Source organism: Papaver somniferum, chromosome 5 (genome assembly GCF_003573695.1).
Source record: "Papaver somniferum cultivar HN1 chromosome 5, ASM357369v1, whole genome shotgun sequence".
In the NCBI taxonomy this organism is placed as follows: Eukaryota; Viridiplantae; Streptophyta; class Magnoliopsida; order Ranunculales; family Papaveraceae; genus Papaver; species Papaver somniferum.
Genome location: NC_039362.1, coordinates 117,949,436 through 118,021,524, shown reverse-complemented (window position 1 = coordinate 118,021,524; position 72,089 = coordinate 117,949,436). Strand labels below are relative to the sequence as shown.

Genomic DNA, 72,089 nt, shown 5'->3' with positions numbered 1-72,089 from the left:
AACTATTGGTCAATTCTACAAAGCCAGGGATAATACCCCCAAATGAGGTTGATATCACGTAGTCGAGCAGGTATCGGGCCACGCAAGAAAGATCGATATCATGTTAATAGGCTGGTACTGGGTCATGTCAAATCCGTATTAGTCAGAGTCGATCAAGGTCACCTGTATGGTATTAGGCCACGTCAGCAAATGACGAAGTCACAAGGTTGGTATTGCTCAAGTTTCAAGTCTGGTATTGATTAAGTCACAAGTCCGGTATTGATCAATTTACAAGTCCGACATTCATCAAGTCACAAGTCCGGTATTGATCAATTTACAAGTCCGGCATTCATCAAGTCACAAGGCTGGTATTGGATCCAAACGAGGCTGGCATTAAGCCATGACAACGTATAAGACTGGTATTACTAAAATCACAAAACCGGTGTTGGTCGAGGAAGCAAGGCTGGTATAAGGTCGACTTTCGATCAGGCATATGCGATGGGACCCGCGTTCAATCAAACACACATGATGGGCCGCATTCATGTGCATGTATTATAGCACGATTTTCTTATATTCATGGGAATCGTTTTTACGAAATTAAAGCCAAACTTGTTTCCAAGCTACAACCTAAAAAGCTAGGTTTTCATGCAACGATGAAAAGGAAGCAAAAAAAAACGTATTCATGGATTCACGACCAAGCAATCCTAGCAAATATATGACTAAACCAGATTAAGAGCATATTATCCATATTTCTTGGTAGGATATTAGTATATGATAGCTATAATATCTGCGTGTGTACGCCGTAGTAAGTTTACTTTGTAATCATATATAAAATAACTGTAATATTTCTGCTTTGTGTCGTAATGTGTATGCATATAATATAACCGATATTTATGCTTTTTGTTCTTCATGAATTATATTTACCTCTGCTTTATATCATCACTTGCAATATACAATACCCTGTTAGTAGTTATACCACCCTCCCGTAATCCTTGAACTCATATTTACCTTGAACTTCTGATTTGCTTTGCCCTTTTCTCTCGTTCCTGAGCTATTCCATGGTCTTATTAGATAGTAGCTAAAATATGTAATCTTGCTCTTTACTTTAAATAAATTTCCTTTATTCCTTTTGAATTTTATAGCAAAATTTGGTCCTTCAACTCCCTTGCCTCTGCAATCTGAGTTTACCCGTGGCCGTTCTAAACTCTTTCGTGGAAGTTGTTGTTAAGCAGTTTTCTATTAGGTTCCCTCCAGTTAACTCCGGATTTTGGAGCTACAGTCCTTTTTCGTTTTTAATTAACAGCACAGTGGTATCTTATGTATCTGAATTCTTATTGATTGTTCTCTACCTAAGTTTCCATTTGTGCTTGCTGGGTTCCCTTTTTCCTGAGTGTTTTTTTGGTTGTCATGTGACTCGCAATCTGTCTTGCTGCTACTCTCTAACTCGTTCAAGTAAAGATAAAACTGCGCTTTGTCAACTGCGTTTATTTCTTTTGCTATTGCAGACCTGCTCTAACTTTTTTCTTCTTAAGCTCCTTCCATCAATCTTTTTGTTAGAGCATAGCTCGGTCGACCTCGCATGCGTTGTTATGTCAAGCATGTTTGTCAATGTTAGTGATCAAAACTATGAGTCTTAATTTCTAGTCTATTATAGCTAAGTCTCAGACTAGGATAAAAAAAGTGTAGTTGAGCTCAAGGATTTCATGGCGATTCATCATACAACGACGAAGATCTATACAAGGAACCATGGAACTTCATCAACAAAAAAGGTATGTGGAGACTTGAACTTATCTATCACTCAAAAGTCTATTTATTCTATCTCCTACTTCTTATGAGACAAAAAGTCGTATGCTATATAGACTGGATCATACACATTTGACATTTCGAGCTGAGTATTCACTACTTATCTTTTTCTCGAAATCGTGTATTGGTAAAGCGTTTCGCTTTGATCAAGTTTATCTTCACCTAGTGACGAAAGTCATGAAAAGTTTCAATTACTTTGAGAATTGCTCTGACGTGAAACGGTCTGTGAATAACGGCTATATAACGTCCTCTAAGAATGTCTCAATGATTGGAATGAGAGTTTAGATTACATAACCATGTATTCATTAATCCGAAGTTTTCGAACTTTGTTGATTGAGAGAAACCGGAGGAATTGGCTTTGCCAAGTCCGCGAACCCAGTCCGCGAACTGACGGAAGTTCTTGTTCCGAGAATTTCTGTTGGGATTTTCCAAAAACTCGTTTGCGTGTTTAGTCCGGAACTGGCGGAAGTATCTTTGCCGAGATTTTCTACTGAGTTTGGAAAACTCTATCGGTTGCCTTAAGTCCGCGAACTTGTTTGTGAGTTTAAGTGGTTATGATCTAAATATGTGCTCTGAACATGAAACTTCAATTACTAAGGAATGCTTTATGCAAACCGTGGCTATAAATTTCATGAGCCGGTTCATCGAATCGAATCATCTTTGTTTCAATTGTGTCTTGTGTAGTTACATAAGATAAAATAGCAATTGAAAAACTCTCTAACTAGTTCATTTGAGTCAATTGAACTAGTTATGGTGAAGAAGAACAAGGTTAATATGAAATGCTCATATGGTTGACCTTTTGGGTTACTATGTTGAACCAACATACACGTACACGTTTGGGCATGGTTTTCACAAACCCACTAAACGTCTACCCAAGTGTGTGTGACAAGTTAAGTTTTCGATCTAACGGTTGAGAAATATTAGCTTGAATCTAAATCAGGTTTTCATCTAACGGTGAATATGGATTGCTTTGTAACTAAGGCAAAACCCTAATTTGGAGACTATATATAGGAAACATCTAGCATTGGGAAAAAATAATCCCCACACGTCTGTGTGACACTAGTGCGCTCGCTAGAGTCGATTCTCCTTTAACCTTTGGTTTTCTTCTCTAAAACCAGGTTAACGACTTAAATACTTCATTGGGATTGTGAAGCCAGACCGATATTACTTTTATCGTAGTTGTGTGATCTGGTCTTGCATCTTCTATCGTACGAGTACAATCTTCTATTAGCTTGAGATCGTGAGAGTTCTCCGATAGGCAAGATAAAGAAGTCACAAACATCTTCGTCTCACTGTTTGTGATTCCTTGACAAACCGCTTGTGTGGTCAAGAAGGATTGTTGAGAGGTGATTGATTAATCTAGGTTGTTTTTCTGAATATACGACCGGATTATCAATTGGTTCCTGTTCACCTTGATTTTATATCTTAAGACGGAACAAAACCTAAGGTTTTTCTGTGGGAAACATATTTATCCTTTGATATACTTTTATGTGCGAGACAGATTTGTTTATTATCAAGTCTGCGATTTTGGATTGCAACAACTCTTGGTTGTGGGTGAGATCAGCTAAGGGAATCAAGTGCGTAGTGTCCTGCTGGGATCAGAGGCGTAGGAGTACAACTGTACCTTGGATCGGTGGGAGACTGATTGGGGTTCAACTATAGTCCAGTCCGAAGTTAGCTTGGAGTAGGCTAGTGTCTGTAGCAGCTTAATACAGTGTGTATTCAATCTGGACTAGGTCCCGGGGGTTTTCTGCATTTGCGGTTTCCTCGTTAACAAAACTTCTGGTGTCTGTGTTATTTTTTTCCGCATTATATTTTATATAATTGAAATAATACAGGTTGTGCGTAAATATCATCAATTGGAAATCCAACCTTTGGTTGTTGATTGATATTGATTGATCCTTGGATATTGGTCTTTGGTACCGTCCAAATTATTCCTTGTGTTTGATTAAAGACTCGCTATTGTTTTAGCTTGAGTAAATCAAAACAAGTGAGAGCTATTAACTCCTTGAGATATTTTAATCTAGATTGAGTCTGACTGTCTAGTTGATTCTCTAGCAAAGTATTTCGGAGTTAGTCCATACAGATTGCTAAGCGAAATATTGGGTGGTGTTGTTAGACCCCCGCTTTTTCAATTGGTATCAGAGCAGGCAAACACGTTTAAGACCTTACAAGTCTGTGTTTGTAGCGATCTGACTCTATGGACAAAAGTACTATCTCTGATAAACGCGTCACCAGTAATAAATATTCTCTCTCGTCTAAATCTATTAAAAAGAAAAGTTCAATCTCGAATATAGAGAAACCTTGTGGTTCGACGAGACAGACAAACAATGGCATGAGTGTTCATGATTACCCTTCGAAAGAGACCTTCTCTTCTAATGAATGGGATATAGCTGAAGAGAGTAAATTGATTCTAAATCTTGTTAGAATTCAAGCTGTTAGAATGAATCAGTTAAAACCATGTCAATGTTCCTCTTGGTATTGTAAGAGATTGCGAAGTCCATGGCAACGCTGAAGATCAGACTTCATGCTTGACTCTTGAGGCCAGCCTCGAAAAGAATGCCTTGGATATTGAACGCTGCTTGAATAAACTCTCTATTCAAGGATGTTCAAAGCAATCTAATGTACCAAGAACTTCTGATGCTTTACATTTAGAAGTAATTACAGATGTTCCTAATGTGTCCTCCAATCATGAACTTGGGACATTCTGTAAAAGAGACAACTCTTCTGACGGTAATATTAAGACTACATCCTCCAATCATTCCTATGATCAAAAGGTATGTCTTGTTTGTGAGACTAAGTGTTCTGTTAGACAGAAGAGAAACTCCAAGTTGAATAAAGACTCCTTAGTTCAACTTCAACACACCCTAGATTTGATTCTCAAAGGTGTGACTGACATCCGTATGATTGAGCCAATTGGTTTTCGTATCTATCCTGTGTATGCAACCAGGAAAGTCAGTACAGTGAGTTCCTCCAATGTTCAAGGGCAGAATCGATGTCTTAATAAACATCGTCCTAAGGAAGTTCAACGCTTTGTCTCTAGATGCAACATTGTTCCTGTTGAGAAGATCATTCCAGAAGAAAGGAAAATTGATAAGATAAGAAAGGATATTAAAGAGATAATTGTAAGATACAAAGAGCTTGTCAACATATTATCTTCTTCCTCATGTCAAGGCACTTCTGGTAAGAACTCTAACTATGTCTCTTACTTTCACGACAGTAAATTTTATGATAATTTCTCATGTCAAACAGGATCCCTCTCTAAGACTAAGAGGAAAAACAAACTTAACCAAAGACATAAACCTCGTAATGAGCCTGTGGCTCGTACTTGTGCTAATTAATCACAAGGTTCGAGAACTTACTCATATAAAATCTTGTTGAGTAAGTTGTGTTAAAAACAGGATACTTGTTCTTGCATCTTTTAAGTTAAGCTATTTTCTTATCGTCCATAGCTAAACTTGTGTTGACAGATCCGCTAAGATCAAGTATTGGTTAAGTCAAAAGAAAATGTTGCATACTGTCTTAAAATTTGTTTTTTAGGACCTGTTTTTCAAATATTTGAAGGACTTTATTTCTTGGGTATTTTTTGTACTCGAACGGATTCCGTTCTGGCCCGAGTCAACAGTTTATTTGAAACCATAAATTGTTGTCCCCAAGGATAAAATATCCAACCTCTTAGGGTTACAAGTCATGTACGTGTTCTTCTGGTGGTTTTTGGATTTTCAAAGAATGTCTTCCTCCTCTTCTTGTTATGGTGGTTTCGGAAAAGGATTTCTTGACAAAAGTGTTGAGGTTGATTCCAGGAGGAATAGAACACTTTTAGATGAAGATCATCCCAATTCTTCATGCTTCTTTTCTTATTCTCATGAAGATGTTGAGAAGGATGATATGATCTCTGCTGAAGTTGTTCATGACTTTCTTAAGTACTTTGGGGAAGCAAAACAACAGCTTGTTGATACTTTAAAAGGTCTTGATAAGGTGAAAACTGAGTTGGAAAAGGTTGTGTATGACCTTGGTCTCATAAAATCTCAAATCAATGATCTTCGTAAAGAGAATCATCTCTCTGATGAAGTAGAGAAGGCTGGCGTTCACAAGCCCGAAGACTCCATGTCTTGTGAGGATCCTGTGTTGCCCATATCCCTATTTGTTGTCAGGGAAACGATGGATTCTGATTCTCTCTAGCTTGTCTTTTTAGTTACCTAGTATGTCTTCTTTTTGGATTAGTTGGAAGAATAACTAGAGCTTTGAATAACGAAGATTGTGACTACACATAGCTATTTGTTTTCATCTTCTTATGTTATTTTTTAGGTTTATTGGTTTTTAAATTCTAAAAATATTTGGAGGATGATATTATTGCAGTATTAATCTGTTTTGAAGTATTGCAATATTTTTATGGGATATGTATTGTTTGCGTCCATGAACTTGAAGTCCCCGTATTGTGTCAAAAGCAAAGTCGTTCATAAATTGATATTTGTATTGATGAAAGGACGAATGGACTTTTGACAATTACAAAAGTTATGCCTATGCAGTCATTTATTTGATGGAAAATAGGATGAAATCTTTTGTTTGACAAGGATAAAGTCTATTATGTCGTTATGCAAATAGTGATGGAAAATAGAATAGATCCTTGTATGTTATCCACGGTATTGATCTTTATTGATCCATTTTGTTATGTTTTACCGTGAAGGCTCCATTGTGCATCTTATGTTGAGCACCTTACAACTATGTCGATTAATATTGGCCTTGTTGGTTGTTCCATGAGATGCTATATGTTGAGCATTCTTGAACTAAATTAATCATCTTGATTGGTTATTTAGTTATTTGCTCCGAAAGTCTTCTTTTGTCGAGCAAAATCTTTTGACAATTAAATTGATTGCTTCGGTGATTAGTTTGGTTGTGTATTCCAATTAGATTAATTATAGGTTCTCTTGTAATTAATCTAGTTGAGTTTTTCATATATTTCATAAGTTCTTGTGTTGAGTATATGAGCGGCTATACTAATTAGCTTCTATTGGTTGATGCAATCGTATATTTCGTAAGGTTTTCCTTATGTTAAGTATTTGAACGATTAAGGTAGTCATCTCCGTGTGGTTATCTTAGTCGTAGCTCCGTGAGTTTTCTTATGTTGAGCACAATCAATTAAATTGATCACTTTTGTGGTTTGATTTAGTTGCGTATTCCGGTTAAATTAATCATGGGTGTACTTGTGATTAATTTGATTGAGTTTTGGATATAAATAATTATTTCCATGGTTTTTGGTGTCCAATTAAAAAATCCTTCTTTTCTTTCGAAATTAAGGTCGCTCTTGTTGTTCTTTAGGGAATGATATCAAATGGGGGAGAGTTCTTTTGAACTTGTGCTTAATGGTAATATCTTGCAGGGTGTGCGGATGTGGAATTTTATAGGGGTTATCCTGTATCTTAAAACTCCTTGATGAATGCATTTAGCTTCAGCTATACGATTGCATCTAAATTAAGTTGGTATGCATTTTTTCTTTTAGTCTATGAAATGTCTCTTGTGGAAATTTCATTATGATCCCGTTCTTTTACCTTTGCCAATTTTATTGACAAAAAGAGGGAGAAATACTGTAGTTCACACTACAAGTACATATGGTTTTCGGATCATTGTGTAAGGGGGAGTAGTTTCCATGATCGAGACGGAGTATTGACTAAGGGGGAGTGATACATATCACCATAGTATTGTTGTTAAAGTCGTGATGCAATTGGACTTTGATGTTACATAATGATATTATGACACTGTATAATAACGATCGAGAATCTCGATTTCTCTCATTGTTATAGCTATGGATCTTCAACAACGGTGGTGCTAAACTTACAACCTTTGGGATCATTGGAGTACTTGGAAGGACGAAAATTTCAAGGAACGTTGAAGATTAGACTATAGAATAGGAGCCACTAAAGTTTATCTTTTTTTGTATTCCATATGTATTAATAGTTTTGTCACTAAAATCGACAAAGAGGGAGATTGTTAGAGCATAGCTCGGTCGACCTCGCATGCGTTGTTATATCAAGCATGTTTGTCAATGTTAGTGATCAAAACTATGAGTCTTGATTTCTAGTCTATTATAGATAAGTCTCGGACTAGGATAGAAAAGTGTAATTGAGCTCAAGGACTTCATGGCGATTCATCATACAACGACGAAGATCTATACAAGGAACCGTGGAACTTCATCAACAAAAAGGTATGTGGAGACTTGAACTTATATATCACTCAAAAGTCTATCTATTCTATCTCCTACTTCTTATGAGACAAAAAGTCGTATGCTATATAGACTGGATCATACACATTTAACATTTCGAGCTGAGTATTCACTACTTATCTTTTTCTCGAAATCGTATGTTGGTAAAGCGTTTCGCTTTGATCAAGTTTATCTTCACCTAGTGATGAAAGTCATGAAAAGTTTCAATTACTTTGAGAATTGCTCTGACGTGAAACGGTCTGTGAATAACGGCTATATAACGTCCTCTGAGAATGTCTCAATGATTGGAATAAGAGTTTAGATTACATAACCATGTATTCCTTAGTCCGAAGTTTTCGAACTTTGTTGATTGAGAGAAACCGGAGGAATTGGCTTTTCCAAGTCCGCGAACTGACGGAAGTTATTGTTCCGAGAATTTCTGCTGGGATTTTCCAAAAACTCGTTTGCGTGTTTAGTCCGCGAACTCAGTCCGCGAACTGGCGAAAGTCTCTTTGCCGATATTTTCTGCTGAGTTTGGAAAACTCTGCCGGTTGCCTTAAGTCCGTGAACTTGTTTGTGAGCTTAAGTGGTTATGATCTAAAGATGTGCTCTGAACATGAAACTTAAATTACTAAGGAATTCTTTATGCAAACCATGGCTATAAAGTTTATGATTCGATTCGATTGTCTTGTGTAGTTATATAAGATCTCATAGCAATTGAACAACTCTCTAACTAGTTCATTTGAGTCAATTGAACTAGTTATGGTGAAGAAGAACAAGGTTAATATGAAATGCTCATATGGTTGACCTTTTGGGTTACTATGTTGAATCAACATACACGTACACATTTGGGCATGGTTTTCACAAACCCAGTAAACGTCTACCCAAGTGTGTGTGACAAGCTAAGTTTTCGATCTAACGGTTGAGAAATATTAGCTTGAATCTAAATCAGGTTTACATCTAACGGTGAATATGGATTGCTTTGTAAGTAAGGTAAAACCCTGATTTGAAGACTATATATATGAGACATCTAACATTGGGAAAAACTAATCCCCACACGTCTGTGTGATACTAGTGCGCTCTCCAGAGTCGATTCTCCTTTAACCTTTGGTTTTCTTCTCTAAAACCAGGTTAACGACTTAAAGACTTCATTGGGATTGTGAATCCAGACTGATACTACTTTTATCGTAGTTGTGTGATCTGATCTTTCATCTCCTATTGTACGAGTACAATCTTTGATTGGCTTGAGATGTGAGAGTTCTCTGATAGGCATGATAAAGAAGTCACAAACATCTTTGTCTCACTGTTTGTGATTCCTCGACAAACCGCTTGTGTAGTCAAGAAGGATTGTTGAGAGGTGATTGATTAATCTAGGCTGTTCTTCGGGAATATAAGACCGGATTATTAATTGGTTCTTGTTCACCTTGATTTTATATCTTAAGACGGAACAAAACCTAGGGTTTTTCTATGGGAGACAGATTTATCCTTTGATAGACTTTCTGTGTGAGACAGATTTGTTTATTATCAAGTCTGCGATTTTGGGTTGCAGCAACTCTTGGTTGTGGGTGAGATCAGCTAAGGGAATCAAGTGTGCAGTATCCTGCTGGGATCAGAGGCATAGGAGTACAACTATACCTTGGATCGGTGGGAGAATGATTGGGGTTCAACTATAGTCCAGTCCGAAGTTAGCTTGGAGTAGGCTAGTGTCTGTAGCGGCTTAATACAGTGTGTATTCAATCTGGACTAGGTCCCGGGGTTTTTCTACATTTGCGGTTTCCTCGTTAACAAAAGTTCTGGTGTATGTGTTATTTCTTTCCGCATTATATTTTATATAATTGAAATAATACAGGTTGTGTGTTAAGATCATCAATTGGAAATCCAACCTTTGGTTGTTGATCGATATTGATTGATCCTTGGATATTGGTCTTGGGTACCGTCCAAGTTATTCCTTGTGTTTGATTAAAGACTCGCTATTGTTTTAGCTTGAGCAAATCAAAACAAGTGAGAGATATTGACTTCTTGAGATACTTTAATCTAGATTAAGTATGACTGGCTAGTTGATTCTCTAGCAAAGTATTTCGGAGCTAGTCCATACATATTTCTAAGCGAAATATTGGGTGGTGTTGTTAGACCCCCGCTTTTCACTTTTCTACATCATCGGATTGTCCCCCCCATTTCCTTCTCTGCTTCTACAACCATCACTAATCTCACGCTAATAACAAGTTACCATCATAGAAACAAAACTTTTGTACTTTAATCCTATCCAAAAGCCTAAAGAAAATATCCCACCTACCCAAAACCCATTACCAAACCAACTACTCTAAACACACCCATCTTCACCTGCTAGCTTTCCACCCTCCTTACCTTGTCTATCATGGCATGAAACTGCCAGCGAATTAATCAACCGACAGCAACACAACACTTGCGAGGATTAATCTCAATGTATAAACCCACAATTCTATTTATATCCTAAACATTAGCCAACGACAACCAAATCATGTGCATCGCTCAAACTCTACAATTCCAGAATTATTGCTCCTTCCATAAAATTGGAAGAAAAGGCGGACTCTGCCTAATGTGGAAGTAATGTCAATCTACGAATCCTCAAGAAATCCCAAAGTTATATTCACGCCATCGTCACCCCTCCTGCCCCAGTCCAACCTTAGATATGCTCCGATATATGTGGTTCACCACAACCAATCTTCAGGAAAGATTTTTGGAAAGATTTCCCAACTTTATTCCCAAGCACCATCACTTCATGGATTCTGGTCGGAGATTTCAATGAATTCATAGATCAATCAGAAAATAAGGGCGACAGACAAATCACTTATGCTCAGACTCAACTTTTCATAAATTTAATTGACAAGATGGGATTTTTAGAACATAGGATTCCGAGGAGATCCTTTCACTTGGACAAACAACCAGCAGGGCCAGGATAATATCCAGGAGCGCCTCGATAGAGATATATCAAATCAACATTGGAGAACTTCCAACCCACATGCATCAATCACGCATCTACCACGAATAACTTCAAATCATGCACCGATTCTTCTTCAAAAAAAAAGCATTGGGATGGCAAGGAAATAAGAATTACAAGTTTGAACATTTGTGGCTATCTCATCCTCAATTACAACAAGTGGTAAACTTAACATGGAGCAGATTACATGACTCATACCCTCACTTAAACCTCAACTGAAGCTTATTTCAACCAGTGAAATCCTGATTGAGTGGAGTAAAATTAACTTCGGCCATCTACCTACTCTAATCAAGAAGTCAATGGCCAAAATCAAGCAGGCGCAACATTAATGTGCTTTATAAACAGGACCAGTACTAGACCATTGGCTTCTTGAAGAAAAACAGCTTTATATAAATATATTACCTAGCTAGAGTGCTACGCAACCTGCTGGTAACAAAGATCCAGAATACAATGGCTACAAACGGGAGATCACAACATAATTTTCTTTCACACCAAATAAATAATTCATAGAAGTTGTAACAACATACAAAAACTCTAGGACCAACAAAATACTTGGATCCACGATAAAAACGTTCAATTTTCTGCTTCATCACTTCACATATCAATATACGACACCCAGTACGTCGATCGATGAAAATTTGTTTCAAGACATCACCCCAAGGATAACTCCTCAATAATGTTATCTTCTTACAATGCAGGTAATCCCCAAGGAGATTAGGCGGGTGCTTTTTTCCATTGGCTCGGAGCGTGCCCCCAGGACCTGACAGTTATACTAGCAGGTTTTTCAAAGTTTTCTGGGAAACAACCCGGCCGAAACTTGTTGAAATGGTGCACAACTTTTTCAACTCCCTTAACATACACCCACTCATGAACCACACTAACCTCGCCCTAATCCCAAAGGTGGAACACCCTTCTAAACCATCGCAATATAGACCAATAGGACTATGCAATGTCTCATACAAAATTATTTCAAAAACATTAGTCAATCGCATACGACCTCTCTCCCATTCCCAATAAGACCTTATCAAAGTGCTTTTGTGCCCCAAAGATCTATCCATGATAACATATCAATCGCCGGCGAGCTGTTCCACTACATCAAATCATCAAGCCGAACCAAGGACCCAAAAGTGACGCTCAAGCTTGACATACAAAAGGCTTATGATTCTTTAGGCTGGGTATCATCAAACGAGATTTCACCATACTAGGCTTTCCACAAATATTTGTAGATTACATCATGTTATGCATCTTCGCAGTAACCTATTCAGTCAACATTAACGGAACACCGCACGGGTACATCACCTCCACTAGAGGAATAAGGCAAGGTGGTCCCCTCTCTTCTTATATTTTGATCATATGTGCGGAAATCTTGTCAACGAATTTGGGAAATATAGAAACGCACAAAAAGATAGAAGGGCTTTGTATTTCACAAAAAGCTACCCCAATCCTGCATCCCATGTACGCGGATGATCTATTAATAACCTATAAAGCAACCGCAAAAGGCAAAAATCATCTCAAGTTACTGCTTCACGCTTATAGCACCTCAGCAAGTCAACATATCAATACTTCAAAATCAGCGATAATTCACCACCCAAAGCTCGACCAACAACAGGTGGACGATATACAACAAATTTTCGGCATGCCAACAACTTCAACCCCACCCACTTAGGAGTGCAATTTAAACAGGGAAGAATATTTCAACATATTTTTGACCCCTTGCTTCAGCGTCTTGCTCACAAGGCAAAATGATGGATGACAAAATGCTTAACACAGGTAGGAAGATTGTTGTCATAAAAGCTTCCCTTATACCTACAACCAACCATCTTATGCAAACACAGATGCTACTGGTGCATATCCACCAAAAAATGGATCGCATCACTAGAAATTTCTTCTGGGGACACGACTCAACCGTCAGGAAGCTTCAACCAATAGGATTTTACAAGCTCATCAAGCCTAAATCCAAAGGAGGATTGAGAATTCGCAGTAGCAAAGAGCATAACAAGGCCCTCCTTATGAAGAGAATCTGGAACATCTATGAGAAGCCAAACTCTGTAGTGGCTTTGCTTTACAACGAAAATACCTTAAACATCAACTGATCCTCGAAAATATCCCCCTCCCCCCTCTTCCATAAGCCCTCAATGGAGACAACTGGCTTCCCTCATACCCACTTTGAAAAAACACCTCTTCCACCAAATAGGAAACGGCTCAAATACTCCGATTCAAGCAAACTGGATCCCATAATTTGAAAATAACATTGACCCTTTATTTTGCTACCCCATGTAATCATTCGCTGGTATCATCGACCCTTCAACCAGGTCTTGGTACCATGAAAAACTGAATATCCTTCCCCCACCCACAGTGCAGAGAATCGTCAACCTTTACCTCCCATGCGAGAACCAGCCAGATAAAATAATATGGCCTTTCATAAAATCAGGAAAATACACAATGGCTTCAGGATACAAATTCCTAGCAGACACTTCGGATATACTGCAACACCAACCACTTCCACCATCCAACTTCCAATGGACATTACCTTGTCCACCAAAAGTACAGCTTTTCTTGTGGAAAGCACTTAACGAGGGGATACCAACCCTCCAAATTCTCAATTGAATCCACCTTACCAACTCAAACCTATGTCCCTAATGCAATTTAGATCCTGAAACAGCAACACACATCCTACTACATTTTTCGATCGCTACAAATTCGTGGAACCTACTTTCCCGGATGTTCACTCCACAAAATACCCTTCAAGGCGCACCTACATCCATAAATCGTCAAACAACTATAGCCCAGCTCATTCAAACAAAAACTCGAAATGAAGCAACTACAACATTCTTTTTTCTTTTCTGTGCCCTTTGGTTAGCCAAAAATGATGTAGTAGATAACCATAAGAAAACAAACCCAACAAGCATAATGCAAATGGCTATCAAACTTCAGCAAGAATATACATAAGCTCAACACAACCTCCCACCAGTGCTACTTGGAATGGAATTACCTACAAACCCTGCGCACATGATCCCAAACTCAACCACCATTTTGGTGGGATTGAGCAAACCTCACGAAGACTGGATCAAAATTAACACGGATGAAGCGGCTTGAGGCCACCGGGGTCTTGCAGGAGCGGGTATTACAGTAGAAACTCTATAAATTAATGTTGTTGGGACCATCTAAATTTATTAATTAAACGCGATATTAATTAACCGATAAATTAATAATTATTAATTTATATATTAATATTTTACTAACTTATAGATAAATTTAACTTCGATCAATAGATAACATAAGTGTAGACAGTTCGGATGAACAATCAGACGTGATATCACTCAAGACTTGCAAAATTTGATCAAACAGTTGGGTTGTTGCAATTTAGTGAATGTGAAGATGTCCTGAATATCTGGAAGAAAATGAAGTTACACAATTGTTGACTGATGAAGGAATAATGAGAGCGTTATGGGAACTAATAAAGATGGGAAAGAAGATGATGAAAGTTCTACAATAGATCCCCTTCACGAAACGAGGTTGTTAAAGCGGCAATCACATTAAATAATTTCTCGTTGGGCTAGAGAAAAAACACTAAAAATTCTTACGATGATAAGAAAAAATTCGAAATGAAATTCAATGTGATATTGATCTTCATAAAACATTAACGTATTAAATATATATATATATAGTGAGTTATTAATTTATATTTTATATGGGGTCTACATGGGTAATCAAAAATTTATTAATTTATAATTTTAACGAATTATTAATCTGGCACGTTGTCCCCGACTCGGGAACGGCGAAAAATATTATTTAAGAGAGTTATTAAATAATCAAGTATTAATTAATGGAGTTTCTACTGTATATGCAGAAACGAAGAAGCTATCACAATCTTAGCAATTGCACAACCTCTGGGGATAACAACCGCCCTCACCGCCTAAACTTGGACCATGCTTATCGCGTCAAGACCGTCTTCAGAGCGTGAATGGCCAAAAGTACAATTCGAAACGGATTCGGAAAACCTTCTGAGATTTTTTGCCTCAACAACCGAACCACCTTGGTACTTAATCAATATGATAGCGGAAATCAAATTTAGAATGGGCCAAATTCCACATTGCACCATAAAGCACAATTAAAAGGAAGGGAATCAGGCGGGCAGTGGGACTGGCAAACAAAGCAGTGGACGACAGCGCAATAGCAAACCTATCGACAACCATCTGGGATCATATAACACCACCGTGTATTAGTCCTATTGTAAATAGGACATACCCCGTGTAATTTCGTCCTAACTTTGCTTTAAAAAATAATAATATCGGTATTATAAAAGAGATGCTTAGGCACACGCTGTTTTTACCCACGGCTACGCTCACATGGCTTTATAAAATTTGTTCGTCACACACGGGTTTATAAATAACGTTTGTAATGAAACATGTAATGATATCGTGTGATTTTCACACGTAGCTTTAAACCTCGTTTCAGTTTAGCAATCACTGCACCACCACGCCAGAAACTAAATTGCCAATGAAAAAAATATGGCTTAGCAATTTGGCAACTCGTGACTGATCAGTTTAGCAATCACTGCACCACCACGCCAGAAACTAAATTGCCAAAAAAAAATAAAAATGGCACAGCAATTTAGCAACTCGTGACTGCAGTTGCTCTTAGTATTGCTTTAACCAAATCTGCTTGTCGTGTCGTGCGAACTAACATGTCAGATGGCAAGGTTGGGCAGAATTTAGATCTACATTATTCGATGAACTACAAAATGCCATCAGTGATGAGGAAGAACAAGAATCATTGAACCAAAGATCAGCTACGAGGAACCAAAAGATTGATAAAGAATCGTTCAACCTTGACTAATATATGTTGCATCATGCAGTAACAATACAGAAAAGTAGAGACATTTGTCATACAACTAACTGTTCATAAAATGCCAAGATACAGATAATCTGCTTGTAAGATGTACGCTATAGTAAAAGGAAAACTGTCACGGTTGGATTAAGTATGTTGTAAAGTTCCCGAGTTATAAAAGGAAAGATACTACGATCTGACTTAGAAAGTTGTCTTGAAAACGATCTTTGTGCGTATTAAAAACAGTGCGACTATACAAATCAATGGTGCACAGAGATCAGTTTTAAGTATTACCATATATCCATCATGAACACGCGCAAGATCAAATTTATCTCCAACTGCTGAATAACTATACTTCAAGTGTCCATCTGTATTAACTATACCACCACTATATTCAGAAACCAATCCATCTTCTTCGATGCTGCATCTTCCACCTTTTCAACTTTCCTGGGAAGCCATGAAACACTAAAAAAAAAATCCAAGTAGTGGGACATCATAAACAAAATCTCTCACCAACTTCAGCAGGGAAAGTTCAAAATGCATCAGAAGATTAGGTGCTCCGTCAAATTGGAACTGTAATTCTTGATCCTCCTAAACACTTGCAGAGTTCCCAAAAGCAAATAACTAATCTTTTGCTCCTAGCTATCACTGCAAACTTCGTGTTACCGTTTTCTCATCATCGTCACAACAGGAACGTCCTCATGGTTTTAGGAAATAGTTTCAAATGAAAATTGAATATTAGAACCATTATTTCTAGGCCTTTGACATGAAGAAGCAGTGGCAAGTCCATCAAGCATTTTCACAACATCGACATTATCATCCAGAAAATATTTAGCCTTGCTTGGCTTTTGTCCCACTGTGCATGCAAAAATTTCTGGAACCGCTGGTAGAAGTGGACTGCAGGATGCACTCATTATACTCTCGAACATATCTTCATCAGATCTGTCATCTCCAATGCACATGACGTAATCTGGTGGATTCCCATTACTGACCATGCTTGAGAAAAGCTTTTCTACAACCAAACCTTTACTTACTCCCTGCAGGCATATTAACCAAACTTTCTCAGCTCCCAATCTAATGCAAAAGTATGGATAATGCAAACAAGAGATAAGAGAGCGTTTAAATACCTGTGGTTTAACTTCAACAATATGCTGACCCCTCTTGACTTCTACTGGTTCATTTGCCAGAACATTTTCTAAATGATCGAGCAGCTCCTTGGCCTGGCAGGTACCAAAATCAGGGTCTGCATCTTGATGGTTCCAGACTAGGGCACTTTCTTTGGATTCTATAAAGGACCCATCTGTCCTCTCTGTATACAATTGCATCACAGGCTCTGCCATCCTTTTCCAATCAACGTCGGCAAGTAATGTACTAGATACCCACTCTGAACTCTTATTCCGTCTGCAACAAGTAAAGCAAATTTATATCTCCTAAATCATTCAAATATCAAGCACACCGAGTCATGTAATAACGAAAACTAAGCATATTATAAAATATATAGACACCTTATAAAGTATCCATGCTCAGCTGCTAGTCCCAGCATATCACATGGGGAAAACCATTCACTTAGAGAACTCTTTTCTCTGCCGCTAACAATAAAGATGGTATTCTTCGGGTCACTGCAAAGGTTGATTAGAACAGAGATAACTTCAGGGCTGGGAGATTTAATCATCGAAGCTTGGGGGACAATGGTACCATCATAATCCAGAAATATTGCCCTTCTATTAGTTCTCTTGTAAGCTGAAGAAACCAAGTCGATGGATAACTTCCTAAAATTTGGTGACAGAGAAACAACTTTAAAACCTAAACCAAAACCGATGCCCCAACACCTTTTACTGTAGTGATCTCGGCAAGCTCTCTCCAAGTCCTGCACAAAGCTGCGGGCCCAGTAAGCCACATCGTGTGAGCTAACGTACTTATAATGCTTCTCATGCCGCATTTGCTTCTCAGCATCAGGAATAGTAACTGCCACATTCAAAGCATCAGCAACAGCATCAATGTCCCATGGGTTAACCCTGATTGCCCCACTTAGAGATGGCGAGCAGCCTATGAACTCAGAAACGACAAGCATGCTTGTACGAGGTGAACCTTCCTTCATACCCATAGCTTCATCCAACTCAGGAGTTCCCTGTCTACACACAACATATTTGTATGGGACTAAGTTCATCCCATCCCTCACAGCATTTACTATGCAACATTCAGACACAGCATTATACGCTATCTTTTCATATAGAGGCACGCCATGATCAATCAGAACCACGGGATCATAGCCTGGAAACCCATAAGTGTCATTGATTCTTTTGGCAGTTGAATAGGTTTCTCTCTTTGCTTCTCGGACATCTTTTCCTGTACTCCTCGCGGGGTTTACAATTTGGACCAGAACTACTTTTCCTCGTAAATCAGAATTCCGCTGCAAAAGCTGCTCCACAGCTAGAAACTTCAGACTAATGCCTTTAAATATGTCCATGTCATCGACTCCCACAATCAATTTTTTCCCCTTGAACTGTTCTTGAATCTCTCTGACTTTCGTGGATGTAGAAGGTAGATTCAATACAGATTGAAGGCGACCCATATGGACACCTACAGGCAAAATTTTGATGTTTACTGTGCGACCAAAGTACTCAAGTCCAATATACCCTCGCTTACATTCATAATCGATCCCAAGCATCCTACTGCAGCAAGCAAGGAAGTGCCGCGCATAGTCAAACGTATGAAAACCAATTAGATCGGAATTAAGTAAAGACCTTAGAATTTCATCTCTAACTGGCAGGCTTCTATAGATTTCTGACGAGGGGAATGGGCTGTGAAGGAAGAACCCAAGCTTGGCACGGTATAACCGTCTCCTCAAGAAAGTGGGAAGAATCATTAGGTGATAATCATGAATCCAGACATAGTCATCGTCCGAATTTATAACTTCCATGACCTTATCAGCAAATATGTTATTTGCTTTGACATATGCATTCCAAAGCGACCGCTCAAAACGATCGCCATGATCTGGAGAAAGAGGTAAAGAATAATGGAAAAGAGGCCATAACTGCTGCTTACAGAACCCATGATAAAATTTCTTCTGAAGGTCGAGAGGTAAAAATGTTGGCATACAATTAAAATCCTTCATCAGCTTTTGAGCAACTTCATCTTGTTCATTCGTGGGTATCTCAACCTTCAGAGAGCCAACATAAATAACCTCTGTGTCTGGTGAAAACCCATCTTTCATTTGTACCAGAAGTGAATCCTCGTCTACACTGAAGCACCATAAACCATTTTTGGCATCTACTTGGGCATGCAGCGGTAGAGCATTTGCCACTATAATTTTTCGAGGCCGATTCCCATTCAGATGAACATCTGAATCCCCATCAGCGCTGCCATCACCATCCAATTCATTTATAATTCCTGGAGCTGTCATCACTCTGGGAAGGGATTTAGGAGTCGGAGGGATATCGTCTAGGTTTTCAGCAACCAAGTCTATAAAGTTTGCGCAAGATCTTGAAAACATAACTGCCGGTAATCTGGTCTCATCAAGCAGTCACTCAAGTTGGAATCAAATATATTCCACTGCTCGGTTCCCTGACAGTAGTTGTTTGATCAGTCGCTTCAAAGAAGTAAGATTCTGCAAAATATACCCAAGCTATTAAATACCAACCACAAAACTAGAATCTGAAGTGACTATGTAATGCATCAGAGATATTAAGACATGAACCATCTGCAGTGTTAACTAAACAGTTTGTAAACTGGTGAGAATCGCTATTCAAAGAGGTATGTTGGACGTAAACAAAAGTAGAGGAAAGAAAAACTTCAAGGATGATCACACTTACGAAGATCTGAGAAAACATTTTACGACCTCCGAAAATTAACACAAAACAGTATATCACCCACCAATCTTTTTTTTCCTTGGCATATCACCTACCAATCTTAATACTCAATGACTAAAAGTTTGATACTTCATTACAAATTCTGAATTCTCATCGAACAACTCTCGTGCATATCTAAAGCACCGTGCAGCAAAACCTCGCAATCTACATGATTTAATCTCTTTTAGTAGTCAAACACCACCAAATGATCCTAATTAACCATCTACACCAATCACAATCAACATACAAGCTTCGGATATAACAGAAGCCCTATATCATATTGGCAGGTGAAGTGCTTATCCAATAAACTCTCAAATCATCTAACTTTACATAAAAAACTTAAACAAGAAATGATTCCAATAAGTAAAGTTTTTCTTTAAAAAAAAAAAGGGGCTACTAGTAGTACATAAAAAGCATATCCATTAATAGAAGTTTTGTTTGATTCAAAACGAGATTTTCATTCCAAAATTCTAACTCTTTGTTTGTTTTCTTCTATTTGTCTAGAGTCTGAGACTCTGAGTACTAATCAAACAAGTAATCATTATTCCATTCAAGTTTCTCTTAATAGGATCAAATAAACTCCTTATGCAAAACATACAAATTCCTGAAGAGGAATCCTTATTTTTGGTTAAGATTGCTTGTTATCTTGTTTAGCTAATAAAAGAAATTAGGTAGAATTTCAACAAAAGGAAACAAATTTCAGCATCTTTGATTTCTATTCAAGATAAGATCCTTCTATTTCGTACTACTAAACATTTAAACAGAAATAAATAAATTTATTTTTAAGTTTAATTTATTATATCAATTATCTTAAACGGAAATCATAAAGACAGACTTAAAAAGATAAAAACTCCATTAAAGTCTGAATCTTTAATAACATTAAAAACTTGAAGAAATGAGATAAACTTACCAGCTGGCTGTATCAAACTTGTATTATCTCTTCAATCAATCAATTAAGAATGGGTTGTTGTTCGTTGAAAGCAAGACAGCCCCGAGATTTCAAAAATGTAAACAATGAACGAATAGATAGATATATGTATAGCCTGTACGTAAACAGAGAAGAGGAGAAGAAGAATCTGGGATCAAGAAAGAAAGAATATCAGAGAAGATGATAATTAGTAAATATAGATGGGTTATATAAGAAGATTATGTGGGTGGGAATTATTAAGAGAGTAATGCGAAACGGTAGGAGAGAAAAGAATGGGAAGAAGAAGAAGTATTTTTACAGAAGAGAAAGAAGTTTTGGTTTGAGAGCAGAGATAAAGAGAGAAGCTAAGTTACGTGCTGCTAGTATGTGTTATGTCCTATGTGTAATTAATAGTGATGGGATGTTTTTTTTAAAACAAAAAAAAGGATAGAGATAGAGAGGAAATATGTTAGTAAATGTGTTAAATATTGACTATGTAATATGTATGCTAGTTTGCTTTGGAACCCGGTTTTGGATTTGGATAATGTTGAGAATTTTTCTTTTCAGAAATCTCCAAAAAGTGTATATGTGTGTCTGTGTTACGGAAATACCCTCATACTGTTAATGGTTTTTCTCTTGCCATTTAACCTAAAATAAAATTGTTATCTTGATGAATTTTAGATCTTTAATGGATTCGTTAAAATGTTATGTGATGTAAAATTATGAGTGTAAGAGGAACTCTGATGGGATGGGAAAATAATTATTAGTAGATTTGTCCATTCTACATTAACAAATGGTTAGTCCAAATACGAGAGTTTGTCCATCGCGTGTCACGTAGAGTCGATCGACTTAACCTGAAATGACCGAGTCAAATTGGTACGACCGTCCAAAGTTGAGCCGAGCCCGGATCATTTTGAGTTGGTCGTTTCAATTTCAGACCATACACATATTATAAAACCCAAAAAAAATCTAAAAAAAAAAATATATATTTTTTTAATAAAAGGGTTTCATTTGATATTTTTTGTCATATAAAACGCGTCTCATTTGATATTATAAAAATATTTTTTAATATAAAACGAGTCCCGCTAGTTAAAAGAAATATCGTTTATACAATTATGTGGGTCCGCTAGTTAAATTTGCCCATTAACCATTGTGAAAATTCACGTTTGCCCATCCACATGGATGCATAACTGACTAAAATTTGAGCGTCTCGTGGGAGTTGCTCTAACCGGTTGGAAAAATAAATTAATATTTTCTTTGTACTATATTTTTTATTTTTTTTGAAGAATGGAAAAATAAGAAACAAAAAAAAACATAAAATTACACGGACATAGAGAGTTCATCTAAACAACAAGAGATATAAGGAGGAGGGGTTCTAATCCACTTATTCGACGAATGGTTAGAGACAGCATATGCTGCTAAAGAATGGGGCATTGAGTTGGCATTTTTTTTGATAAAACTGAACTCAATATAGTTGAAGTAGCTCAAGCTGTCACGAATTCTGGAAATAGTATTTTTTATGCGCCGGCGGATAGCAGAATTCCTGAACCTGGGGGAGGTAATCACAATGAGAGAATCGCCTTCAAGAATGATGTTTAAGAACCCTCTGCTGATAACAATATCAATTCCAATAAGAGCATTGTAGGATTTAGCTTCTACAGGAGTTACAAAATCCAACTCTCTAGTTTGACATCCTTGTTACGAAATCCAACTCTCTACTTTGACATCCTTGAAATCCAGAGTTATGGTCTGTCACAATAGCAGCACAGGATTGGACTTGCATCTCCATCAAAATTAACTATTTGTGAATTGGAGGATGTATCCAGATTGAAGAATGAGAATCCAACATGTCTTGCTCCGTAGGGATCATTGACACTTAAGAAACTCCAACCTTCATATTGTACCAGTAGAGAGCCTCCTTGATCATAGCATGAAATTTAATCTTGCCATCGTTGAATATATGTTGTTTCTAATCTTCTATGTAGTCCATAGTAAGTTAACTCCCATCTTTGGCAAAGAACCGTAGACATCCAATCTTGTATCTGATCTTTAATTGATAAGTTTTGCCATTTATTTCTTATCGATTTATTATATTCCAGTGCCAGTGGAGAAAAACTAAGTAGTATCATGAGAAGGTTTTTATGGGGGGGGGGGGATGATAAAAAAATGAGTTGGATGTCTTGGAAAAAGACTTGCAAGCCTGGCGAAAAGGGGGCTTGGGTATTAGAAGCTTAAGACTATAAACAATTATTATTGACGAAGTACATGGAAGATACTATAATGAAAAAAACAGCATGGTGGAGGAGAATTGAGTGAAAAAGCCAACTCGATGAAGTCTGTTTGGTTCCTATACATTAAGGAAAATATTGGAAAAAGTATGTGGTTTGACATCCCTAAAGCTAATCAAGATTTTTATGAGTTTAGTTAGTATAAGGTGAAGAATGGGGGAGTGTTCGTTTTTGGCATGACTGGTGGAAGGAGAAAAGATTTCTTAAAGATAAATATCTAAGGTTATATAGAATCAACATGCAAGAATTTAAAATGTGGAAATATGAAAGTATTCATAGGATTTTGAGTTTTCAAGAGAACTGATCCAGCAGAACGCATTAACTTGTTGGAAATCAAACATGATCTAAGGAACGTGACTTTGATGCATGGGGAATAGAATGAGATTGAAGGTGTATCCACAACAAAAGGATTATATAGAAATCTAACCAATTCAGACATGGATTGTGCCTCCTAAGGTGTAAAGCACGTTTGTGCCTCCTAAGGTGTTGTTTCTCATATGGGCAGCTATGCATGACTCGGTTCAGACAAGGAGTATGTTGCAGAATAGAGTGGTGGAGGTAAGCTCTAATTTATGTCTCTTCTACAACAGTCAGGTTAAAACTCTGGATCACTTGTTCTTATAATGTAGCTGGGCCATGAATATGTGTGATTTCTTTTTTTTCTTCCATACGAATGGCATGGGTTTTTTCTGACAATTTCAAGAACTCGGTTCAGAGCTGGAGAATCAACAGGGTATCTAAGAGGATCAAATTGGTTTGGCATTTACTTCCTTTTGCCATAATCTGAAAACTGTGGTTTGAGAGAAATCGAAGGGTGCATGGAGGACGTCATAAGGATAATGAAGATATGCTACATGCGATTAAGCTGAACTTATCCATGTGGAGTCCTACCACAAATATTTTTAAGCGCTTCACCATGAATCAAATTCTTTATCATTGAGAAGATATCATGAATATGTAATTGGGTTTTATTTGTTTTCTGGGGGTTTTCTTTTCTGTTTGTAAATTCAATTTCTTTTTTCTTCAATATATCCTTTTTTACCTAAAAAAAAAAAACAAACTTTGGAATTTATGAGAGAGGAAAATAAGAAGGCTTGTGTAATCTGGCAATGGAGGAAAAGATGGTCAGCTGAATATTTTTAATTTTTGAGAATATTTTTATAAGAGTTCGATTTATTCGTTTCGGAAAAACATTACACCTGATTTTTTTTAATTCTTTTTCCTGTTTTAATAGGTTTTTCCTAATGAAGAGTAGTCTAGATTTATTTAGTAGAAAGAGGTCATTTAATTTCCGTTATTTCACCTCAAGAACAATAAAGAGTAATTTGATGTTGTTTAGTGAAACTAGTGTCACTTTTATTCCGTAGAAAATTATTGTGTGATGATACCAGTGAAACGACTTGTCCCTGGTGCTCGTGCTCGCCTGGTCCTAAATGCTTAGATGGCTTGTTCTACAAGAGACAGTCGTTTCTTGATAGACAATACGTGTTGGCGTATGAGTGGTGTTTGGTCTTCGGTGCTGGTTATCCCCCGTTTCACGCGGCGACAACAAGCCCGACTACCTCTTCACCTTCATCCCTGAGTCGCCTGAGGGAAAGACTCGTTTGGTCCCTGTGCTTATCTGTTGAAAAGTTATCGACTATTGCCCCTTACAACAGTGAATATGTGTAATCATCCTAGCATATGTGAAGGGAGGGACTCCCTCCTGTGGCTATGCAGGCAGCAGGATCGTGAAAGGGGGACTCCTCCTGGAGCCCTACATGCCCTGGGCAGGGATAAACTTGGTATGTTATTTTAACGGTCGCGAATGCGTAAACCCTACTAAAATGGTGTGACCATCCCTGTTCCACCAGCGGCACGGAAGGTGCCAAGGATTTACTACTGTCTCCGACAGGTTGTCCAGGCAGGTGAGCCGGCGTAGAAACTTAACCATATTTTGGAGATAAAATCTTCACGAGATATTATCTCTGCCCTACCTGGTACTTATTATTGGAAAAAGGGCTTTGGTTATTGGTTATTGGATACCAGTGAAATTTGTCGACACCGAATTTTTAACCAATCCGTCCTAGTAATATGTTATTTCATCTCATGAGATAATATCATTTATTAAGTATACCAGAGTAAGTATTGTCAACTAAATCTCCTCCTCGATCGAATATTAATCAATTGCGTAAGAAAACACCATAAAGAACCGGAAGTGGCAAAGAGAAAGAGAGCGGGGAAAAAAAAGAAAGTGGGACATTCAAATTTTAGAATATGAATCAAACAAAATGACAAATACTACTAGAAGTAGTTTAAGATAATTATTGATACAATAACATCTTAGCTATCTTGGCCAAATTAACAAACTTGTTATTGGTTAATGGTTATCCAGTCATCGGTCTTATTCAAGTTGACCTGATCCATAACTTAGACAACTTGTTAATATCATCACACCAAATTCCTCTGAGTGGGGAGGAGGTTAGGTATTTGATTTTACAAGTAAATAAAATTTTACCTAATTGGTTAAGCACCTAAACATATAATGTTTATACACATTAGTAAAACGAAAAATCAAATAAGTAGAAAATATTTTCTTACTAGGGAGAGGAGTTGTTTAACAAGAATTGTACATGGGGAACTTACCCTAACAGGCAAAGCTAATCTTGATTAATTTAACACCAAAACACCTAATTGTCCCTTTTAGGTAAAGAAAGGATTTAGATAAAGTTTATCCATTCCACTAAACAAAAACATTATCTGACTAATGAAAACTTTGGTTTTAAAATTTTAAAGAACTTTAAGATCAAAAACGTAAAACAACAGTAATAATAGTATTATTAGTAATGATAATAGTATATTAATTTGTTAAAGCGAACGCGCATAATCGTGTTTACATAGAGGATCTTAGAATAATAAGACACGCGAGTTGATTATACTGCGTTGGCGACTTTGTTAGATATTATATTTTAAAATTCTCTTAGGACTTATCATGATCGAGTAGTAGCTTTTCAATGAAAGCTATTGAAATGGATATCCAATGAATCAAATAAACAAAGTTATTTGTTTGTTTTTCCTTAGGTATATAAAATATGGAACTGTTATCCAATAGATGTCCATTATCCATCTTCGCCATCAGAAATTTGTCAATCTGATATACTACTTTAATACCGAATCTGACATGGACCAAGATATATGTCTTTGACAAAATGTGGTTTATTGTTTCTACACAACTTATCCGGCAATACATTTGCGTGTGCATTTGTAATTACGACATTTTCACCGTATAGACTTCTCTTTTTCTTTTTTTGTTATATGGCCGTTTACTTTTGGACGATCCCCAAGCATCTATTTTGTAAAAACATAGTCTACAATACTTTTTTTTTTCTTTTTTCGAGCATCTGTTTTGCAAAATTAGTGTTAATTTCTCCCTTTTAAAATGGCTCCAACAGCTACCTTCATGTTAAGTCTGGTCGCTCGAGCCGTTGTACCTTTTGATTATGGTATGGTATTGTCCGATCCGAACACAATAGCAACATAGTCTTTTTCTTTGTTTGTTTTTTTAATAAAAGCTTCATCAATTTCATTAATAACAATTCATCAAGCTTACACGGATAATCAGTATATTACCAAGAATCATAAAGAAACGTACTACATTAGTACACAACCTAATATTCCGATATGAGAAGGGTCGAGACACCGGAAAATGACCCAAAATAAGCATGTGAGAACCGACAAAGTCGGGTTTTGGAATACAATCCAACCATTTTGTTTGATTTTTCTTCTGGACAAAGATGATCTCCCGTGGATTATTTTGTACAAAATCTTGATCTTGACAATGAAGATTCTGGTGGCCGGAGTGCATCGCCGATGTACCTGAAAACGAAGTAACTTGACAAAGTATAACTATTAAAGCCAAAGAAAAGCACTATTAAAGGGTAGAGAGAAGCACCATGAAAAGGCATCAACCAGCCGGAAAGCATGGAGAAAACATAACCTAGAACTAGAAAACACTAGCTAAAACTTTGGAAAAACTACTAACAAAACGGAAACAAACTAAATACTAATTATTACTGCTCAGACCTATTCAGATCTGTAAAGATCCGACTAGATCTGAGCAGTCAGAGCTCGCCGAATTTTTTTGTATTTCTTGTTTAAAGTCGCAAAGAAAGAGTGGAGAGAGGTTTTTTTTAGAGTGAATATAGTAACATAGTCTATAATAATCTTTTCTTCCCTTCTATTTTTCAAAGAACAAAAGTGTTATACTAGGGATAAAAAGAAAAGCTTCGAGGTTGAAAAAAATACAGTTCAGTTGTTTACAGATGGGAGTTCTTATTTTTCCAATTATAAATCGGTTGAGACGGTTGTCCATAGTTGGGAAAATAAGATTTTCCTAGCCGTACGTAGTTTTGATAACCAAAAAAAAGAAAGAAAAAAAAAAGGTTGATTTTACGTCTTGATATCTCCCAACGGTACATCAACTATCATGGCTGGGAAAATAGGGACTCCCGACCGTAAAATAGGTCTATGGTTGGGAAAATAGGGGTTCTGAGCCGTAAAACAAGTCTACGATTGGGAAAATAGGATTTTCCTAGCCGTATGTAATTTTGATAACCAAAAAAAAAAAGATTACGTCTAAGTACTTCCCAACCGTAATAAATTAAAGATATCGACCTTAACGCTTATGTCCTAGGCATAAATATAGATTTACGACTAGGAAATCAAAATTATCAGCCGTAAAATAGTTTATGGTTGGACCTATCCAATGTACCAACTGCAAATTCTTTTTTACAGGTAAGAGTTTGTCATTTTTGAGATGTTAACAGTTGATTACGGCCGCGAATTCACAATTTCCCAGCCATATACTGGCGTTACGGCTAGAATTTTTTGATTTCCCAATTGTAAAATACTGAGGAAAAAAAATTACGCACTTTAAACGATTAGAAGCAACAAAATTATAGTAAGAGTTAAGTTAGAAGCATATATTACTATTTGGGGTACGAGTTTTTTCATACTTTTTCCAAGGTTTTCAAAATAAATAAATAAAAGAATCCTCGCTCATTCGTAAGTTCATTCATCTTTATCACCATCAACATCCCCATCGCAACCCCGACCATGTCCGTGAACACAAGAACCTCGTCCTCGTTTAGTAGGTCTTTCTTCGCCAATATCATGTTGGGGGTGCTCGATTCACCTTGAGAGTTCCTTTTTGTAATGACTTTCTTCCTCTTTTGCTTTTTTTTCTCCACCGCTTCTCCAAACTTTCCACCCGCATTTATACCTTCCAGACTGTTCAATTGATCAATATTTTGTTTATTCGTCTTAACATCTTTTCCTTACCGAATACATAGCCTTGCTTGGTTTATCAAATGCCGATTTGTCTTCTCTGTTTCCATTTTAAACAACAAATATTCAATAAATCATGATAAAACCATTAACAAAACCATAACTGAGACACAATACCTACAAGGTATTCGAGAGTTGTATCTTTGTCCTTGATTTGGGGCCTCTCCTTTACTCGTATCACTCGAGTGTGCGAAACGTTGAGGTGACATAGCATGTAACCTGGAGTTGCCTCATCATCTGTTTCCGAACGGACATCCATCACATGGATATTGTACCTTCAATCTTCCTAGCAATCATATGATGGTAAAGGTTTGTGAAGAACCTCAATATCATTATCAAAGGACTTGATTCTGGTCTCATCGATTTAAACTTGTTGTGCTCATCTTGGATTTTTTATACGTATCCTCATTGTCTTGAAACTCTTGTCGTGTACATACATATCCTTTTGGGTGAAACAAAGGGCCAAAATAACGTTATTCGTCGCACCCAACCATCTTTCCTTTCGCCAAATCCTCCTTGTAAGGGTGAAGACAACATCTTTCGCCGTCAAGTTGTCCAATTGGCGTCTCAACTCCAGATATTCCTCATTTTGGGACTTCAGCTTACCGTTGAAGGTGTACTTGTCTCCTTAACACTCATCATCCCAGTGCTTGTTCAGAAAAGCCCTTTCAGCAAACTTTGGGAAGTGCAAATATATCCACACATGCAGAAAATCCATATTCCCTCTGACTTGGTTCCTTTGAGCCCTAAAAGCCTTTCTCAACTCGTTCAACGAGTGTGCAAGGATGGCAGAGCCCCAAGAGTAGTCACGAACCTTGTCAAATAGTTGCAACCGCTGAATAAAGTTGGCGTTCACACGGGAACCAGAAACGTCTGGGAAGATAACAACTTCCCAGATGTAGAGGACATATGCATTTTCCATAGCGACGATACATTCGTGGGTCACCTTTTTTTCCTATGCAGAAATCTTTTTTGTTCCCATGAAGTGGTACCTCACGATCGCGATATGGAATATCCTCTGCTTTGCTTCACGTAATCGCATCTCTAACTTGGTCGTCTCCTCGTCCCAACCGAACATATTCTTGGTGAACTCGTAAATCTTCTTCCACTCATGCTCATTCGCATAGTCTTTCTGCCTCGCGGATTTACCTCCTATAGTTAGACCTGTAATCAACTTCGCATCATTTGGAGTTATCGACATTTCGCCAACCGAAAGATATAAAGTATTCGTTTCCCCGTAAAATCTCTCAGCGAAGGAGGAAACAAGAGGTTTTTCATAACAAACAACGAATTGTCGATTGAAGCCAACAACCACGTAGAAGCAACTAGATCGATTACTTCTTGTACTTCTTCTATGGTGATTCTATGTCCAAGAGGTCATCATACTCGCTGACGTTCCTGGCTTCATACCACGAACGACATCGGCGTGCTCCTAAAAAACAAAACAAAACCGATAGAAAATTATCAAAAAACTAAATGGATAGTAAGTTTTATCTTAAATAACATAAGGTTGAGGTAGTTATTATGATATGGCAGACGACAACGGCCTAATTCTCTTTTTACCCCCATAACAACCGCCATTTATCACCGGGTAACCCGTAAATGGAATCAGTAGGGACGCGAGGAAACACCTTCTTCGGTCGGGCATGTAGTCCTCATTCTTGTTTTTTGGACCATCTTTCTTACCTTGTTCTTGAACTTCTCCCCCTTCTTCATTAACTTCCTTTACACTTTCTTCTTCATCAACTTCCTTGACACTTTCTTCTTCATCAACTTCCTTGACACTTTCTTCTTCATCAACTTCCTTGTTACCACTTTCTTCGTCATTACTTTCTTCTGCAGTAGGTGTAGCAGTATCAGATTCTTCTTGTGTTTGTTGCTCCACTCGATATGGTGATTCATTCATGTGGATCCCTTTAGGTTTACCCGCCGAGCCCCTTCGGTGGGAAGCAGCCAAATTTTTGCCGTCCTTTCGACGAGGAGAAACAATGTCATTTTTCTTCTTATATTTATTTTCGGCTTGCCTTTGCTTGCCCTTGTTGTCCCTGGAGAGTATGGGGATAAAAGAATAAACCACAATGGAATTCAAAGTATATTTATGAATTCCAGGAATATAATCGGTTTATATAAGTGCTCATGTAATCCGATTCTAACAACAACAAAAACATACAGATAAATCGGGCATATTGCCACCAAAAAACAGTTTGCGTAGACACTTAAATAAACTGATCATGGGCTAAATAGTTAAGAAATTAAAGGCTATAATCGGTTTACGTGAACACTCTTGTAATCCGATTCTGACAAAAAAAAAAACTTACATAAAAACGGTTATCTCTTCCATACCAGAATCGAGCTATGTGAGAATAAACATGGACCGACTTTGGTTGAATTTTTCGCCAAACAGAATACACATCCAGGACAATCGGTCTTTGTGGACTTGAACAACAACCGTTTCTAGATAAAATCGGTTCACAAGTACTTTCCCGTAAACCGATTCTAATAAACCCAGAAAATGTTGATTTTAAAAAATTCAAATTTTGAGCGATTGTATGTTATTAGAACCTAATTTAGAGGATTAGGTTGATATAAAAGTATCTAATTCGAGCCATTTCCTCTGTTTGTAGTGCGATCAAAGAATCGCTTGAACAATTCCAGGATTTCTCTCACTTGGATAAGTAACTTCAGTGAGATGCTTGAATCTTGTTGGTCTTGTTGGTATCGCCATTATATAAAAGAAAAGCAAAACGATTAATCGTCGATAATCGACGATGTTTTCGTTTTAAAATGAAAAAAAAAGGAAGAAGAAGATAAAAAGAATCGGTTGATTGAGGAGTAAAGATGAAATAAATTGAAAAGATTTGAAATTTAGGTTTTGTTATTAAGATTTAATGGGGATAAATTGGTAGTATTAGTATTTCATAAAGTGTAAGTTGGTAGTTTCATCAAACTTAGACACCCCTTATCCTTTTTTTAAATTAGGAGTAAAATTTGTCTAGGCCCCATATAATAGATAAAATGGGTCATTTGCCCAGAAACATTCAAATCCAGGTTAATATGGACGAGTAAGATTTTAAAAAATTCAAATTTGAGCGATTGTATGTTATTAGAACCTAATTTAGAGGATTAGGTTGATATAAAAGTATCTAATTCGAGCCATTTCCTCTGTTTGTAGTGCGATCAAAGAATCGCTTGAACAATTCCAGGATTTCTCTCACTTGGATAAGTAACTTCAGTGAGATGCTTGAATCTTGTTGGTCTTGTTGGTATCGCCATTATATAAAAGAAAAGCAAAACGATTAATCGACGATGTTTTCGTTTTAAAATGAAAAAAAGAGGAAGAAGAAGATAAAAAGAATCGGTTGATTGAGGAGTAAATATGAAATGAAATGAAAAGATTTGAAATTTAGGTTTTGTTATTAAGATTTAATGGGGATAAATTGGTAGTATTAGTATTTTATAGAGTGTAAGTTGGTAGTTTCATCAAACTTAGACACCCCTTATCCTTTTTTTAAATTAGGAGTAAAATTTGTCTAGGCCCCATATAATAGGTAAAATGGGTCATTTGCCCAAAAACATTCAAATCCAGGTTAATATGGACGAGTAAGATTTGGTCTGAGTCAAATGGACGAAAACATTTAAATATGAAAATTGTGTATATTACCCTTCAACTGTCGGAGATTGGATAAGAATCACTGCCAACATCAAAAATATGTGATATCCTTCACCAGTAACACTACGAACATTAACAACACCATCTCTTACGGTTAATCCAACACCATCTCTTACGGTTAATCCACCACCTGGTTGCATCTTGTGTTATTCTTGGATGAAGTCAAGCTTAATCTGAATGAAACTGGTTGCATCTTGTGTTATTCTTGGATGAATTTGAATTTGTAAAAGATTAAACTGAATGAAACTGGTTGCATCTTACGTTCCTCTTAGGTGAATCCAAATGTATCCAACTTCAAAACTGAATGAAACTGGTTGCACCGTGTGTTACTCTTGGGTGAATCAAGATTTATCCAACTTCAAACTGAATGAAATTGGGTTGCATCGTGTGTTACACTTGGGTGAATCCAGATTTATCCAACTTCAAACTGAATGAAACTGGGTTGCATCGAGTGTTACTCTCTAAATTGAAACTGAATGAACCTGGTTGCATCTTATGTTATTCTTGGATGAATCTGGACTCATTCAGTTTAAGCCAAAATGATCCTGATTTCATCTAGCTTTAAAAACAGATCCATACTTCATTGCAACCAACCCATCTCCTTGTCTTTTTATGCAATACTCAGACATATTAACACAACCACAACCATTTATCTTCCTTTTGAAATCAACAACAACAGCTAAATCGAACCCATTGATAACAACGTCATCTTTTATTACTGCACAACACATCAACACCACCATCTTCAGATTCAAATCATATTCTTCTTTGTAATACAAACCCAATATTTAACAAAAACCCTAGTTCCAATTTCTTCCCAGTTTGACAACATCACACAAATCTCTTATTCTTCCTTGTTTTTCGGCTCAGGAACAAACCCGATTTAATCTCCTTATCCATCTTTGCATCACTGCCAACATCAAAACCCTAGCTGCCAACTTCGGAGATCATCAAACCCGTTTTTCCTACTCAAATTTGGATTAGATTTGATTTTTGATTCAAAATCATCTCAAAACCCTAGAAATTAAGCTTACATGATTGAACAAAAGATTAAAGAAGATTATGATGATAGATAAAAACACGGATTCTAATAACAAAAACCGCAGCTAACTTCAGATCGGATATTGAATCTCGTTTTTTTCTCTGTCGATGATGAAGAATAACAGTGATTTTGGTTTCAACGATTTTTAGGTTTTAACTGTTTAGTTTAGGGGCGTAAATTTTCGAAAATTATACTAGAAAAATAACCAAAATGCTTAATAAAAAAATATCTTTTTAATTTCCGTCCATTTAAAAGTATCAAATTTTACAAGTCTTTTTCACCCAGAAATTATTATTTTAGGATTAATTGATCGGATTTGTGCATATAATATGCCTAGGCCTCAAACTAGGGGAAGGTTGTTCAATCCCTAACAATTTTGGGCGGCCGACTGCTCTCTGTCTTTTATTGTCTACAGTACTACAGACTCTACACTTGTCTCCCAACTAAAATATTCCAACTGTGTCACAGGATAGTCGTATATAGTTAATTTTCGCTCGTAACTCGTATGATCGGGGTAAAGGAAAAAGTTAATATTAGAAAACAACTGGCACATGATAATGAAGAAATATCTTTAGGAAAGTTAAATCATCCATATCCAAAATCTACTACTGGGGTTCATCTTGATTTTGGTACACTGAAGTGTGAAACACAACTTACAGCTAAGCGCCTTGCATAATTTTACAGTGTAGTGTCTATCAGGAATGAGGAGTGCCCTACCACCCTATTACTGAAAGTTGAACGTGTCCGTATTGTACAAACAAAACAAGTGGTTGTGTCCTTTGTGTTCAGTAGATTTCCATTACCATGTCACGCGACTTTTGTAAAAAATATAACTCTTTCCAAATGTAAATGCTGAAATAAGTCTTTGTGTCATGGCTGGCCTTGTGAGAAATGAGCTGTATGTATGCATGCTCTGCACATAAAACAGCTGTTTTCATGTCTCTTTTTAACCTCGCGTTTTTAGGGGCCACTCAAAATGATTTAGGGGCCATCAATTTATACCCATCCAAAGACTCTAGTTAAGGGGTATCCTATATGATATTGAAGTTACATAAATGTCCTTCAGGTAAAACCGTATAAAAACCAAATCAAAAAAATTCTACTCATTTCAACTCTTCTTCTTCCAGTTTCATATCTTCCGATTGTGGAAGAAAAAAAACTTTCCCTCGTTCAACCGAAACATCGCCGCGAATCGTAAAATCAAAACATCGTCGATTCGTTTATAAAACAATGGATAAGAGAAATGAAACCCACAGACCTAGAACCAAAAATGTTGCTCGGGGTATCGATCCAAAGATTGGGATTTTAGCAAGAAATAAAGAAATTCTTGTTGCAAATGAAGAAGAACGCGAAGAAGAAGTACCCGGCAATGTAGTCGGTGGTGGCGATTCCGATAGTCAAACACTTCGTCAACTTCAAATGGCCCCAATTAGGTAAGAATCTATCATTTTTGGTGTTTATTTCGCTTTAGTTCGACGAATCGAGAAAAAAAATTTCTAGGGTTTTCGGTTTTTTATCCAGATTCGGGCAATATTCATGCTTATTTACTTCCGAATGTAGTCGTGTTCTTCGTTTCTCAAGAACATCGACAGTATTCGGGAGATATATTTGTTGGTTATCTGCCGAATATTGTTGGCCATATCTTCCTGGATACAAACTGGTAATAATCGGTAGTTTGATGAATTTTTTGGCTTCCGAATATATTTAAGTAGACACACAGTATTCGGAAGTACACTCACTACCGATATATATTGAAAAAATCTCAAAATTTCTGATATAGGAAAAATCCCATTTTGGGGCCAGTATTTATTCGGAAGACAATATAATGTTTTATACCTCCGATTGTGTAGGATAAAATTTTAGAGTTTCTGAACTCCAGTTGATGAATATTCGGTTGTAAACATGTTTAGTTATATTCCGATTGTTTTTCATTCGGGAATAATATGTGTCTTCTTACTTCCGAATTTGTTTATTCGGGTTATAGTTTTGTACTTTTGCTTCCGATTGTGTAGGATGAAAAATTTAGAGATTCTGAACTCCAATTGATGCATATTCGGTTGTAAATATGTTTAGTTAGCTTTCGATTGTTTTGTATTGGGGAACAGTATGTATCTTTTTGCGTCCGAATGTGTACATTCGGGTTATATTTCCATACTTTGTCTTCCAATTGTATAGTTTGTAAATATTGTTCCTTTCTTTGTTGTTTAGACAAAGTCGAGAAAGGAGGAAGAAAGTGACAGCTAGTGCTAGGAGGGAAAGGAGCGCCAAAGATAATTCAAGTGCTCAACAAAGCTTACAAGAACAAAGCAGTCAACAAGGAGTGCAACCAAGTGCTGAACAAAGTGTAGAACAACAAGGCAGTGAACAAGGGTTGCAACCAAGTGTTGAACAAGCCGCTCAACAAAGTGCAGAACCAACTGCTCCACAAGTTACACCCCACCATGAAATTGAACCAGTTGATCCAGTGCCAAGAGTAGAAGAAGAAGGACAACCAAGTGGTACCCAAAAAGCCAAAAAAGGAAAAGATGGTGTAAAGAAGGATATTGCTAAGAAAGCATCACATCTTGTCCCTCAGCACTTGAAGAAGAAGGGTATTCCAGCAGGCACAATCCTTGGGCTACCGGCGGATGGAGGAAAATTGATATTTGGATACAAAGACTCATGGGCCAGAGAAATATATGAAACCGAGGTAATAAAATTACTATTTTTTATTAATGTATTGTCTATGTGTTATATCGTAATATTTGTATTAAGGATTTTTTTATGTACTTTAATAGGATCATCAAGATGCGGTCCGTTTACTCAAACCTACCGCCGCACCAACAAAAATGCTTGCGTGGCCTTTATCCGGTGAATGTGAAAGGTTCAAGTCAATTGTTTCCAACTCGGGGTTAACTAATGCCGTCGAGAATTCATTGTTGGAACATGATCGTGTGGCCATATCGGCGTTCGTGGAGAGAATGTATCCTGAGACCGATACTTTCCATATGCCGTTTGGGGAGATGACGATTACTCCGGATGATGTTGTGCAGATTCTTAACCTTCCCGACCAAGGCACAACTGTGAAGTTTAACTACACAAAGCAGTTAAGTTGGGCACAACTTTATGCTCTAACTAAAAAGTGCTTAGGTTGGGATGAAGAGACAACAACAGCAGGATATGTGATGTATAACCCCTCTAAGGTGATGCGACAACACGGGTATATACAACAGCAACCTGTGGAGAAAATGGGGGATTACTACAAATTGGAGTTGGAGTTGTGCTCTTCTAGTGGTGATACTCTCACGATTGTTCACACAGGACCACCTACTGTTCTTGATAACTGGGATAAGAGGAATGACTTCATTATCGACACTGGTAGACGAACCACCCGAGGTGATGAAAATTCTCCAGACTATATGAGTTGGTATAACAAGGTATCACATCCTTTGGTTATCCGTGAAATCAAATCCAACACTACTGCGGCGGGTTCAAGTTATAATTGTATCATCAAAGACAAACCAGCTGGTTATGATAGACTGGTGCGTGTTCTTATATTTTTGTTCATTTTATATTATTCCTATAAATCTTAGGTAATTACTGTTTGATGTTATGTCATTACGTATAAAAAACAGGTGAATAGGTTCAAGCGTGTTTCCAAAATGTTAACTGCATGCCTGAAGAGCGGAGATCCCATGCCAGATGAGAAGATCAAAGAGGCTAGAGATCTAGTTGATAATATGGATAACGAAGATTATGCTGCCCAGTTTTGGGAGAAAGTCACGAAGAGGCACCAGCCCAAGGTGGCAGTATCAAAGACGGGTAAAAGAACTCGAGCTTCATCGAGCGCTGAAGCTGCTCGAACTGAAGGTGCTGAAACTCGTGGTCGTGCAGGACTGGGAGGTAGTCACGATCGTAAAGTAAACCATGCCATGGCTCTAGGTGGTTCCAAGGGCCAATATAGAAGGTTAGACATCCCATATTCAAAAGTTTTGGTAACTAAGTTAACTTCCGATTATTTGAAGTTCAAAATTTGAAAAGTATCAGTTTTTCCCAAATTCTGATTTTTGGGCCATCGTACATTCGGAACTTTACAAAAAAATTTATCCTCCGAATATTACAAGTTCAAAACAAACCATGCCATGGCTCTAGGTGGTTCCAAGGGCCAATATAGAAGGTTAGACACCCCATATTCGGAAGTTTTGGTAACTGAGTTAACTTCCGATTATTTGAAGTTCAAAATTTGAAAACTATCAGTTTTTCCCAAATTCTGATTTTTGGGCCATCGTACATTCAGAACTTTACAAAAGAAATTATCCTCCGAATATTACAAGTTCAAAACAAACCATGCCATGGCTCTAGGTGGTTCCAAGGGCCAATATAGAAGGTTAGACACCCCATATTCAGAAGTTTTGGTAACTGAGTTAACTTCCGATTATTTCAAGTTCAAAATTTGAAAACTATCAGTTTTTCCCAAATTCTGATTTTTGGGCCATCGTACATTCGGAACTTTACAAAAGAAATTATCCTCCGAATATTACAAGTTCAAAACAAACCATGCCATGGCTCTAGGTGGTTCCAAGGGACAATATAGAAGGTTAGACACCCCATATTCTGAAGTTTTGGTAACTGAGTTAACTTCCGATTATTTCAAGTTTAAAATTTGAAAACTATCATTTTTTCCCAAATTCTGATTTTTGGGCCATCGTACATTCGTAACTTTACAAAAGAAATTATCCTCCGAATATTACAAGTTCAAAACAAACCATGCCATGGCTCTAGGTGGTTCCAAGGGCCAATATAGAAGGTTAGACACCCCATATTCGGAAGTTTTGGTAACTAAGTTAACTTCCGATTATTTCAAGTTCAAAATTTGAAAACTATCAGTTTTTCCCAAATTCTGATTTTTGGGCCATCGTACATTCGGAACTTTACAAAAAAAATTATCCTCCGAATGTTTTATTCGGAGGGAATACGTATATCGTTAGCAACCGATTGTAGTGCATCATTGGTACGAAACCTCAACGGCCATATTTTCAGAAACCTCAACGGCCATATTTTCAAAAATTAGAGCCGTTGGAACTCTAATCTATATAAGGAGGGTAACCCCTCTCAGTTATTATTGAGTAAAAAATCAGAATGAAAAACCTTTTCAATGGCAAGTCCATCATCAATCGACAACATACTTCGAAGATGCAAGCGAACAACTACATCAATTGCAGCAATGAAAGAAGAAATACAAAAAAGGAACAAACAACCCAAAAAAATTAAACCATTGTTAGTGGCAACGAAGGAGGAGGAAGAGGAAATCAAGGCTAAGAAGCGAGGTGAAGAACAATTCCATCATAGAGAAAGATTAAAACAAGTTGAGGAAGAGACCGAATGGATAAAAAATTATTACATTGTGAAAGATCTACCCAAAGAACAGCAGGACGATCGTATATTTTGGATTAACGTTTCATTGGGTCCTTTTGTTGGTAAGTACAAGAAGCCACGCCACAATTATGAACCATCCCATGTTTCTTCAAGGGTGCACCATGTTATAAAATTGTGCACCGAGTACAACCGTATTCTTGCTAGGCACAGAGACGACATGTTTGCGGCACAAGATGCATATTCCAAGTGGAGAGGAGAGTCGTTTCTACATTTCGAAACCGCGTTGATTGTTGCATCTCGGACTGGGAAAAAAGAATAACACGTGATGTTTGAGTGCTGTAAATTCAAATTTTTAATATTAATCGGCGGTTTGATAAAATATGGAATTCCCGAATATGATTAATCGGATTGAAGTGTTATAATACTGTTGTTCCGATTACTGATTAATATTTGGTACTCAGTGTGTTATATTCGTAAGTTTATTCGAGAAATTATCTACCGAATCTGGGTAGTTCATGGCATTCAATGCATGCAATAATCGGTTTTTCTTGTTTACAAAAGCACACAAACGCATGAAAATCGAGTATTTGAGTTTCTTAACACAATACCTGTGTTTTACATGCTTCGTTAGCTTCAATATCATGCGATTCTCCATTTTCTTCCATGAAAGGGTCGTCTAGGTTTTCCTCTCCACAAAAGTTTGGATCATTCAACATATACCCCAAATCGTCTTCTCTAAACGGTCGTGAACCCTCAACATTTTGTTCTTCGCGATGTTTCTCACCTTCTTCTTCATATCCATCCATTTTTGTAGTGATAAAATGGGTTTTCCCTTTTTTCCTTCACATTCTTCTCTATAACTCTAACAACTCAAAAATGAAAAAGAAATGGAGAAAATGAAACAGAAATCATTCTAATACTGCACCGACTACAATCGGAAGTCTGGGTAATATTTTGGCTTCCGATTACAATCGGAGGATAACAATGTTATCATATCCTCCGAATATATAAGGGTAATTTCGCCATTACGAATTACGCGAGATAAGGGCTGGCTACATTTTCTTTTTGGGTGATCTTTTTTGTTTTATTATTGCACCCTAAATCCTTTTGAATGGTCCTAAAAACGCGAGGCTTTTTAGTTCTCCAAAAAAAAGAAGAAATTTGAAATGAGGAGGAGAAAAAAACCTGAAAGTTACAAGACAAACTATTTCGGGATGTGGATTAGGTCCGCATGCCGCTGCTCGACAACGCGTCTTTTTTCTAAACAATTTGATTTTGGACGAGCGAGCCATAATCATGTTTATCTAAACCGAATCCCCCTAATGACTTAAAATGGATTACTTTGTCGCACCCAATCTTGTCAACTTTCACAACTGCAATTTTAAAAGTTAAATTTGAAACTCATGGTTTACCACGATTAGACATAGCATGGAGAGGAGTCTGTCAAGGATACACACTACACGGCATGCTGAGGGTATTTGAGTAAATCAGACAAAATAATTCAGACAAGGCTTTTATCCATATTATTGTGGTACAGTAGTCCAAGTAGCAGCGATACACGTATTCACTTCTCCCTCCTTCCAAATCTATACTGATAGACAACGAACTTTTAATAGGAAAACCATGGGACCCATGAATGTTGCCACGGTGGTCAGTCCGCACACATCATACTTCTCTACTGTAGTTTCCTCAAAATGGATATACATCGTATTCAGTCAAACGTTCCAGGTGGAATCACGTGAGATTGCTCAGACCCAATTTTAGGAGAGGAGCGAGAAAATGGATAATATGAAAAAATAAGGGATTTTACTTTCTAGAGAGAGGTAAAGGCAGGGTCCACTTTATCTGGTCACCGCGTTTCCCGCCAAATTGGTGCTGAGGCATATGATTGCGTGTTTACGTGATACTGATAGAACGTCGGTTTAAGTCCGTCTCTGTTGTCCCTATCCAGAAAGCTCAGAAATGGCCCCACACCGTCCCGTTGAGCTCCTACTTTCTATCAAGGAAATCGAATGTTCTAAAACGTGTATTTCACGTTTTCGCTCCTCTTTTGTTCACCTTTGCTTCATCAGATGTTCGTGTCTTGCGTGAGAACCAGCATTATGGTAACCATTTTCTTGGCTACGATTAGGATTTCTAACGGGAAGAAAACGGTCCAAAACCGCACCCAAAAATACGGATTAGTCCATCCCGATCCGATTAGGAACAGATTAGTTCAAAGTTAATTTGAAAATGTGTAAAGGCGCTGCTATCCTTTGCACGCGTCTCATAAAGCACACGTGCAACGAATTGAAACTGTTTTGTATCTGACACAATTAATGTGGAAGAGACACGGTGGTTCGAAAAAGAAAACTGAAATTAAAAACTGAAATGTTTGTAATTCATTTAGCAGAAGAGAGAAGATAAAAAAAACTCAGAAAAAAGAAAACTCAAAGAGAACTTTAACCTAAAATCCAAAATCGAAAATCAAAACACTAAAGATTCAAAATCAAACCTTAAATTCTCGTAGAATTGATGAATACAGTAGCAACAACAATATGGTGAGTGCTAAAAGACCAGTTGCAAAGCGAAAACCAACAGAAGAATCTTCTGATACACCAGCAACAGTTGAAGAAGATACTTCAAAATCACAAGGACCGAGACGAGATCAAAATCTGCAGCAATTTCAAAATCAACTGTACAAGAAGATACTTCAAAATCATCACCACCTAAGAAGAAATCAAAATCTACGGCAGTTTCAACAACAACTGTAGCAGAAGATACTTCAAAATCACCACCACCTAAGAAGTAATCAAAAACTACAAAGAAATCAAATGGTAAAGCAAAAAAGGGTAATCCTACTTCAAACTCTTGTCCATCTATTGTGTTTAACCAGTGTACAGATCTGTACATCGGCATGCTATATGATGTTTATATGTTGTATTGTGTGTGTTTTCAGACTGTTGTCCATCTCTTGTTGTTGGTGTGTACAGGTATGTACACCACTATGTTGTTGCAGGCTTTCATTCTTAGTTCTATTTATTTTTCTGCAATTTTTATGAGATTTGTTGTTGGTGTGTACAAATATGTACACCACTATGCTGTTGCAGGCTTCATTCTCAGTTCTATCTATTTTTTTGCAATTTTTATGAGATTTGTTGTTGGTGTGTACAGATATGTACACCACTATGCTGTTGGAGCCTTTCATTCTCAGTTCTATCTATTTTTATGCAATTTTTATGAGATTTGTTGTTGGTGTGTCCATATATGTACACCACCATGTTGTTGCAGTGATTTGTGTTCAGATTTCTTGTTCATGTGTATATACTTCTAGACTTACATGTTGTTGTACTAATTGGTGTCATGTTCTGTATGTTTTTGTACCGACTGTTGTGTTTTGAAACTGTTTTTCATCACTTGTGGTACTAGTGTGCAGATCTGTACACCATCATGCTAGTTCATCTTCATATTGCCTGCTGAGTGTGTTTTGAAACTGATTTTGTTAGATTTTTGTAAGAGTGTAAAGACTTTTACACCTGTATTGTTCTTATTTGATTAGTGCACTGTTAAATACTTGTGTATATATTGTTGTACACCTATGTGACTATTTTGTAGTTATGAGTATAATGAATGTATTATTCTTCTTTGTTCATTTTTGTAGATACCAGCAAACCTTGTAGATCAAGTTTCCATGCAATCAGTGACTTTGTGAATAGAAACCTTGAGGAAGATGAAAAAGAACGAGGAGGAAAAGTATGGTTCACCGATTATCAATTAGAAAATCAAAAAGAAGGACCATTCTGGCCTATTGTAGATATCTTTGTCCACAAAAAAGCATATCAGAAAGATGAGAAAGATCCAACTAAAAAGAGAGATGATATATGGACTAGGAACCCAAACTCAATCTGAAAATTGTGAGACAGTATCGCCATGAAATTTGTGACACAGAGGGACATTATTTCATGTTTGATACTCCCAATAAGAACAAGAAAGTTGCAGTAAAGAGTGAACCTGAGGATTTGTTTCTACTTTATGGGATTAAGATGGTGGCAACGGAACTTGAAAAAGGAGAAGATGTAAATACTGGAGCTGAAAAAAGATACGGTCCGCTGATAAACAGATTGACTCTTAAGAAACGAAATGATCTGGGGAAAAAAGATGTGGAGGAGGAAATCATACGTATCATGAAGCTAAACCCAAAGTCTCCATTGGAGATTGAAAGAAACGCTGAAGACTTAGTGGTGTTGTTTACTATGTACTTGTGTATCACTATGTTTTTTGCCCAGGCAAATGGAAGTATGATTAGCAAGAACCAGTATGCACACTTTTTTGAGTCTTTCGATAGGATGAACAAAACTTGCTGGCCAGTTCATATATATGAGTATCTCATGGCGTGCATTAAGAAACATATCGATGCACCACTTAAAGTTAATGGTTGTGTGATTTATCTGTTGGTGAGTTTACATGTGCACACAGTTGTACACCTGATATATCCATTCACCATTTTAAATAATTCTGTTCATTGTGTTTGTTCCTTTCTATTATATTTCTAACTATTCACCTATTTGCTAATGCAGCATTGGTTTGCTGAACACAACAAAGGCATGCAACCGATCAACGAGGGTGTGCAAAGGCTTCTCAGGTGGATCATCAGCGACGTCAGTAATACAATCGAGAAAGACCTGAATGACGTCATGAAAAAGGTATCTCAAAAAACTTTCTTACGATAGTATATGTACATTGATATAGACCTTCAATAAGGTGTACAAGATTGTACATTGTTGCAATATTTTAAGAAATTTGTCTTATGTACAACAAGGTACACTCTTACAAAATGTATAAAAAATTGTACACCTGTGATCAATGTTGATACTTTGGCATGTTTTCAGATGAAACCAGGATTGGTAAAGGCTTTCACTGATGAAGAGCGATTGTTTTTGGAAGAGTACCGGAGGCAGAAACAAGAAAATAGCATAAATACAGTGAAGGAAAAGATGCGCATATCAGATCTGCAAAGAAAGGAGTTTGATGAGGAGCTTACTGAACTTCAGGAGAGGCAAGAAAGGCTTCTTAATTACATCAAAGATAAAAGCCTAAAAGTAATGAAGTTGGTCTAATGAACTTGACAGAAAGAGAAGTGAATGATTTTCGTAATTACACATTGGATGAAATCTTTAAATTTGCAAAGGAAATACGGCTTGAAACTGAGGAGAATGAGGAGATTGAGGAGCAGGAGGAAAATAAAGATGAGGAGATTGAAGAGGAGGAGTAGGATGAGGATGGGGAGGAGGAAGAGGAGGAGTAGCAAGAGGAGGAGGAGGAGGAGGAGGAGGAGGAGGAGCACAATGAAGATGGTGATATGCATGATGATAATGATGACGATGATGAACAGGGTGGAAAAGGTGGTGATATGCATGGTGATAACATTGACAAAGAGGGTGGCAAAGGTGGTGATATGCATGGTGATGACAATGACAAAGAGGGTGGCAAAGGTGATGATGACGATCATGGAACTGAATCTGAAAAGAATGAAGTTCCATCTGAAACTTCTGAAAAGCGAAGGTATAAAATCACTTTTATTAAATATGGAAGTAATTTCTTTTTATGTGTGTAGATATTTGTACACCAGTATGCTAAAACTCATACCTTTTCTCTAAACTTGAATCTTTTAGCACTCCTATGTCAAAGACAAATGAAGAAAAGGATGGAAAGGATGGAACAAGGCAAGATGTTGAATCTGGAGATGTTAAGAATCCTAGGTATGAAATAATCTCAGCTCGCATTTCTTTTCATTTTCTGTATATGTGTACCAAGATGTACACCTTAGTGATTTCTTCTCTGTGTGTGTGTACAAAGATGTACACTTCTGTAGAACCTAACAAAAAATTCCTTTTTTCAGCACTTCTTTGCCATAGACAGCTGGAGTCACTGAAGATCAAGAAGACCAGGATGTAATGGATGCCACTCAAACTACTGAAATTTATGAAGCTACGATACTCGCAGCTCAAGCCATATCTCAGCTGGACCCTAAAGGCATGTTGCCGGTTGAAGAAGATGTCCTCTTACTCACACAAGGAGAAGAGACAGAGAAGGAGACTTATAAATCAATTGAGGACCTTCTAGATAACTTGTCTGAATCTGTGTTCGTAAAGCTTGAAAAAGGTTGTTACAGAACGACACCATCTGAAGTGAAGGAAAAGATAGCAACTGTGATCTGACACGATTTTCCAAGCTTTTCATTGTTGAGCCAAGAAGATCCTAAAGAACAGTCGTCGCAAAAATCATTATCCAATGAAGATGTACGAGAAATGATCGTTGCTGAAGCAGTGCAGTTCATCCAACAAAATCATACTTAATCTTTTAGCAGCCAAGAGGTAGAAGAATAGAAGACGACACCAGTGAGGACAAGAGTAGGGAAGATAAAGGAAGTAGAGATGTTGATGAAAAAAGCGGCTGGCAAGTTGTCCAAGACACCACCAAAGAGAGTGGCAAAGAAAAAACTACCTTCTGACTTCACCGCCGAGGGTAAAACCAGACAAGTTAGAATGAAAGTGGATCAAAAATTCAAGGGGGTCAAAGAGAGAGAAGAACCGGGCTATCCTGCACCAAAAAGGATAAATGAAAATGAGTATCATCCTGCTCTCCCATTGCCAGATGTTCATCATTCACCACTATATCAAGCCATGGAACCATGACAGGACAAAAAAGGATACAGAAATTCTTCGACTATGCAAGCCTGGGGTAAGTTCAGAAACAATACCTCGCAATATACGAATGATTGAATCTTATTGAAAAAAGGTATGTGCACCATTATGTACACCATGTTAACATTTCCTTTATGATTCTGCACCTCTGTAGCTTGGGAACTAACAATACTCGAATATCCAACAGTCAGGGAACAAATTCTGATTGTGGGAAAAGTACTTCGTGAACTCATATTCAACAAATATCTGGACCAAGAGGTATTGCAGTTCTACATCCATCGACGTTTCAAGCAATGGTTAGAGATAGCATTCGTCATCCAGATGATCAGAAGTATATGAGATGTGAAATAATGAGTCCTACTGCATGTGTAAGTTTCTCAAAAACAAATCAAAAATTTCATATATAGATACTTTAATGATGTGTACATACTAGTACACCTGATTGACATGGCGTGTTCTATGTGTTTGTATATTTTCTTAGGAGTGGACATAGATATACACCGGTATGCTATATGATTGACACATGCTCTGTTAAGTGTTTGCATGGATGCTTGATTGTTAGATTTACTTAGGTGTGTACATAGTTGTACACCTGTATCATATGTCATGGATACATCTATATCATACATCTGTTTGATATGTAGTAGCGTACATGCTTGTTAGTTTTCTGGTCTGATTTAGGTGTACCTGATTCATTTTATTTTCCAACAAATTATTTATTGATTGCAGTACTATGTGAAGAACAATATCATCAGCGAGGAACAAAAGTTTGTGGTTGATTTCATATGGGACATGCTTGACAATCTGGAAGTTCTTGTAATCCCCGTCAATCACTCTACAGTACAAATGGCAGTAGGAGTTCACTGGTCGCTTTTGAAGTCTGATTTTGAAGCTGAAGAGTGGAAGTAGTACAACTCGTTGCACTCAAATGAGGACTATAAAGATGATGCAAATCAAATGGCAAATGTGGTGCAATTGGAACTCAACAAGAAGAGAGCGTTAAAGGGCGATGCTCCTATAGAACCGCACGAAATAAACGTCATGCAAAGCCCTGCTCAAGGAATCAATCCAGACTGCCTCCTATAAACTTGCTACTTTATGAAACGAAGTGTGAAGAAGAGAAAGAGTATCGAAAGAGATCAGCAGAGGGCCGAAGACATTTGTCAGGGAATGAGAGTAAAATTGGTGGCCAAGATGCTGAAAAAAGTCGGAATGTATGAAAAGGTGTGGGATATAGAAACTGATGACCATCACAAGGAGTGGCGCCTGAGTAAAGAGATGAAACCATTGAATAAGAAGAGGAGTCTTTAAGCTTCATTATACAAGATCACTTTCTGAATTGCTTCTAAACATTTTCTATCTTTCAGACAACTTTTCAAATTTCAGTTTTTATCACTTTGTTTATGACTTATCACTACAATAAAGACCTTGAATTAATATTTTTATTAGTTTCAAATTGATGTTATTGATGTTACAAGTTTATGACTTATCACTACCATTGAAGTGTATATTACAGGTTTTGAAATATTAAGGTGTACTTGATTGTGCACAGTTACTGACAGAGCAGAAAATGTTTAGAAGGTGGACATAATGGTACACATGTACTGACAGATTTTTATACTTTATCAAAAGTATAAAAATTGAAAACATAAAACTATTACTAAAATTTTTATAGCATGCAGAACTGAAAACATAAAAATTTAACATAGCAAAAGTAATTACTAATTATACAGATCTGAAAACATAGAATATTACTAAACAAAATAGACTAGTAGCATCCATTGTACACCAAGGTGTACATAGTGGTACACATGTAAAAAGACAGGTAAGAAAAATTGAAGTTCACAAGAAGGTGTACATAATGGTATACATGTCCTGGCACTAATTATCCAAGCCAAAGAAAATTGAAAAGACATTACCAAAAGTAAAAACCAAACACATAGAATCTTTTGAACAAATGAAACATAGAAAAAAGCATCAAATCATGGGGCAGGTAGCTCTATTGTGGTGACCAAGGGTGAAGAACTTTGTGCACATCATAGGCCTCTTTTGCTTCTCCCAAGAATTATTGATACGCTGTGTTCTTCGTCTACCAGGGGGAGGAACAGGAATAGGAACAATAACCCTATCATTAGGATCATAACCCTGCGGCTTGTCATGATTGGGGATTGGTAAGATGATCTCCTGATATGTCTTGTTGTACCATTCAGTAGTGAAGTATGGCTCAACAAATGAATAGACGTCCTCTCTCGTAGCTTGAATGGCAGCACAAGCATGTGCACAAGGAAAACCATTAACTTTCCACTTGTGACATGTACAAGTTTTCTGCAATAGATCTACAGTATGAGACCGGGGAGACGCGACTTCATAAAATCTTTCCATGGACTGAGTAACATTCCAAGTACGACCAATGTCGATGTTTTCCTTTAGTAACGCCTCATATATGGGAGTGAGACTAGTGTTGAAATTTTCTAGACCTTCTATCCTTCTCTCAGAATTCTTCTTCATAACCTTCAAACTAACATAATAAACACACAAAGCATAGAATCAAAACATGATCTAGAAGGAATACAGATAAAACATGTGTACAACAATGTACACATTAAGGAAATCAATGTGTACAACAATGTACACACAGTTGCAGAATCACAGATAAAACATGTGTACAAGTATCTACATATCAAGCAAATCCATGTGTGCAACAATGTAGACATACAAACATGTGTACAAGGGAAGATGTACACATCAAAGAAAATAAATGAATGAAACACTAAACATAAAACTCACTGTATCGCATCGAGAAGAGCAAAAGCAGACAACTTTTTGAATTCAAGAAATTAGTTATTGAAGGACTCGGCAAGAGTTGAAGAGTGAGCACTATATCTGCATACAGGGAAAAATGCATTTGCACATTTCTCCTTTGGAATAGTCGTGATATAGTTAGCAACATGTCCACATCAAATTGCATGCATGCCCCTCAAAGGTTATTCAAAGTTCGTTGTTGTGCAAGAGTAAGCAGCTTTGTAAAACAAATCAATAACAACCTTCGAATTCGCATCACCTGATCCAATGGGGAGATTGCACTTGATGTGGTAAAAGCAATATCTATGATATTAATTAGGAATTTTTTTGGAATGCCCTGTAAAAGTCCTTCTCCACGATCACTAAGGAAAACAATCTGACGACCATCGGCAACTTGTTTAAGATTCTCTAGAAACCAAAACCAATTTTCTTTGTTTTCAGCAGAAACGAGAGCAAATGCAAATGGGTAAAATTCATTGTTCCCATTGATACATGTTGCAGCCATCAAAGCACCCTTGTATCTACGAGTAAGGAAAGTAGCGTCTAAGTAAATCATCGGCCTGAGATACCTATAGCTATGCTTGGAAGCACCGAAACAAATGAAGATCCTCTGAAATCTTTGGGTTGCATGATCAACTTCGAACTTCACATAGCTATCGGGATTAGTTTGCTCAATGGCTTTGATATACCAAGTTAAATCGATACGACTTCTCGTCATCGCCAAACTGTTCTTCAAATACGACTTCTTTCCCTCTATGGGCATGGTGATACTTGATATTGGACCCATAAATCTTCTTAAAAAGTGACATGATCTGTTTGTATTTTAGACTAGGATCTCCTTGTATATTGTCAGCGATCAAATACTTGACTAACTTGGTTGTCACCACAGGACTCTTCAACCTCAAACCAACATCACAACTACAAAATAAAAAATTTAAAAAAAAAAAAAAAAAAAAAAACTGGAATAAGTAATGTGCACCACAATGTACACCTAATAAGATCTCAAAACCAACACCACATATATGCAAAAAATAAAACACAGACCAAGCAAGAATATGTAATTTACATAAAAAGCCTACAATAAGTAATGTGCCACCTAAAAAGCCTACAACAAGTAATGTGCACCATAATGTACACCTAAACACAAGTCTACATATAAAAGCCTAAAAACAAGAATTCGTAATGTGGACTAATATGAACACAACTAACCTGTGAATAACATTAGAATCTTTCAGCACGAACCGAGAAATTTCACTATTCACAGGCCCAAAGTGAATCCTCCAACCACAATCATTTTCTTCGCACTTTGCAGCAAAACGAGTCTTGTCATTTTTAAGAATAATAATCTTGTGACCAATAACCATCTTGTACTTATCGAAAACAAGTCTAACAACTTTAACACCACCCACAAATTCTCTACAAACTTTGTCAAAAACATAAATCTATTCATCAATAATCAGAGGCTTACCCTTGTCTGCGTCATGATCTAACACCCTTACCATCTTAGGACTTTCAGTTACACAAGAATTTGAAGTACTAGAACCAGAACTAGTGCTACAACCAGAATTAGAACGAGAATTATGATTCCGAATCACGTCAACATTCAAATAGAAATCTTCATTCCCAATAAGAATAACAAGTGCAATTAAACCTTGCAGTTGTATATCACCTTGTACAAAATCTAATTGATCATTATCCATATAGCTGAAACGTTTACTCCAAGGATCCAAAGACCTCCAATGCTTGCATGCAAAATGCTTCAATTCATCTACGATTATCGAAATATTAACACGAAAAGTGGCTGAATGCTCACCATGATTCAAAACAGCATGAATAACCTTCTCAGACATATTTGATACCCCTACATATTACAATAGAAGTGATAATAAACATTTGAAGCTTCAAATCACAATTTCCTAAAACTTAAACAGTGTACAAGAAAGTACACATTTAATCGAAGCCAAAAACATCAAATAACAGTAAACCTAAATCAAACACTCCATCAATTAAGCTTCAGAATCTTACTGGAACACATAATTGAATAAATCAGAAGCCTACGACCTAATATCAGTTCGATTTCATATTATGCATCAGAAAACTAAAAATCATCATCAAACAACAATAAACAAAAATCATTTCACGAGAATCAAAAGCTAGTATATAACAAATATCAAATCAAGATCATACAAACAATAAGATGTAACAGATCGAATTGATATCATCAACTCATAAACCCAGAAAAACTAAAAATCAGAAACAAAACTTGAAAATTAGATGTAACAGATCGTACAACCAAAAGAAAACTAACCTGAGGTTGAATTCTGCTCCATTGACAATCAAATCCAACCTAACCTCTATGAATCTGTTAAATCACCTCCGAATTCAAATCTGGATCGACCTATCTCTCAATCTATCATGAATTCAAATCTGAGATTAAGAAAATAGATTTCAGAACGCTTTCGAATGTAACCTGATTTGAAATATGACGAAGAAACGATTAAATCCTCTCTGAAACTGTTAAATCGCCTCCCAAAATTAATCACTGACCTGCTCCTTGTTTTGAATTCATGTTTGAGATCCAAAAAATTCGATTTCAAAACACGCTTTACATATACAGAATCGCTTCAAGGGTAATTATGGTATATCGAAAAATAGGAAAATCGGGACTCGACTTGATTTTGGACTAACTCGTTCATATTTGGAGTAAATTGTAGCAAGCGGGGTTTATTTGGACTGGAACGTACTGGGATTCAGATGAGATGGACTAAAGCGTCAAAAGCCCACAAATTTTGGGACAAAACGTCAATTTCTACTTTCTAACCAAGGGATGGAGGCCTGTGACACCCGGAAAAATTAGGGGTGCCAATACCCGTACGAACCTACCTATAAGAATCCATAGTGTTATAATTCGTTATCGTGCCACCCAGTTTGATTCGCTTATGAGGCGGGCCTAAAAAATTTCTAAAATTTAATTGCCTCAAACAATTTAGCCTATATCCTTTTGAATTTTCTTAAAATGTAGTATTAGTTTTACTTGGAATAAATTGTGAAACGATTTGGTTATATTTTGGATTAAACTTTTTTATTTTCATTTCTATTTTATATTCCAAAGATTAATTACTTAAAATTATTTAATTTATAGTCTGTTCAATCTCCAAATTTCAAACATAAATTGCATAAGTTGTTATAGAACTTTAAGGCTTTAAATGCTCGTAGCCTACTTGACCTAGCCTGGTTAATAAAATCGGTTTTGGGCCTTAATTATATATTTTTCTCTGGCTTGCCCGATCTGATATATTTTTTTGGAACGATTTTTTGGGGACCATGGTTTTTTTGGGGAGACCATGGTTTTATTTTGGGTAAAGACATTAGAAGTAAATCTAGGTCACCCCTTATCTGGATATTTATATTAATACCTAAATTACCCTCCTGATTAATTTTGGGTGATGATTAGTTAGTGTTAATAATAGTTAGTGTAATGATTAGTGAGATGATTAAGTTAAAGATAATTAGTGAGATTACAAAATCAGATGATTTTTTTTAAAGAAGTAGAATTATTGAGAGAGTAAAGTTAGAGAAGATGAAGAAGGAAAACATGAAAAACGATGGATTTTACCAACCACAACCGGAGGAAGGGTATTTGGGTACCCAGGTGTGCTTCAAACTTAGATAATATTGGTTAAATTCCTCCGAACTTTCAAAAAAAATGAAATTTTTTATGTAGATTTGGGTCAGTTCGGTTACCATATGTCAAGAACATGTAACCGAACACACCTGAAAGTGTAGTTCGGTTACGTTTTCCAAACACGCAGGTTACCGAACTCGCTCGTTAATGGAGGTTTTGGTCATACAGTGTAATGTTCGGTTACCTAGGATAAAATGGTAGGTAACCGAACTTTGAACTTAACAATTTATTTGGGTACATCTTGTGTGTTCGATTAGTTCGAAAACTTCAACATATTTTGCGAATCAACCGATCTGGGCTTATATATGCATATATGCAATTAGGCAAACGTTCGGTTACTACGAAATTTATTTCTTGGCGAATTAGGTAGAGTTCGGTTACGAAGTTTCAAAGGTAGAGTTCGGTTACAAGGAAAACTTAACATTTTAGGAACGAACCGAACTTGTGGACTTCTCATTATTTTCGTAAACTAAAGTTCGGTGATATCCTTATTTTGCGAAGGAACTGAACTTATGGACTTCTGTTGTTCTAATACAAGGAGTTCGATTAAAAGTATTTTTTGCGAATCAACCGAACTCTATTGGCTAAGTTCGGTTACTTTGTAGTTTTTAAAAAATTTTGCGAAAAAACCGAACTCTATTGGCTAAGTTCGGTTTTTTTGGAACTCAAGATAGTGGCCACAACAACACAGTTCGGTTAGACTGGATTTGTTTTTTTCGTTTCTAAGGGTGGAGTTCGGTTACTTTGTAGTTTTAAAATTTTTTGCGAAACAACCGAACAGAGAGTTCGGTGACTTAGTTTTAAATCCAATAGAACCGAACTGTTCTTCGTATTCTTCATTTTCAAGAAGTTCGGTTAGTAAACTAGGGTTTTTTTGAAAAATCGGCCTAACCGAACATGGCTCTGTAACTCCTACTAAAACCCTATTTTGATGATTTCTATTCGATTGAAGCAATCAAAATCAAATTAAAGTGAAGGGTTTGTTGGAAAATACCTTCGGAGTGGTCCCATGGCAGAATCAGGCTCCGGCTGGCGTCTTTTATACTCGATAAAATTATCATGTAACAGAACTTAATTGTGATTGCATTGATGTTGTTACATTTCTTAAATAGGCGGTGGTGGTGGTGGTGGGAGGAGGTGGTGGTGGTAATCGGTGGTTGGTGGTGGTGATAATCGGAGGTGGTGGTGGTAATCGGCGGTGGTGGAGGGAGGAGGTGGTGGTTATATATATATAGGTGGTTATTAGGTTGGTTTTAAATTAAATTACGTTAAGGGTAGGTTAGTCATTTCAACGTTTTAGAACACCCCTTATCACTATAGGGAAGGTGGCCTGATAAAACCATGGTCCCCTCAAAAAAACCATGGTCCCTAAACCATGGTCTAATTAAATTAGGTTAAGAATAGGTTAATCATTTCAACTTTTTGATACCTAAATATGAGGCCCATACGGTCTAGCATGGATTAGGAAACGAACCAGACAGCCCAGGCTGACCCTATTTACACACTTACCTGGATATATATGATGATGAAAACTTACTAGCGTCCAAAAACTATGTATTTAAAGATTATTGTGTTGATCTTAACCATATGATAATTAATTTATCTTATATTTTGCAATTTTAAATTCAACACTAATATGTTGATCTTAACTGGATGATAATCAAATTATCTAATATGCTGCAATTTTAAATTCAACATTAATGGAGGATTACAAATGCTATTTGAATAGAGGGACTTTAAGCTTATCAAAATATTTACCAAATTAAATGATTACCTAATCCTATCATTTTTGAATTAAGTGAATGATCCAAGTGTGAGTGGGATTCTCTCTCCTCTCTTCAATTTTCCCTTAAAACTTTTTTTAAAAAATTCTCACTGAAATTCAATTAAAATCCTAAAAACACAATTAATTATCTAGAATTCATCATCTTTTTGATCTCTCTCGATCAGATCTTACTTAGTCATACAGATAATCTAGAAAGTTTTGGATTTCTTCAGACTCTTTTGAAGATTTCCAAGATATTCTGATTTTCGGTTACTTATTTTTTCAAGCCTTTGGCAGTTAATTTCTATATATATTTTCCTTCATACAATGGCAGAATCCTCACAAAATAACAATCCAAACATGGATATAATCCAAAATTTCGCTAACCTTCTATCCAAAGATATCCCTACAAAGAAGATTCAAATCAATACCCCATTACCAAATATTTATGTTGATTATCATAATTGTTTAGTTCTCAAAATAGTTTCACCAGAAACTTTATCATTTCAGAGGTTCGTGATCTCTTACATAAAACCTGGAGATCTTTTAACAAAAGATTTTACGTCTCAGAATTTACTTCAGAAACCTTCCTTATAAAATTTGAATCTCATTCTGATGCGGAACTTATCATGGAAGCTTCACCTTGGGTTATTAGAGACGATTTACTGGCACTGGAGAGATGCATACCTAACAAGCTTCCACATGAATATCTCTTTGATAGTGTGGAATTTTGGGCACAACTTCATGGTCTTCCAGTAAACTATCTAGACAGGAAGTTTATTCAAAGGTTGATTTCCTTTGCAGGGAGTCACAGAATTATTTCTCTTCATGAATCCAGGAAATGGGGTAAATTTGCAAGGGTTAGACTTCTAGTCGACATAAATCAACCCTTACGAGATTCAATTGTTTTTCCAGTGTCCAATGATTCACAAGTAACTGCAGAAATAAGGTATGAAAGACTTCCTCGATTCTGCCTATTTTGTGGTCTCTTAGGACACCTGATGAAAATGTGTCCCAAGGTGAATCAATACAAGGATGATATACATTTAAAGATGCCACCAGAACTTCATCAGAGGGATTATGATCTTATTGTCCCAAAATGCAGTCGTTCCATAGATGCTAATATCAAGGAATACGAAACTAATATGGACTTCTTCAAGGAATCTGATTATCAAGAAGATGAAACTTATGGTTCACTGGGTAATATGAAGATGGGTTCTTCTTCGATTACAGAGATGATGATTCATCAGTCCACATTGATTACAGCTCAGACTTTGGCTTCCACATCATCTGGTGACAAATCCAACGGTAAAGAAAATAACTTGCACATGAAGTTACCATCTTTCAGTTTTAATTCTAATGATAATAACTGAATGGTTAAGAATTTAACTTCTAATCAAGTAGATAATACCATTCATAAAGGTGGGTTTTCTTCACTCATAACTGATCAACAACCTCAGTTTATCTCTCATACAACTACTCAGATTCCGTTGCTGCAAAGGTTGAATTCTGATCTAATAAAGGGCAAGTCAATTGAAGTAAATCCTGAAACTTATTCAACTAACCTTCAATACAATACTTTTCAATCACTGGAAGTGTCAAAGTCATTCCAATTTGTTACAAAGAAACTAAAAGCATCTGTTGCAGAAGTAGCAAATAATTCCATTAGTGAGAACCTTCATCAAATTTTATCCAGGGAAAATACCGGACCACAGGATAATAACAGTGGACGGATTTTATGGAATCCCAGATAATCAAACAAGGTTACCAACAGGCGGGAATGTAAATCGATGGCTAGGAGTCTTCGCAATGCCATTATTCCAGAACCAATTACCATCTGTGATCTTAGAGGTGTTAAACGAAATGAGGATGGATTATGCATCAATTCTGGAGGAAAACAATCGACTGTAGTTACAAGAATCAACAAGAATAAGGATGAACAATGGGAGGTGGTGGCTATCCCTAATAGGCCGCACGGTCCATGTTAGTCTTTGCATGGAATTGTTGGAGGTTAGGGAATGACCCAACAATTCAAACTTTAAAATCTTTCCTGAGGAGCTCTAAGCCTAATATTGTATTCCTCTCGGAAACAAAATTATCAGAATCTTCTTCTCTTCCAATTCTTCGTAGATCTGGCTACTCAAAGCATTGTATTGTTCCAGTTATTGGTCGTAGTGGAGGTTTATGGTTACTCTGGCAAGAAGAGATCGAGGCTGAGGTTATTTCTTTTTCAAAGAATTTAATCCATCTTCAAGTGAAACAGCATGGTCCATACCCAATGTGGAATCTTTTTTGTGTTTACGGACCACCTAAGAGAACGGATAGAGCAAATTTTTGGCAAATTTTATCTACTTATTCACAATATGTAGAAGAGCCGAAATGCTTCATAGGCGATTTCAATGCTCTTTCATCTGTCAGAGAAAAATTTGGAGGTGACCAATCATTGAATAATACAATAACTCATTTTAATAACTTCATTCGTGATAATCATCTCTTGGATTTGGGTTTCTCTGGTCCTGCATACACATGGAATAACGGAAGACAGTTTCATAGTTTAATAAGACAGAGATTGGATAGAGTGTTGGCTTCACCAGACTGGTGTCTCACTTTTGAAACTTCAGGAGTTTTGCATTTACCGAGGCTTTCAAGTGACCATTCCCCTATCATTCTAAATACCTGCAGAAATACTCCCCGTAATCCCCCTTCTTACAAGTTTGAAGCATACTGGTGTGCTCATCCAGATTTTCTCAAAGTGGTTCTTGAGAGTTGGAACATCAATCTCACAGTTGATTTGATTGGAAAATTGGCTTGTCTTGGCGGCTTCCTAAAAAGTTGGAGTAAAAATAACATTGGTTGTATTAAAAATAAGATCAGAAATTTGAAAAAGAAGTTACTTCATCTTCAAAGTCTGAACCCGTCGACTACAACTCTTCAACAGGAAAAAATTGTTGCTGATAAATTAAATGAGTATATCATTATGGAGGATACTTATTGGGAACAAAGAATGAAGATCACTTGGCTGAAAACAAGAGATAGAAACACAAAGCAATTCCACCTATCAGTACAGCAAAGAAGGAAGAAAAACAATATCTCTTGCTTACAAGGGAATAACGGACAATGGTTAACCAAACCAATTGAGATAGCAGATGAATTAATCTCTTTCTTCAAAACATTGTTTCAGCAGGATATGGGAATTCAAGCTCCAACAAATCTACAAGATTCTTATTTTTCTCTTGAAACATATGAAAATACTTCTCTTTCTTCGATACCTACAAGTGAAGTTGTTTGGAATGTGGTGAAAAGCATGAATTCCTTTGGTTCTCCAGGGACGGATGGTTTTCCGGCGATTTTTTATAAGAAAAGTTGGTCCATAGTGGGAGAATATACAATCAAATTCATACAACAGATCTTCAGGATGGGAGAATTACCAAGTAAGTTGAATCATACTCACATAAGTTTAATTCCGAAGGTCAAGAATCCAACTAATGTTGTGGAATTTAGGCCAATCTCTTTGTGTAATGTTTTGTAAAAATTTGTGGCAAAAATCCTAGTTGTTAGACTAAGTCCTTACTTGAATAAGTTTATATCCTGGTCTCAAAATGCCCTTGTAAAGAATAGACAGGTAACAAATAATATTGTTATTGCTAAAGAGTTATTTCACTCAATGCATAAGTCTAAGTCTAAACAAGGAATTTTTGCACTCAAATTAGATATGTCGAAGGCGTATGATAGAGTTTACTGGTCTTTTTTGAGTTTCATGCTTCATCAAATGGGGATACATGACCATGCTCATATGTTGATAATGAACTGTGTATCTACTTTAAATTTCTCTATACTTTTCAATGGATCTCCGTATGGGAATTTTGCAAGTGGAAGGGGATTACGGCAAGGCTGGCCTTTATCACCATCTTTATTCATTATTTTCTCACAGGGATTATCCTTACTCATGGCTAAATTTGAGAACACAAGTCTCTATAGTGGATACAAGATCAACAATTATGCGCCATCAATTAGTCATCTTATATTTGCGAATGATTTTTTTTTCTTTGGGAGAAACTCGGAATCAAATGTGAACCAGTTGAAGTGTATTTTGGACTTGTATTCTTCTTTCTCAGGTCAGATAATTAACTTCTTCAAATCTTCGATTCACTTCAGTAATGGATGCTCTCCTTATAACAAATGGCGAACGGTTCAAATTTTGAGTGTAAGAGAAATGGAAACTAATGAAAAGTACTTAGGTACTTATCCACTGAAATCTGATTGCAGCATTGATACTTTTGAGCCTCTAGTATCAAAGTTTGGAAATAAACTTTCTAGTTACAGATCTTTCTATGTTAATTCTGCGGGTCGAATTGTTTTATCAAAGAATGTGTTGGCTGCTATACCTAATTATTCTATGGGTATCAGTAAACTTCTAAAGGGTGTTACAAACCAAATTTCACGTATTCAACGTGCTTTCTGGTGGGGACATGAAACGAGCACAAGAAAATGTCATTTTATCAGTTGGGATAAGGTAGAGAAAGCTAAAGAAAATGGAGGTTTGGGTTTAAGAAATATGCAACAAGTGAATATCTCATTGGTTTCAAATTTGGTTTGGCGGTTCTTAACATGTATATATGCTTCTTGGGTGCAATTATACAAGAGTAAATATCTGCAATCACTCTCTTTTTGGGATTGCGACCCAAAACCAGGTGGTTCAAAAACCTGGAGGGATATGCTGTCTGTAAGAAACTTGTTCACAAATAATTGTGTCTGGTTTATCGGCTCAGGTTGCAATATTCACATCTGGAATGATCCTTGGATTCCAAATGTACCAGGCTTTAGACCAACTAAATTACCAGATTCAAGAGTTCAAGTTGAAACGGTTTCAGATCTCTTCATCCAAGGCCAAAACCAATGGAATATCGAACTTCTCCTGCAAGTTTTTCCACAAGATCAGGTGGAGGAAATTACTAATATTTATATCCCACGGGATGATCAGGTGATGGATAAATTAGTCTGGTTAAAAACTCCTTCAGGTAACTTTACCTCAAAATCTTGTTACAAACTGCAGGCTGATAATGTGGCAACAACTTCATCGATGTCAGCTTTTCCCTGGAAATTGTTATGGAAACAAATGAAGACACAACATAAGATTCATATATTTCTGTGGAAGGTACTTCATAATGGTTTAGAAGTTTATTCTTGAAAAAGTGGGGGTACAACAACCACACCCAATATTTCGCTTAGCAATCTATATGGACAAACTCCAATATACTTTCAAGATAATCAACTAGACTCAATCTTAATAAAGTATATCAAAGAGTTTTATCTCTCTTTCTTGATTCAATTATTTCTCAAGCAAATAGAAATCTGCGAGTCTAATTGAATACAAGAGAAATCACTTGAGCGGTACCAAAGACCAATGTTCAAGGATCAATCAATTTCAATCAACAACCAAAGGTCGGATTTCCAATTGATTGATTCGAACGCACAACCTGTGATATTTCTGAAAAAGCGGGGTATAACAACCACACCCAATATTTCGCTTAGAAATCTGTATGGACAAACTCCAATATTTTTTCTAGAGAATCAACTAGACAATCAGACTCAATCTAGATAAAAAGTATATCAAAGAGTTTATATCTCAATCTCTAGATTTGATATATACTCAAGCAAATACAAATCTGCGAGTCTTTATCAAATACTAGAGAGATAACTTGGATGGTACCAAAGACCAATATCCAAGTGTCAATCAATTTAAATCAACAACCAAAAGGTCGGATATTCTAATTGATTGAACAACGCACAACCTGTGATATTTCAATTATATAACAAAATATAATGCGGAAAAGAAATAACACGCACACCAGAATTTTGTTAACGAGGAAACCGGAAATGCAGAAAAACCCGGGGACCTAGTCCAGATTGAACACACAATGTATTAAGCCGCTATAGTCACTAGCCTACTCCAAATTAACTTCGATCTGGACTGTAGTTGAACCCCAATCAATCTCACACTGATCCAATGTACAATTATGCTCCTACGTCTCTGATCCCAGCAGGATGCTACGTACTTGATTCCCTTAGATGATCTCACCCACAACTAAGAGTTGCTACGACCCAAAGTCGAAGACTTTAATAAACAAATCTATATCACACAGAAAAGTCTACGGTAATAGATAAATCCGTCTCCCACGAATATACCTACGAGTTTTTGTTCCGTCTTTTGATAAATCAAGGTGAACAGGAACCAATTAATAAACCAGACTTATATTCCCGAAGAACAACCTAATATTATCAATCACCTCACAATAATCCTAATCGACGCAGCGAAAAAAGATATTATGGAATCATAAACGATGAGAAAAAGTGTTTGTGATTTCTTTTATATCTTGCCTATCGGAGATACCAATCTCAATCCAATTATTACAATAGTTAACCAAATGGTTAGCCATATGATCACTTTCATATCAACCATATTCTTCTTCACCATAACTAGTTCAAATGACTCAAATGAACTAGTCAGAGAGTTATTCAATTGCTTAGATCTTATGTAACTACACAAGACACAATCGAAGCAAAAACGGTTTAATTCACTCGAATCGGTTCATGAACTTTATAGCCACGGTTTGCAAAAGCATTCCTTATTTTATATAAACATGAGTTCAAGAACAACCGATTTTAGATATAACCTACTCAAGTTCGCGGACTGGGTTCGCGGACTTAAGCTCACGGAAGGAGTTCACAAACTCCAGCAGAAATTCTCGGGTCGAGAACTGCGGAATGAGTTCGCGGACTTGGCTCACGCCATATTCTGTTTCTCTTGATCAACAAAGTTCGCAAACTTTGGTTCAAGGAATAAGGACTTATACATATATGTGTTTCCACAACAATGCTTATATCCTACCAATGGTTATGTAATCTAAACTCTCATTTCAATCATTGAAACATTCTCAGAGAACGTTATATAGTCGTTATTCACATACCATTTTTCGTAAGAGCAATTTTCAAAGTGATTGAAACATAACATGACATTCGTCACTAGATAAAGATGAATTTGGCTAAAGCGAAAGCTTACCAACACATATTTCGAGAAATAGATAGGCGAGTTAAACTCGGCTCGAAATAGCAAATGTGTATAATCTAAGTCTATATAGCAAAACGACTTTTATCTCAAGATAGGAGATAAATATACTTTTGAGTGATAGATAAGTTCAAGTCTCCACATACCTTTTAGTCGATGAAGATCCACCGGTTCCTTGACTAGTCCTTCGTCTTGTATGATGATTGCCATGGAGTTCTTGAGCTCAACTACACTTTCTATCCTAGTCCGAGACCTTAGCTATAGTATACTAGAAATCAAGACTTATAGTTTTGATCACTAACATTGACAAACATGCTTGAGATAGCAACGCATGCGAGTTCGACCGAGCAATGCTCTAACAATCTCCCCCTTTGTCAATTTTAATGACAAAACTATCAATACATATGGAATACAAAAATAAATAAATTAACTTTTATAGCTCCTATTCCATACGCCTAATCTTCAACATTACTTGAAATCTTCGTCACTTCCAAGTACTCCAATGATCCCAAAGGTTGTAAGTTCAGCATCATCGTTGTTGAAAATTCATAGCTATAACAATGAGAAAACAAGAGTTCTCAATCATTGTTATACAATGTCATAGTATCATTACACAGTATCAAGGTCCAATTGTATCACAACTTCAATAACAATACTATGGTGATATGTATCACTCCCCCTTAGTCAATACTCCATCTCACATGGAAACCACCCCCCCTTACATAATGATCCGAAAACCATATGTATTTGTAGTGTGAACTACATATTAATTCTCCCCCTTTTTGTCAATAAAATTGGCAAAGGTACAAGAACGGGATCCTAATGAAATTTCCGAAAGAGACATTTCTTGACCAAAAGAAAGCAAATATATATCATCTTATTTAGATGCAATCATAAAGCCGAAGCTAAATGCATTCATCAAGGAGTTTGTAAAGATACAAGATAACCCATATAATATTCCACAGCCGCACTCCCCACAAATATTTGGCAATTAAGCGCAAATTCAAAAATAACTCTTCCCCATAAAATGTCATTCCCGAAAGAACAACAAGAGCGACCTTAATTTCGAAAGAAAATAAGGATTTCTTTGGACATAACAAATCACATACAAGTATGAATTTGAATCCAAAAATATTCAATTAAACTAACCACAAGTGAACTCATGATTAATTTAATTGACAAATGCTCAACATAAGTGAACTTATGGAGACTTGAAAACATACAATTGGATTAATCACAAGAGAACCCATAATTAATCTAATCGAAATACACAACCAAACTAATCACAAAAGTAATCAATTGAATTGGTCATGTTCTACATAAAAAAACTTACGGAGCAACAACTAAATAACCAAACAAGATGATTAATTTAGTTGAATATGCTCGACATAAAGTATCTCACGGAACAACAACATAGCTAATTATAAAAATAATCAACTTGGTCGTTCTATGCTCAACATAAGACACTTTATGGAGCCTCACAGTAATACATAAAATATGGATCAGGGAAGATCAATACTACTGAATACACAAGGATTCATTCTATTTTCCATCACTATTCGCATAACGACATTCAATAGACATAATCCTTGCAAACAAAAGATTTTAACCTATCTTCCATCAAAAATTGACATAATAGGCTTAACTTTTGTATTTTTCAAAAGTCTATTCATTCTTTTATCAATACATGCATATCGACATACGAAAGACTTTACTTTTGACAAGGTATGGGACAATCATAGTTCACGAACACAAACACACATGTACCATAAACAATTGCAATATATAAAACCATAAAGATTAATACTGCAAAAATCATCTTCCAAACAAGTTTAGAATTTAAACCAATAAATCTAAAAACATGAAGATGAAAACGTTGGACATAGCTATGTGTAAACACAATAATGGCTATTCCAAACTCTAGTTATTCTTCTAACAAAAACAAGAAAAAAAAGAAGAAGATTTACTAGGCAAACATAAACTCCTATAGAGAACATGATCTGAAAAACACTAGATCCGGTTAGCAACCAGAGATTGAACATGGACGAGCTCATTAGTTGGTTTCTTCAGTTCGTTTTTCAAAGACTCAAGATTCCTTGTTGCGATTCCTAGTTGTTCACGTACGACGTCAAAATCTTGAAGGAGATTCCCTACCAGTTGTGATGATATCTAAACTGGTAGTTTGTTTTCATGATCAATGGCATGAAGGCATGTTATGAAAATAAGATTCTCATAAAACTTGATAGTCTTCCCTTTCTTGACTTCATCATCTTCGTTTCCTCCATTCATTGTGTACACAAAAACCTTTGACCTTTCATAACAGTGTAACACGGGATGACACCCAAGTATATAAATAAGTTCCATGGAAAACCCTTGGACAACTTGTACACGTTCGTGTGGGCCAGAAGTTCGTGCACTGGTGGTCACGACCTTAAGATGTGACAAAAAGGAAGAAGAATGAAGTTTGAGTGTCAAGACTAATAGTTGAGAACCAACTATTTTGAGGAAGTACACGCAAATAGGAAATTTACTTAAGAACAAAGGATCATGATTATCTACAAGAGAAAAACTGGAGCGAAGCTCAACAGATTTTTAAAGATCAACAACAAGAAAGGAAGAGAATACATATAACCGTGACAGCACTTCTCAAGACACACTTCTTGAGAACAATGATCATCCTTCTTAAATTAAAAGAGGGATGTTGTAGTGAGCAGTCATGGTGTATTAAGATGAGCATTTTGCTCATCAATTTTGACTTCTTCTTTTTCTCCTTCAGAAGGATTTAGAGACAAATCACATGGCATAGTTGAAGGACTTTTATTAAGAGATGAACTAGGAGTACCTGAGTCAATCGCTTTCCATGTTTTTTTGATGCCCCGTTTGAGTCTGTATATGCTCATCTTAAGTTCAGAGACTCGATTATTGATATGTAAGCAATCTGGAGCTGAACTCTTGGATTTGCGGCCTTCTTCAGGGAGTGACAAGAAACTTGACCTTTATTTTTTTCTCCTATGTCTTTTCCTCTTTTCAGAGTTATTTAAGAAGTCAGTTACTCTTCGGCCGTTCTTCCTTCTTCCATTTTTTGTTTCGAAGGCACGATTAAGAAAAAAACTTATCATAGTAGTTTTCTTGATTGTCGAAAGTGCCCTTTACTCCAACAACGTGAGAGACGGGTTTAATGACTTCTTTAGACATCCATGCAAGCATGTTGTGAAGTTTTTCGTTCCTTAACCGAAAACGACATCTTTGCTTAGAATGTCCTTTATTTCCACAATAATAGCAGTTAAAGGAATTATTCTTTACCGTTCTCGTGTGAGTAGATTTGGAAGAAGTAGAATCCTTGTTTTTAGTCACATTACAAGTTGCGAAAGTTTTTTCACATGAAGAATTATCAATAGCTTTAACAAAATTGATCTTGCTAGTTTTGGAGCGTCTATTCTTTTATAGCCCAGACCACGTGTATCACGATGTTATTTACATGCTCCAATCATAGAAGACAATTTTGTAGAGCTAGAATTGAATCTTCTCAGACTCTCTTCCAGGGATTTCACTTTATCAAGAGAAGATGCAAGGTCAGTCTCCAAGGATTTTTCTTTGGCAAGAAGACTGAGTTCTTTGTCATCAAAACATTTTTGTTGAGAGTCATATCTTGCTTCAGTTTCTGCAAGTCTTTCTTTCAACACAAAGAGATTTCGGAGAAGATTATCACATTCAGACCTTTTTGTGCGTACATCTTCCTCACGATCTTTAACGATAGATTTTAGGAGATTATATCCTCCATCATATCCTTTAAAGAGTTTTCTCAATTTTCTATTTTCTTGACAAAGAGGAGTCATGTACTTTCTCAAGCAAGTTGTTGACTTCTTTTCTTTCAAAGCATGGTAAAAAAACTTGATGTATTGAGAGACTTCCTCATCGATACTTTGTCCTTCTTCTGAATCACTGTCATCTGACAGTTCATCCAACTTCTCATCAAGAGATTTTTCCCAGTCGAATGCAGATTCAGTCAAGGAACAGGAAATGGAGTTTTTCTTAGAAGTTTCAGGACTTTGAAGCTCACCCGAGAGTCTCCGAACTGATGTTGCATTATCAGAGATAGTACTCTTGTCCATAGAGTTAGATCGCTACAAACACAGACTTGTAAGGTCTTAAACGTGTTTGCTTGCTCTGATACCAATTGAAAAAGCGGGTATATAACAACCACACCCAATATTTTTCTTAGCAAGTATGGACAAACTCCAATATACTTTCTAGAGAATCAACTAGACACTCTGACTCAATATAGATAAAAAGTATATCAAAGAGTTTATATCCCAGTCTCTCGATTTGATATATACTTAAGCAAATAGAAATCTGCGAGTCTTTATCAAATACAAGAGAGATAACTTGGATGGTACCAAAGACCAATATCCAAGTGTCAATCAATTTAAATCAACAACCAAAAGGTCGGATATTCTAATTGATTGAACAACGCACAACCTGTGATATTTCAATTATATAACAAAATATAATGCGGAAAAGAAATAACACAGACACCATAATTTTGTAACGAGGAAACCGCAAATGCATAAAAACCCCGGGACCTAGTCCAGATTGAACACACATTGTATTAAGCCTCTACAGACACTAGCCTACTCCAAATTAACTTCGGTCTGGACTGTAGTTGAACCCCAATAAATCTCACACTGATCCAAGGTACATTTATGCTCCTACGTCTCTGATCCCAGCAGGATGCTACGTACTTGATTCCCTTATCTGATCTCACCCACAACTAAGAGTTTCTACGACCCAAAGTTGAAGACTTTAATAAAAAAAAACGGGATCACACAGAAAACTCTACGATAATAGAAAAATCCGTCTCCCACGAATATACCTACGAGTTTTTGTTCCGTCTTTTGATAAATCAAGGTGAAAATGAACCAATTGATAAACCAGACTTATATTCCCGAAGAACATCCTAATATTATCAATCACCTCACAATAATCCTAATCGACGCAGCGAAAAAAGATATTGTGGAATCACAAACGATGAGACGAAGTGTTTGTGATTTCTTTTATATTTTGCCTATCAGAGATATCAATCTCAAGCCAATTATTACAATTTTACTCGTACGATAGAAACAGCAAAATCAGATCACACAACTACGAGAAAGTAGTATCGGTTTGGCTTCACGATCCCAATGAAGTCTTTAAGTCGTTAACCTGGTTTAGAAGAAGAAACCAAAGGTTAAAGGAGAATCGACTCTAGCTTAGCAGAACTAGTATCACACAGAAGGTGTGGGGATTAGGTTTCCCAGTTGCTAGAGTTCTTCCTTATATAGTCTTTCAAATCAGGGTTTGCAATCAATGTTAGCTTGGTAACAAAGCATTCAATATTCACCCTTAGATGGAAACCTGATAGATTCAAGCTAATATCTTTCAACCGTTGGATCGAAAACTAGCTTGTTACACACAAATGAAATGCACGTTTCTAGGCTTGTGTAACCGTACCCAAACTTGTACATTTGTTGGTTCAACAATAGTTAACCAAATTGTTAGCCATATGATCACTTTCATATCAACCATATTCTTCTTCACCATAACTAGTTCAAATGACTCAAATGAACTAGTTAGAGAGTTTTTCAATTGCTTAGATATTATGTAACTACACAAGACACAATCGAAGCAAAAACGGTTTAATTCACTCGAATCGGTTCATGAACTTTATAGCCACGGTTTGCAAAAGCATTCCTTATTTTATATAAACATGAGTTCAAGAACAACCGATTTTAGATATAACCTACTCAAGTTCGCGGACTGGGTTCGCGGACTTAAGCTCACGGAAGGAGTTCACAAACTCCAGAAGAAATTCTCGGGTCGAGAACTTCCGCCAGTTCGCGGACTTAGTTCGCGGACTTGGCTCACGCCACATTCCGTTTCTCTTGATCAACAAAGTTCACAAACTTTGGTTCAAGGAATAATGACTTATACATATATGTGTTTCCACAACAATGCTTATATCCTACCAATGGTTATGTAATCTAAACTCTCATTTCAATCATTGAAACATTCTCAGAGAACGTTATATAGTCGGTATTCACAGACCATTTTTCGTAAGAGCAATTTTCAAAGTGATTGAAATATAACATTACATTCGTCACTAGGTAAAGATGAATTTGGCTAAAGCGAAAGCTTACCAACACATATTTCGACAAATAGACAGGCGAGTTAAACAACTTTTGTATAATCTAAGTCTATATAACAAAACGACTTTTGTCTCAAGATAGGAGATAAATAGACTTTTGAGTGATAGATAAGTTCAAGTCTCCACATACCTTTTAGTCGATGAAGATCCACCGGTTCCTTGAGTAGTCCTTCGTATTGTATGATGATTGCCATGGATTTCTTGATCTCAACTACACTTTCTATCCTAGTCCGAGACCTTAGTTATAGTAGACTAGAAAGCAAGACTTATAGTTTTGATCACTAACATTGACAAACATGCTTGAGATAGCAACGCATGTGAGTTCGACCGAGCAATGCTCTAACAATTTCAATTATATAACAAAATATAATGCGGAATAGAAATAACACAGACACCAGAAATTTTGTTAACGAGAAAACCGCAAATGCAGAAAAACCTCGGGACCTAGTCCAGATTGAACACCACATTGTATTAAGCCGCTACAGACACTAGCCTACTACAAACTAACTTCGGTATGGACTGTAGTTGAACCCCAATCAATCTCACACTGATCCAAGGTACAGTTGCGCTCCTTACGTCTCTGATCCCAGCAGGATACTACGCACTTGATTCCCTTAGCTGATCTCACCCACAACTAAGAGTTGCTACGACCCAAAGTCGAAGACTTTAATAAACAAATTTGTATCACACAGAAAAGTATGCAGAATAGATAAATCTGTCTCCCACAGATAAACCTACAAGTTTTTTTCCGTCTTTTGATAAATCTAGGTGAACATGAACCAATTGATAAAACAGACTTATATTCCCGAAGAACAACCTAGTATTAGCAATCACCTCACAATAATCTTAATCGACGCGACGAAAGAAGATATTGTGGAATCACAAACGATGAGACAAAGATGTTTGTGATTAATTTTATATATTGCCTATCGGAGATAAAGATCTCAAGCCAATCGTTACGATTGTACTCAAAACGATAGAATCAACAAGATCAGATCACACAACTACGTGAAGGTAGTATCGGTCTGGCTTCACAATCCCAATGAAGACTTTAAGTCGTTAACCTGGTTTTTAAGAAGAAACCAAATGTTAAAGGAGAATCGACTCTAGCTAATACAACTAGTATCACACAGGAGGTGTGGGGATTAGGTTTCCCAGTTGTTAGAGTTCTCCCTTATATAGTCTTTCAAATCAGGGTTTGCAATCAATGTTAGCTTGGTAACAAAGCATTCAATATTCACCGTTAGATGAAAACCTGATAGATTCAAGCTAATATCTTTCAACCGTTGGATCGAAAACTTAGCTTGTTATACACGAATGAAATGTAATATTTTGGGTTTATGTTACCGTACCCGAACATGAACATTTTTTGGTTCAATAATGGTTGGCCATATGAGCACTTTCATATCAACCATGTTCTTCTTCACCATAACTAGTTCAAATGACTCAAATGAACTAGTTAGAGAGTTGTTCAATTGCAAGGAAATCTTATGTAACTGCACAAGACATAATCGAAGCAAAAACGATTTGATTCACTCGAATCGGTTCATGAACTATATAGACACGGTTTGCATTTAGCATTCCTTAGTTAATATAAATAAGTTCACAAACAATCTTTAGATATAACCATCTTAAGTTCGCAGACTTAGTTCGCGGACTTAAGTTCCCAGTAGGATTTCTCAAACTACAGCAGATTTTCTCGGGTCGAGAACTTCCGCCAGTTCGCGGACTGAGTTCACGGCTCTTTTTTGGTTCTCTTGATCAACAAAGTTCGCAAACTTCGGTTCAAGGAAAAAGGACTTATACATATATGTTCCACACAATGCTTATATCCATCATTGGTTATTTAATCTAAACTATCATTTCAACCATTGAAACATTCTTAGAGGACATTTCGTCAAAGTAAGCAATTTTCAAGGTGATTGAAACGTGTCATGACTTTCTTCACTAGGTAAAGATAAACTTGGCCAAAGAAAAAGCTTACCAACACATATTTCGAGAAATAGATAGGCGAGATAAACTCGGCTCGAAATAGCAAATGTGTATAATCAAAGTCTATATAGCAAAACGACTTTTGTCTCAAAATAGGAGATAGAGTAGATAGACTTTTGAGTGATAGATAAGTTCAAGTCTCCACATACCTTTTAGTCGATGAAGATCCACCAGTTCCTTGACTAGTCCTTCATCTTTTATGATGATTGCCATGGAATTCTTGAGCTCAACTACACTTTCTATCCTAGTCCAAGACTTAGCTATAGTAGACTAGAAATCAAGACTTATAGTTTTGATCACTAACATTTATAAACATGCTTGAGATAGCAACGCATGCGAGTTCGACCGAGCAATGCTCTAACAATTATAATATATCAAGATTCAATACACAGATTCACACTGCTTGCCCTTTATGCAACTCACATGAAGAAACAATCTGTCATCTTCTATTCTCCTGTGAATTTTCTAAGGCGGTATTTCTGGGCAGTCCACTTTTCATTGATATACCGGAAGAAATAGAAGCTATGCAGATTATTCAACATCGGTTACAATATGCTGATCATGGAATAATGTTGAGTCTGGGTTCGTGCTTCTTGTGGAATATTTGTAAGATAAGAAACGACGTGATCTTCAATAATGTGACACCATCAGTGTCCCAATGTATTTCTAAAGCTTTACAAGATTTCAAGGTTTTTGATATCCGTAATTCTTTGAATTTTTGTACTGAAGTCCCAATTAATCAGGTTAATGTAGCAAGTTGGCAATTTCCACCTCCTTTATACATCAAAATCAATGTCGATGTTGCCTACAATAATGGAAAAGGTGCAGTAGCGGCGGTTGCAAGGGATTCTTATGGAAATCACCTGGGAAGTGGAACATTGTGTTTTGATTCCTTCTCATCAACAGTCGCAGAAGCTAAGGCTTATGGTTTTGGTCTTCAACTGGCTAGAAGACTACAAGTAAGCAAAATCATTCTAGAAGGGGATGCAGAAGTCATTCGTAAAGCTATTATATGGAATATGAACGAAATTCCATGGAGTATGTGTTCCACTATTCTCTCGATTCAAGATCACATCAAGGATTTCAGCGAAGTCAGTTTTACTGTTGTTCCTAGAGATGCAAACTCTATTGCTCATGACTTACTTCAATTTGCAATTTCTAATTTTATAAACAGATGGTGGATTCATGATGAACCACCTAATTGTATTATGCAACACCTCATTATAGAGGATTAATATCAATAAAAATCTGTTTCCTTCAACAAAAAAAAATTAAGTATGAGTACGAATACCACCACTATATTGAGTTTGGATATGAATTTTCATAAATAGTTTGAGTATAAGTAGCAAGTCAAAGTACTTTGATTATTTGAAAATGTTAGAGTCATCAAAAAAATCGAGGATAACATTAAAAGGTCAAGCAAAATAATGGAATATGGAAACTTGGAATCCGTAAGAATTTCGAGTATTCTTCTGGGATATTTTTACGCCGTATTGCTACCCAATATTGCACGTGTTAGCATCTTATGACCAAGGCTTGCCTTCTCACTACATTATAGAGAAATTATACACCATAATAGTTGCTTTGATTATAATCTATCCAAAGCCAAGAGCCTTTGCTTGATTAGGCATCTTTTCATTCAATTTTGTACATACTCCAATAAATAAGTGTCATGTTGACATTTCATCTGATTAGTTAAGTAGTTAACGGATGAACTCACTATCACGCGTGTAAAAAGTCTAGTCCCTGATTATAGAATTATTAAAATTATTCAATTGATAACATTGAAATGTCACGTTATCATTAAAGAGTGCGATTTATCGATACCTACTATCTACTAGTACTTGATGATAAGATATTCATTAAAACTGATCGATGTTGAAGTAAATTATAATAGTTAAAACTATATATATATATATATATGCCACTGACTGTGTAAGGTAAAAATAGTTTATTTTGAATGTTGTATTTACCTTTATATTTTGCTTTAATCTTTCAATGTCCGAGTATTCGTTTTGGGGGAAAAATAACATTTTCTTGGACTCTACCTCAGGACGAATTTCGCACCATGCCATACATGAGATTGAGTACCATCATAGGGCACATGTTTGTATACGAGATTAAGCGACATCACACTACATCTAAGACTAAGTGTGACATGGGGCTCATTTTGAGGTATGAGAGTAAGCTTTAGAATGAACTCGTCCCCAAAATTTGAGGTTTAACTTAAGAACGTGTCCGAAAATCAAACCAAAACTGATTATACACAATCGAGTCGAATAAAAGCTGTAGATGATGGTTTTCTGACACGTACAATTAAGGGCATGCAAAAGCGTCATACTAGGTCTTATTAGATCAACCAAGTCAATCATATTAGCTCAGTTATGCGGCTCAACTAGTCAAACTCATTTATAGAGCTCACATAGTTTAGCTTTGCCCTAGATCACGATCAACTCAGCTCTAGAGCTCGACCAGTTCAACTCTATATCAGAGTGTCAAGATCAGGTTCTCAAGATCGACTTGTTCGACTCAGTTCTAGAAATCGATCAGTTCATATCTGCTCAAATCACTATAGCACAACTTATAGTCTCTTATATATTTAATAACTCTCATAGACATGTCAACGGTTGACCCATGAGCTTGATCATATTGAGCGGGACTTACACTCTATTGTATATAGGTTTCATGGACACGTCCATGGATAACCCCATCAATTTGAACCTTATGGGTATATCCACGCCTGACTCCACGACATCATAACCACACTATCTCATCCTAGCCACGTACAACACGAGATATTCTCAGGAGATATATAAACCTCACTCTTAGTTTCATAAGAACATCCTAGGTGACCTCATGAGACCTGAGCCTCATGAGCACGTCCCAGATGAGTCCATGAAACTTGAGCCCCATGAGCTCGTCTTAATTTCGTACAAACATGGGACTTAGGCACAAACCTCACGCTCAGGCAAAAAACTTACCTTCATACATAAGAATCATCTATTCAATATCATAGGAGTGTTCATGGATAACATCACGAATCTGGGCCATACAAACTCGTAACAAAACTATATATAAACTACTCAGAGCTCAGCACGCTCATCAAAGGAACCCACAAAAACGGAATTCAGTTGTTGCCCTCTCATATCTGACCATATTAGGTTGATATATACTCAACCTTAGATCATCTTGTGCATAAGTAATGCATAATATTATCCACAATCACACATGAAAAAAGACAAATTTATATGATATACTAATTGCTTTAGAATTAACTTTACAACGGAAGTATCCACATATGGTTAAAGTTGCACATGGTACATGTAAAACTGATAAGCCATGTTTAACCCTTAAACCAAAATAAATTGTTAATCTAACGATAATTAATATTTTTTACATTATTGAAAATTGGTAAATCATGATTTATTTCTGGTTTGCCCCTAGAACCGAGCCAAAATCATCGTTTTAAAACGATTAACAAGGATTGTAGATTTTAATCATATGTATTGATTATAACTTTAATGCATCCCTTTTAGCCTATTATTACATATTGATATTCTATTATTGATAAAAGATTGATGCATCGATAAATTCCACCTCCTATGCCCAAGAGGTCGAAACTCACTAATGCACCAATCGTAACGCAGTGACTGGCCCGTAAAGTCTTCACTTCTTACCAGAAAAATGCA

At 36.6% G+C, this 72,089-nt stretch overlaps 2 protein-coding genes across 3 annotated transcripts; one reads left to right on the top strand and one right to left on the bottom strand.

Annotated features, from left to right (window-relative positions):
* Nucleotides 1-15,768: 15,768 nt before the first annotated feature.
* LOC113282502 (probable alpha,alpha-trehalose-phosphate synthase [UDP-forming] 9) lies at nt 15,769-20,930 on the bottom strand. Of its 2 annotated transcripts, XM_026531525.1 has the most exons (5): nt 20,547-20,930; nt 19,601-19,801; nt 17,294-19,395; nt 16,916-17,189; nt 15,769-16,825 (listed from the first exon to the last, which is right to left on the bottom strand). In XM_026531525.1, exons 3-5 carry the CDS (start codon nt 19,279-19,281, stop codon nt 16,496-16,498), a joined length of 2,592 nt encoding a protein of 863 aa, XP_026387310.1. In that variant the 5' UTR covers nt 19,282-19,395; nt 19,601-19,801; nt 20,547-20,930; the 3' UTR covers nt 15,769-16,495. The 2 variants fall into 2 exon arrangements, with proteins under 2 accessions (XP_026387310.1, XP_026387309.1); XM_026531524.1 differs by lacking the exon at nt 19,601-19,801.
* A 34,018-nt stretch (nt 20,931-54,948) lies between these two features.
* On the top strand, nt 54,949-69,635 carry LOC113279510. The gene is made up of 4 exons (XM_026528206.1): nt 54,949-55,141; nt 55,321-56,589; nt 56,710-58,313; nt 68,871-69,635. Exons 1-4 carry the CDS (start codon nt 54,949-54,951, stop codon nt 69,633-69,635), a joined length of 3,831 nt encoding a protein of 1,276 aa, XP_026383991.1.
* Nucleotides 69,636-72,089: the final 2,454 nt, after the last annotated feature.

What these genes read in the sequence shown, in the direction of transcription:
- LOC113282502 (XM_026531525.1), bottom strand. Translation starts at nt 19,281, where the DNA reads ATGTTTTCAAGATCTTGCGCAAACTTTATAGACTTGGTTGCTGAAAAC. An exon ending in GAGCATGGATACTTTATAAG is followed by an intron (nt 17,190 to 17,293) that starts GTGTCTATATAT and finishes TACTTGTTGCAG; the next exon opens with ACGGAATAAGAGTTCAGAGT. An exon ending in TTGTTGAAGTTAAACCACAG is followed by an intron (nt 16,826 to 16,915) that starts GTATTTAAACGC and finishes ATATGCCTGCAG; the next exon opens with GGAGTAAGTAAAGGTTTGGT.
- LOC113279510 (XM_026528206.1), top strand. Translation starts at nt 54,949, where the DNA reads ATGGCTAGGAGTCTTCGCAATGCCATTATTCCAGAACCAATTACCATC. An exon ending in TAATAGGCCGCACGGTCCAT is followed by an intron (nt 55,142 to 55,320) that starts GTTAGTCTTTGC and finishes GTATTGTTCCAG; the next exon opens with TTATTGGTCGTAGTGGAGGT. An exon ending in TTCATATATTTCTGTGGAAG is followed by an intron (nt 58,314 to 68,870) that starts GTACTTCATAAT and finishes GAATTTTCTAAG; the next exon opens with GCGGTATTTCTGGGCAGTCC.